Here is a 61672-nt window from a genome sequence, read left to right as displayed (position 1 = left end):
ACCAATCTAGCACGATACCGCTCCACTTGGTTATTGCCATCACGCTTGATCTTATAGACCCATCTGTTTCCAATGGCTTTCCTTCCTCGTGGTAGTGTAACAAGATCCCAAGTTTGATTTCTGTCTAATGCTTCCAATTCTTCTTGCATTGCTATCATCCACAAGGATACATCCGAGCTTTGAGTAGCCTCGTGGAAACTCGATGGCTCATCATCCTCTGATAATAGACAATATGCAATATTGCTTTCAGTGACATAATCTGAAAGCCAACCTGGTGGTCTTCTGTCTCGAGTTGACTGCCTCACATTGGAAACTTCAGACTCAACTTGTTCTTGTTCTTCGTGCTCTGGTACTGCTTCACAAGAAACTTGACTTTCGTCCGTCTTATTTTCCACCTGAAATATAGTAGTTTCTGAATTCGGTGTGCCTTTGTCTCCCTTTACTTTATCTTCTTCGAAGATAACATCCCTGCTGATGACAAGCTTGTGAACAGTAGGATCCCACAAGCGAAACCCCTTTACTCCATCAGCATAACCCAAGAAGATACATTTTCTGGATTTTGAATCCAATTTTGATCTTTCTTGCTCATTGCACAGAACGTACACCAGACTTTCAAATGTATGCAAATGAGAATAATCTGTCGGCTTCTCAGTCCACATCTCCATCGGAGTCTTCAGATCAATCGCCACTGAAGGAGAACGATTGATAATATAACAAGCGGTTTTGACTGTTTCTGCCCAAAATGACTTTTCTAGACCTGCAGTCCTCAACATAGCTCTTGTTTTGTCCAACAAGATCATGTTCATCCTCTCCGCCACTCCATTTTGTTGAGGTGTGTAAGCGGTTGTGAACTGTCTTTTGATGCCCTCATGTTGACAATATGCATCAAATTCATCACTGGTATATTCTCCTCCATTGTCAGTCCTCAAACACTTGATTTTCTTTTCTGAATCAAGTTCAACTCGCGCTTTGAAATCTTTGAAGACCTGGAAAACATCTGATTTCTTCTTGATTGGATACACTCAACATCTCCTAGAGAAATCATCAATGAACGAGACAAAGCATCTCGCTCCTCCTAGGGATACAACCGGTGCTTGCCAAACATCCAAATGAATCAGCTCCAATATGTTTTTGCTCCTGGCAGTAGAAGTGTCAAACTTTAATCTGTGTTGTTTACTGGTAACACAATGCTCACAAAAGGGTAATGACACTTTTGTAAGTCCCGGCAGCAGCTTCCGTTCTGAGAGAATTTTCAACCCCCGTTCTGACATATGCCCGAGCTTTCTATGCCATAACACTGTTAATTCTTCTCCTAAACCATTTGATGCAACAGCTAGTTCCGCCTCTTTGTGTGTTTCTCCCAAAAGTACATACAGATTTGCAGCAACATTTTCCGCCTTCATAACCACAAGCGCGCCTTTCACAATTTTCATGATCACGTTCTCGATACGAGTTTTGCACCCGATGTCATCCAATTGCCCCAAGGACAAAAGATTTTTCGTCAGTCCTTTCACATGTCGTACCTCCTGTATGGTGCGAATGGTGCCATCAAACATTTTTATTTTGATAGTACCGACCCCAACGATTTCCAAGGCATGATCATTTCCCATGAATACAGATCCTCCAGAGACTGGTTTATAATGACCAAACCATTCTCTCCGAGACGTCATGTGCCACGTCGCTCCTGAATCCATAATCCATGTGTCACAAAATTTGTGTCTGCCTTCTGCAACTGTTGTTGCTTCGCTGAATAATATTTCGTCACTGCCTGAAGCTGGCCACATTTCCTTGAGAACTCTTGTCGATACTCGTACACTCTTTTTTGAAGTGCCCTTTCCCGCCACATTTGAAGCAGTAAATATTTTTCTTCTTATTTCTCGACTTTGATCTACCTCGTCTTTGGCTCCCACTGGAGTCACGGTCCATAAATCTTCCTCTTATCATCGGTAAAGCCTCCGCCTGCTTCGATGTTACCAACCTATATTCCTTATTATTGCGCCGGATTTCTTCACCGAGAACCGCAGTTGAAACATCATCGAATCTTATGAAGCCCATAAGAATATTGTTGGTAATGTTGATGATAAGTTGATCATATGAATCTGGTAGACTTTGAAGTAGAAGCTCCGCACGTTTATTTTCCCCTATTTTATGCCTCATGGAAGTGAGTTGGGCAAATAGAGTATTTAGTGTGTTGATATGGTCGGTCATCGATGAGGATTCCGCCATCCGAAAAGTATAAAGCCTTCTTTTTAGGAAAATCATGTTGTGTAGCGACTTGACCTCGTACATCTTTGTCAGAGTATCTCAAATAAATTTTGCTGTTTTTATCTTAGAGATACTTGACAATACTTCGTCTGCTATAGCCAAGTGCACTTGTTGGTCTCACTTGCGGAATTTGAGATAATAAAACCCGAAAATAAATGATAAACTGGACACCGAGATTTACGTGGAAAACCCCTAAAAAATTATTAGGGTAAAAACCACGGGCAAGATGAAAAGAATTTCCACTATAATATTTTGTGGTGTACAACTCACTCACTGTGTTTCCAAAGAGAACACACACTCTCTTAATACAGGAGAACAAACACCTCACAAATATTATAGAATATTATAAGATGAGAGAAAACTCGAAGAAGGGATGATTTCAGAATGAAGGGGTGAGCTCTATTTATAGAGCCTCTGTAAGTGTGAAGGCGCGTATAAAACGCGTCTTCTGAAAATTCATCGAAATTTCCTTCTCCCACGTTTTTTTATTTTCTCTTCAAAAAAAAGGCAGCATGTGGTCCCTCCTGATTAATTCTTTGTCGACATTTCTCCCACTTTCCATCATCCGTAATCTCCACCGGTCTATCTCCAATAGCCGTCAAGCAATTCTCCTTTCTTAAAACTGCTTGTATCTTTATTTTCCACAGCATAAAATTGCTTCCGTTGAACTTTGCTATCTCGTACCTGCCCGACATTATGTCTACAGCAATTTAGTAGACTGGACAAAATAATACCGCCTTAAATAAAAAATCTCAAAAAATCTTTTCTGATGTGGAAGATCAGTCTAGGCTGTAACCACAGAGCATACTCAGAATTTTTAAGAAATTTTAAACCAAGGCTCTGATACCACTTGTTGGTCCAACTTGCGGTAATTTGAGATAATAAACCCGAAAATAAAGAATAAACTGAACACCGAGATTTACGTGGAAAACCCCTAAAAATTATTAGGGTAAAAACCACGGACAAGATGAAAAGAATTTCCACTATAATATTTTGTGGTGTACAACTCACTCACTGTGTTTCTAAAGAGAACACACACTCTCTTAATACAGGAGATCAAACACCTCACAAATATTATAGAATATTATAAGATGAGAGAAAACTCGAAAAAGAGATGATTTCAGAATGAAGGGGAGCTCTATTTATAGAGCCCCTTGACCGTGTGAATACGCGTTAAAAAACGCGTATTCATATTTCCTCAAACGTTTCATTAAACAAAAGCAGCCCACGTTTTTTTTTCTTTTGACCGGTCCCCCTTCCCACTTTGCTGACAGTTTGTTGGTTAATTAATTAATTAAAAATCTTAATTAATGGGGATATTTAAATGTTGTATAGGTTATTAGTTTCTTGCAAAAGAATGTTATTAATATACTAGCAGTCTACCACCTATATGCATATGCACAGCGCCATGCTATATGATCTATCTATTATTGTAAAAACGGTAGTTAATGTTGTGAAAAAGTAAAAATTTACGGTAAAAAAGTAAAAATCTCAAACTCTCAAAATTATCACACTACACACTTTATAATATTTTTCTCTCAACTCAATTGTGATTTTCTTCACAAATGAGAGATCTATTTATAGAAAATTTTTAAAAATAATCCAAAAATAAAATACATCATTACCTACATCATCACACACTAATTTTCAATATTCAACACCTAATTTTACCTAATTTTCAACATTCAACATTCACATTTTCAACACAAATATTTAACACATTTTTTAAATAATATTTCAACACTCCCCCTTGTGATGATGATCATAATGATTGTATACATTACGTGTTTTTATACTGCCTCGTTAAAAACCTTACTAGGAAAAACCCATTGGGATAAAAACCATAGTAAGGGAAAAAGAGTGCAGTCACGTAAACTCCCCCTCATGTTGACACGAACAATTCTTCACAAATTTCGTAGATTGCGCATCCCAATATTATATATGTGCTTTCTGAATATTGTCGTAGGAAGTGCCTTTGTGAAGAGATCTGATGAGTTTTCACTTGATTGAATGTGACGAACATCAATACATTTATTCTTCTCAAGCTCCTTGGTGAATGCGAAGAACTTAGGAGGAATATGTTTAGTTCTGTCGCTTTTTATGTATCCTTCTTTCATTTGAGCAACACATGCAGCATTATCTTCATATAGTATCACAGGCTTCTCGTCGAATGATAATCCGCATGAGATTTGGATATGTTGAGTCATTGATTTTAACCACACACATTCACGGCTTGCTTCATGTAGTGCAATAATCTCGGCATGATTTGATGAAGTTGTTACAAGTGTTTGTTTCTGTGAACGCCAAGAAATTGCAGTGCCTCCACGAGTAAATACATATCCAGTTTGAGAACGTGCTTTGTGTGGATCAGATAAGTATCCAGCATCGGCATAACCAATTATACTTGGATTAGCATCTTTTGAATACAAAAGTCCCAAGTCTGTCGTTCCTCGTAGATAACGGAATATATGTTTAATTCCGTTCCAATGTCTCTTTGTTGGATATGTGCTAAATCTTGCCAATAAATTTACGGCAAAAGATATATCAGGCCTTGTACAATTTGTAAGATACATAAGGGCACCGATAGCACTTAGATATGGTACTTCTGGACCAAGAATATCTTCATCATCTTCACATGGACGGAATGGATCCTTTTCTATGTTTAATGATCTAACAACCATTGGAGTACTTAAAGGATTTGATTTGTCCATATTAAAACGTTTAAGGATCTTTTCTGTATAATTTGTCTGGTGAACAAATATTCCACATTCTTTTTGTTCAATTTGTAAACCCAGACAATACTTGGTTTTTCCAAGATCCTTCATTTCAAATTCTTCTTTCAAGTATGACACAACTTCTTGAATTTCCTTATTTGTTCCAATGATGTTTAAATCATCAACATATACAGCAATAATTACGCATCCGGATGTTGTTTTCTTAATGAAAACACAAGGGCATATTGAATTATTTACATATCCCTTTTTCATCAAGTGATCACTTAGCCTATTATACCACATTCTGCCGGATTGCTTCAACCCATATAATGATCTTAGTAATTTCACAGAATAACATTCTCTGGGTTTTGAACTTTGTGCTTCAGGCATCTTAAATCCTTCAGGGATTTTCATATATATATTACTATCAAGTGATCCATATAAGTAGGCTGTAACAACATCCATAAGACGCATTTCTAAATTTTCAGATACTGCCAAGCTAATCAAATACCGAAACGTAATTGCATCCATCACAGGAGAATACGTTTCTTCATAATCAATTCCAGGCCTTTGAGAAAAACCTTGTGCAACAAGTCGAGCTTTATATCTTACTATTTCATTTTTCTCATTTCGCTTTCGAATAAAAACCCATTTGTATCCAACAGGTTTTACACCTTCAGGTGTAAGGACTATAGGTCCAAAAACATTACGTTTATTTAGCGAATCCAATTCAACCTGGATGGCATCTTTCCATTTTATCCAATCCTGCCGATTTTTACATTCACCAAAAGATTTTGGTTCATGATCTTCATTATCATTTATGATGTCGATTGCCACATTATAAGAAAATATATCATCAATTTCTTCTATATCTTTTCGGTTCCATATTTTTCCAGTATTAATATAATTGATAGAGATTTCATGATTCTCGTCAGTTTGTGGTTCTGACAAAACATTTTCATCATCATGTGTTTCTTCAGGAACATCATTCTCTATTTTGTGATCATTATGTGTTTCTTCAGGAACATCATTCTCTATTTTGTGATCATTGTGTTTCTCTATGAATTTTCTTTTTCGAGGATTTTTATCCTTGGAACCAACTGGCCTTCCACGCTTCAGGCGTTTAATGACATCATGACTATCTTCAATTTGTTTCTTCGGAATTTCAATTCGAGCAGGGGCATTTGCAGCATGTATATATGATTTAGTTACCCCTTTTGTGTCTGCAAATGCATCTGGTATTTGATTTGCTATTCTTTGCAAGTGCACAATTTGCTGTACATCTTTTTCACATTGTTTTGTTCTTGGATCCAGATGTAACAATGATGATACATACCATGTAATTTCTTTTTCGGTATGTTTCTGTTCTCCCCCTAACATTGGGAAGATTTCCTCATTAAAATGACAATCAGCAAAACGTGCTGTGAACACGTCGCCTGTCTGTGGTTCAAGATATCGAATGATCGATGGACTATCATAACCAATATAAATTCCAATCTTTCTTTGAGGTCCCATTTTCTTTCGTTGAGGTGGTGCAATAGGCACATACACCATACATCCAAAAATTCTCAGATGAGAAATGTCTGGTTCTTTACCAAATGCAAGCTGCAATGGGGAGTATTTATGATATGCACTTGGTCTGATGCGAATTAATGAAGCAGCATGTAAAATTGCATGTCCCCATATAGAAATAGGGAGCTTTGTTTTCATAATCATTGGTCTAGCAATCATTTGCAGACGTTTAATCAATGATTCAGCCAATCCATTTTGAGTATGTACATGAGCAACAGGATGCTCAACAATGATTCCCATAGACATACAATAATCATTGAAAGTCTGGGAAGTAAATTCACCAGCATTATCAAGTCTAATTTTCTTGATTGTATAATCGGGAAATTGATTCCTCAATTTTATTATTTGAGCAAGTAATCTTGCAAATGCAACATTTCGAGTTGACAATAAACATACATGTGACCATCTGCTGGAGGCATCAATCAATACCATAAAGTATCTGAATGGTCCACATGGTGGATGGATTGGTCCACAAATATCACCCTGAATACGTTCAAGAAACATTGGTGATTCAGTTTGGATTTTGGCTGGTGATGGTCTTATAATAAGTTTTCCAAGAGAACATGCTTTACATTGAAACTTATTATTCTGAAAGATCTTCTGGTCTTTCAATGGATGACCATGTGTATTTTCTATAATTCTTCGCATCATTGTTGAACCAGGATGTCCTAATCGATCATGCCAATTGGTTAATATTGAAGAATTATCAATTACCATGTTTGATTCAATGGGACGTATATGTGTATAATGCAATCCAGTAGGGAGCATTGGTAGTTTTTCAATCACATATTTCTTTCCTGATTTATATGTGGTAAGACACATATATTTCTCATTCCCTTCATTCATTGTTTGAGTATCATACCCATGGGAATATATATCATTAAAACTCAACAAATTTCTTTTCGATTGTGGTGAATATAAAGCATCATTGATCAAAAATTTTGTACCATTAGGTAACAAAAATTGTGCTTTACCACATCCTTTAATCAAGTCTACAGGACCTGATATTGTATTCACCGTTGTTTTTGTTGGTTTTAGTTCCAAGAAATATCTTTTATCTCGGAGGATAGTGTGCGTTGTACCACTATCAGGTATGCAAACTTCAGCTTGGTTCGTAGCATTTTCCATATTTGAACTTCAAAAAAATATGCAATGAAATAAAATTATTGACAATAAAATACAATACAATATAACACACTATAAAACATTATCATACGAATACATAAAAAATAAAATATTTTACATATTTATTCCACCATCAAATTGATCATTATCTGAGAAATCAATCAGAAAATCTCCAGCATCAAAATGAGTTGAACCACTCAAAGGTTCACTGTGTTCAGTAAAGTTGGTCTCCTTTTCTTTCCCCTTTATTGATTCTTTATAAAGTTTACAAAGGTGCTCAGGGGCTCGACAAATACGGGACCAATGTCCTGGAGTACCACATCTGAAACAAGAACTTTCAAATCTTTTTGAGTGATTCTCATTAACACTCATATTCTCTTGATGCCTTTTCGGTGGGTGGTTTGGGACGTTCTTTTGAGATGAGTTATAGAAATAACTATCTCGATTATTTTCAAAACCACGGCCGCGTCCACGACCACGACCACTTCCACGTCCACGTCCACGTCCACGACCACGACCACGACCTCGATTTTGTCCTCGACCAAAATCTTGTCTGTAACTTTGATTTTGGTTTCCAGGTTTAAATTCATTTTTGCTTACAGCATTTACTTCTGGAAATGCTGTTGATCCAGTGGGTCGGGACTGATGATTTCTCATTAATAGCTCGTTGTTCTTTTCCGCCACAAGAAGACAGGCGATGAGTTCAGAATATCTCGCAAATCCACGCACTCTATATTGTTGCTGTAGTGTTATATTTGATGCGTGAAACGTGGAAAATGTTTTTTCAAGCATTTCCGATTCTGTAACCTCATGTCCACAAAATTTTAACTGCGAGATTATTCTATACATCGCTGAATTGTAATCACTGACTTTTTTAAAGTCTTGGAATCTTAACATATTCCATTCATCACGGGCGGTCGGAAGTATAACTTCCCTTATATGTTCAAATCTCTCTTTTAATCCTTTCCACAGAGCCATGGGATCTTTTTCGATGAGATATTCACATTTTAAACCTTCATCAAGGTGTCGTCGTAAAAATATTATAGCTTTTGCTTTTTCTTGTGATGAAGATATACCATTTTCTTTAATGGTCTCGCTTAGACCCAATGACTCAAGATGCATTTCTACATCAAGAGTCCATGGCATATAGTTTTTCCCAGTAATATCAAGAGCGATGAATTCGAGCTTTGCCAAGTTTGCCATGGTGGTACTAAAAATTACGATGCATTTTATTAGTTAATGAATATTGCAATACAAAGTAATGGATAAACAACAAGTACAAGTATTCGTAAAAATAAAGAAAACACACGAGGAGGATATTCTCCGATAAATACAAGACTGGTGAGTATGATAACCAAAATAATTAAAAATAACCTCGTGAAAGCCATCTTCTTTTTTTCTTCGAAAATTTGATGAAGAATAATTTTTAGAGAAGAAGAGAAAGTTGGAGTGATTGAATGTATTTGTGAGATTGTATTTATAGAGCAAAAACTAGCCGTTTTGTTACCGTTTATTACCGTTGGTGTATAAGAAAATAAATGTATGTATTTGTATAATTTTATGGTAATAATATGGTGTATATAATATTAGTCATATTTAAATAATTATGTATATCATATCACATTATTATAATTAGGTGTCATAAGTTATTTTGTTTAAAAAACCTTATAGGCTTTTATACTTGTCGTATCCCTTACCGGGAGTGTGGGATGTCGTCTTAACATCCTCCCAGGATTTATAACAAGTTTTTGAAAAAATTATTTTTATTATTTCTAACAATAACATTATATTATATATTACATATATAAACAATAAATAAATAACAGTAAAATAAATATTATTACTTTTGTTACCTTTTTCTTCTGTTCGGAGCTTGGAAAAATATGGAGGACTTTTAGAGCTTCGTGCTGATAACGTGTTGTGAAAAAGTAAAAATTTACGGTAAAAAAGTAAAAATCTCAAACTCTCAAAATTATCACACTACACACTTTATAATATTTTTCTCTCAACTCAATTGTGATTTTCTTCACAAATGAGAGATCTATTTATAGAAAATTTTTACAAATAATCCAAAAATAAAATACATCATTACCTACATCATCACACACTAATTTTCAATATTCAACACCTAATTTTACCTAATTTTCAACATTCAACATTCACATTTTCAACACAAATATTTAACACATTTTTTAAATAATATTTCAACAGTTAACAAATTTTCATTTGAGCATTAGTTTTGAAAGTTCAGCATTTTATACATCTAAACATAATTCGAATAGTCTTTGGCTTAATAAGTAAGTAGTATAGCTTCATTTACTACGTCCTAGGTACATATTTTTTTTACAAGTAATATATTCCCACATATCAATTTCGTGGGACAAATTTCCAATCCAACTTGATTTATGAAAAATATTATTTTTTATGTAAAAAAAATGTTACTTTTCCTTGTAAAAATGAAACGAGCCAACTAATCTCGTTGATATAAATATGTGAGATCTTCTTATAGGAGACTTACTCTTTTTAAAATTAATCTAGCTAGTTGGATTAATAATGCAAAAACGACTTAAATATTCTATTTTTATCCACGTGTTATCTCGATGTAATTTTTTTTATATAATAGATGGTGTATGATCTTGTTTCAGAATATTGAAACCCAATTCAGAGTTAGATATCGTGAGAATTGGAGTAACATACATATTTATTATTGTTGTTGTTGTTATTTTATGATGTGAGAACACGTAGTCATTTTAAGTGCGTATTGAATAAACTCCGGACCTAGTCAGATAAATCACATTGAATAAATCTTGTGTGACAATCTCATCCAAGAAAGTGTTGGTAGTTGCTAAATATTTATTACTTGATTTATCATAAGTGTGAATAAGACGATTCGAGTCAATGAGATACTAATTTAGGACATTTTCCTAAGATTACATCCGAAGGTAGACATTTATCAACACATGTGGAGTCAATAAACACCACCTGTAATGTTAAATTTCAAGCATTTATTAAAATTTTGCTCTAAAGATAACATGAAATCCCCGATGGAGCAAAATTAACTCAATTCAAGTATAGTGGATTTGACCGCCTAATTAAGTGACAATAACCACTACTGGCCAACACAACAACTGATACCCATTTGCCTAACGCGTGTTTTCTAGATGATCGCCAACTAATACGACAAGTCCTCGACATTTTTAATGTACTACCACTTCGTGCTCATTTGGTGAACACAGAAATTGGTTTGTTTTGACTCAATTTTTTTCAATACTAGTAATTGATATTGCCAAGTCAAGCGCTCCCACTCACCAACAATTCTATGAGCTTCACAGCATCCGAAACTGTGCCCAGGCACATCACAAAAGGTCTCAGTACCATAATATATAAGTTGCATCAACGCATCCTATTCGAATTCCATATGAATATACATATATTGCAGTATGCGTTGACGAATTGAATATCATATCTATCTTTAGCTAGCCTTTGCTTACTGTTGGGTTGGTGCTGCACATGGATGATCTAAATGGGTGTCTTGGAAATTTGAATATCTGGGTTTGTAATACAACTTGGCCACTTTTTCTTCACCAGGTTGTGATAAGGTTCATTAGCAAATTAATGTCCTCTTATTATTATTATTATTATTATTATAAGTATGTCTCTTGGAGACGATTTCACAGATCTTTATTCGCGAGGTGAATCGCTCATATTTACAATAAAAAATAATATTTTTGACATAAAACATTGAGTGACCCAAATATAAAATCTATCTCACAAATTTCACTCATGAGACTGTCCTACTAGAGTTGTTGTGTGTTAATATTATATCAAATGAAGGGCACCCTACACGCTATTTCTTATAATAATTTAAAGCAGAGCGGTACCAGTCTGGTTCAATTTCAGAAACTAATGTCTAATTAAACTTTTTATTATCATTATAGGAAGAAATAGAAGAAACACGTAACATGTTTTATAACTTAACAAAAATAATATGCATACCAAAACAATTATGAGTTTTAAAACTATTTGTAGTTATCTTTAATAATAGAGATGTATTAGAGAGATTACATTTTTCATACTTGTACTTTACCACTGAAAAGAACATAAACAAATTTCATGTAAAAATATACCAAGTTGATGCACCTCATCAAAACAAAACATACGGCCTGTTGTCAGTAGATGTAAACAATGCATACCAAACTGCCCACAAATATGCCCATTTTCGAACTCATGTCCGTAGCTATAGCTTGTATTTGTACACAATAAATGAATAGCATATATGTTAAACGTGGTTTCCAAATAGTAACTATCTGTATTTTGAGCCAAACCCATACCGAACCGAAAGGAATTATATGTATCAAGAAACAAATCCAAATTTAACTCATGAAGTTGACCTGTGCATTCTCAGCTTTGTACTTTTGAAGCTCTTCTTGGGCACAAATGAGCCTGAACAAAAAGAAAATGAGTTTCTTTATGTCAAGTTGGTTAATCATAGCTGGTCTTAGTATGTGGAGTAGTATGTGGAGTCAAGAATCAATTTAGGTACTGTTTCATACATTCCCCCTTTTTGTTTTCTTTATTTGTACCTAGACAAGCGAATCTTGTTCTTGTAAGAAATTCAAATATGATCTCTTAAGCTTGTCAATTATCTATATCCAATGGACATATAAAAAAGCATAATCATCAAACATGAGGTTTTTGGTGGTTATAAATACCTCCATTGCAAATCAGATATCTCGCGGAGTAATTCTTTTTCCCTGTCATGAGCTGCCTCTGACTGTAAAAACAGAATCCGATTAATGGAATCTGGGCATAAGTAGCTAGTGGAAACTAATGGGGCCATTTTCACACTCAAGTTTTTTTTCCCCAAAGAAAAAGACATGTTTAAAGTTTAAAAAGTTATGGTGAATTCATATAAACACTGTACTTTTGCATACCGGAAAAGATTTATCTGTCACAGTTGTATTCATTGGCATGCTGCCTCCATCTACAAAGAGGACTAGTCAAATGAAGTATTAAGAATAGACATATATAAAATTACGTTATTTCCAGATTCATTATACTGGTTACCCGTAGAATCAGCAACAGCTATTTGCTTCAAAAGATTAAGAATGCAATCCTATCAAGAAAAACATAAATACGCAAATAAATTTTTTTAGAAGAACACCTCGATACAATGTTCTTTTTCAGATGAATTACCCTTTGAGAAATATTCGTCTGTAGAACAGAGTGCAGCATCGGAAAAATGGCATGACCAAGAGGACTTGATGGTGTAGCATCAGAAGGAAATGGTGAAGGACTAGCAGGATGTTGATTGATCACCTAAAAATCGACAAAAGTGGAAATGTGATTAGGAAGGACATATATAGTCATGTGGAAACTCTAATTGCACACATCAGGTTTTCGAGCAAAGAACTCAATATGCTGTTTTAACACCTGCCGAAATTTTTTTATTTTAATATGCTAAGTTGGAATAATTGCTCCAGCAAAGATAGTGATCTTAACGTGGCACTTGTCCGTTGTAAGGTTTAAAAGTTTTGAATTATATCATCACTATCAGTTATAACTTTCAATAAAGCGATCCTACATTATCCATCAATTTATAAACAATTTTTTTATCTGTTCAATGTTTTAGATTTAAACAGTGATAGAAGTTATTTCTGTGTTATTGAAGAATTTTATTCAACATCAAAGAATATTTCCTTTTATCAGAGAAGTAATATTAGCATATTTAAGTTGTCAAAAAAGTTGTTTAGTCACTTTGTAAAAAGATCTAAAGAAATATCAAGTAAATAGCTTGGAAGAGACAATATTTTTGTTTCATTGACACAGATTTGTAACCAACCTGCATACTGTAGCTTTTCTGTAGTGTTGGAGAGGGAACCAGCTGTGGAATAAGTTAATTAATCTGAAGCAAATGTAAGCACAACCACATACAAGTTACAAGAGGACCAGAATAACAACCTTTTCCACATCTACATTTTCTGATGTAACCTTAAATCGTCCTTTTTGCTGAACCACTGCACATTTCGCCTTCTCATCAAGATCATCAACACTAGCTGCATTCAAAATCCGCAGTCAAGCAAGAATGTTATAATTTTAAATACATGAAAAGCTCATTTCTGTCATAATGAGAAGTTCTGAAATATAGGGCACCTCTTACTTGATGTTTTTAAGCCTTTGGATAAAATTTCTGAATGCCCATTATCCGTTGTTTGCTGACTGGAAACTCCACCAGTTGACAAAACTTGTGATTGGTTTTGGGCTTTGCCTCTAAGAATAACAGATTGTAAAAAATGTCAAGGTAATGAGGGAAACATTGAAAACATGCAATAAGAAACTATTTGTGTAATTAGATCTACATATGTGAATAATTGTAACTTTTTCAACCAGATGTTAGGAATTTACGTTTGAGGAAATTAAAAATTTCTCTAGACATATTTTAACTAAACAAAAAAATTAATAAATTACTCTGCCCATTTCAAAAGCAAAGCACTGAATCCTTGAAGCATATAGAGAGAACAAATGAATGACATGATGTATAAAGAACAGTATCGCTGGTTGTCAGGACAAGTGAATAAGCGAATTAAAATGTACCCCATATGAGAACTTGTAGGAGCCGCATCTGATAAAGGTCTATTTATATTGGACAAAAGTTTTTCCGACAGGTTTTCATTTTCATGAGATGCACTTGATTTTAACTGCTCAGTCGTTGAACCCGGGGAGTTCAGATCATCATCAGCCTTTTCATATTTGACTCTGAAGGGAAAAAAATGATTTTCATAAGCACATGCAACCATATTCATTTTCAAAATCAGAATTATGAGAACGACAAAGAATGGCCCAGTAACAGATAAACGCTAGATAAGAGCAGTTCAATAAAGTGATGGATTTGCAATATTGTGAGCTTTATACAATGGGAGAGACATCATATGCAGGACTATGTATATTCTTGGCACAATAAAACAGGAAACATATGCACTATCCAATGTCTGAACATTACAAAACAAAACAAAAAAGTTGAATATTAGAAAATGAAAAGGCAAATAAGCAGTATGAAAATAATTCATGCTGCTATGCTATCCTGTATAAACATGATATAAAGGAAACTGTTATCATATTATGATTATGATTATGAAGACATACGTGTTAGATTTGGAGTCAACTATTGAAAGAGAAGCATGAACATTATCGTCCTGCAAAAAGCTATGAACTTAGAACCTTGATGCCAAAAAGATATCCAGGAGTAACTTTTTCCAAAACCACATTATGGCATAAACATACTGAATCTGCAGCATCAGAATGTCCACTTGAAAAGGATGACTGGTGTTGGAGTTGTGAAACTTGTTTAGACAAAGACGACTGATGTTGAAGTTGTGAAGCTTGCTTAGACAGAGACATCTGATGCTGAAGTTGTTTGCTTTGCATATCTTCATCTTTTTCTACTATAACATCATCATCCTGAATCTGAAAGCATGAGATATCGTATATGTATTCATCAGGCAATTAATTGTATCGATTTAATCACATTAGTAAACAAAATTCAAAATATTGAATACCAATGAGGCTTGTGCCTTCATATCATCAAGGTTGAAGTTCCAACCACTAATCCCACGCTTATATTCATTCTGCAGATGTTTGTGAACAAATTAAAAAAAAACTTGCAACAAACACCAAGTACAAAAAAGTTGAATTCCCACAATATCTTTTAACACAAGGGCCAGATTTTCTTCAAATGAAAAACCTTCTATACACTTGTCAAGGAATTGCATCCATTTCGCAAAAACTATGGGGAGATTTACAATCAACCTCGCATATCAAAGTTATCACAAAATCTTATATCAGGTGTCAGGTATTGATTGTAAGTTGTAACCTATTTGATTGGAAAATATGTTTGAAAAAAGACATAGGAGAAATAATTGGGGCTGCAAAAGTAAACATCATTTCAAAAAAGGCTGATTGCTAGAAGGAAATACTATTTGATTGGAAAATATGTTGTTTGAAAAAAGGTACATGAACTGCTATAAACATCAAACAAATAATCAGCTGTAGACATTGGGTTCATCAAAATGTCATTGTTACCGAGGGGCAAGGACATGGAATCAAACCTGTGATATTTCTTCTTTCTGCCCATCTGGAATTTTCTTTTGTGCGAGCATGTCTTCCTCCTTTCTCTAAACATATCACACTTTTTTATCCGATTTAGAATATGATCACATAGAAAAATATGATGATGATGACTGCTATGAAGTATTATTTTGGCACGGTGTTATAAAATAACAGACCTTTAATGCTTGAAGACGATCACCAAGAGTTGGCAACCCTTCTATAAGAGTTCTAGAAATATAGTCATTAGATCTTGCTTGCTTGAAAAAAGAATGCCTCATTAACTTTTTTGCAGAAGGCCTTTTTAAAGGATCTTTAACCAAACAACTAGCAATCATCTGCTTAAAGGACTGGAAACGCAAATATACACATAAAACATGTAAAAAAATGTTTCATTGATAACTAATCAGATATGATTTTCACTAATATACCTTTGAGAATTTTTTGTCGCTCTCATAATCCAGACCTGGGGGTGCATTTTGCAAGGTCATGAGCAATACCTATAAAAACAAACCATACTGTGAATATTCTTGAATCAGAAGATAACCTGCTTACCAAAGGGCTCCTCATGTTGAAAGAAAACCCTTCTTAAATCAATAAAGACCTTCATTGGAGGGTATTTTGAGAAAGGGGCATGACCATGGGCAAGCTCCAAAGCAGTTATGCCAAAAGACCAAATATCAGCTCTGTAAAACATTTACCCTTTAAGTAAGAAAAATTCCATAACTTTGGTTATTATAGCAACTGTAGAATGCAAAACTTATTCACTGACTTGAAGTCATAACCATGCAATTGTTCCATGACTTCTGGAGCCATCCTACACAAGTACAAAATTCACTCCCATAATACAGACACAAAAATGACAAATGGTGAAAGTGCAAGCTCAAATTGAACTCTATGACAAGCAACATCCTTCACACAATGTAAATTTCATCAACTCAAGCTTATCTGTCAGTTGATGTTGCCACTGACAATCACTGACAGTTGCACAAGTATAATGGAATGGTGTTAAAAGTTCTAAATTCCAACGAATAGGTTTTGTTTTGCCTGTATGTGCATATTGTCAAATATTAATATATTATCCTATCAATTTATGTGTTGTCAATCTTTTCTGGTGCAAATAAAATTCAGATACCGGACCAACATAAAAAAATACATTACCAAGAGTCCTAGTAAAAGGAAATGTGTAGAACACCGAATCAATTTTATTCATACCAGCAAGGAGTGCCCACAAATGTATTTCTCATACGTTGTCTATCACCAGAATCAAACAAGCAGGCAGAAACACCAAAATCCCCGAGTTTGATACCACCGCGAGCATCAATCAGAATATTACCAGCCTGAGAGAATGCAATCATATAAGTAATGCATAACATTCACATGATAAAAAGATGCAGGATATTGTGCACTATCCTAATGGCCATGTCAATGGCTTGCTGCTAATTTATTGTGATGGTACTAAAGCAAGTGCCCAATCTATCAGGGATGCTCATGATAACACAGGCTCTCAGCTCAAAAGAATTCTTATTTGCATGTTCTGTTAACTTTTTGATATTTTGGACTAGAAAATGCTACCTCTCATTACACACGAGAGTTTTTCATGACACCTTTTTAAAGAAGAAAAGTCCTTCCTCAGTATAACCTCAGAATAACTTGAAGGGAACCTGGTTTGGATGATGATGAGATCCCTAGAGTTGAAAACCGGTTGACACATGCCCTGACATTTTTTGTGAAGAAACTCATACTAGCCATAAAAAACAGAGAATACATTTTAATACTGAAGTAGCAGACTGAATTAATAACACAAGGTTGTTCCTCAAAACCCTTAAATGTTGCACTTGAACAATATTATTATTATCATTAACAGAAGGGGATGTTATGACTTGGAGAGAAAAAAACAAGACTAAGAAATGGCTAGCCGTGATCAATATTTTCATATCCTTACCCTTAGTGAAACAGAAAAGTAATGACTCGCGTTCTCATTTCACTAGAACCTATGCAACAACCACCTATGCAAACATGGAAGCTACTGAGCACTACGTTAATCCAGTTCCTCGAGATACAAAACATGATCCACTGTCTCTAACATGTCTTATCATGCGCTGGAAGTATCCTTTTTATTAAACCTTTTTTGAAACTCTTTTTGTAAATAAATGGCAATGATCTCATATTGAATGGCAGTTAAAAGTTTAAGCTATTAAAGAGATTAGTCTTAGACATTTAAAGTTCTTATTTCCAACTGCACCTAAAAAATAGGCATTTAAGAGTAGATTGTATTTGAGACAATTAAACAAACATCTACTCACCTTGACATCACGATGAATATGGCCATGTTGATGAAGATATTCCAAGCCCTTCAACACCTCGCGTAAAATGGTAGCAATAACTGCCTCCTCAAAACCATTTGGATGTGCAGCCTTCAATATGTGAAGGCAAGAACCTCCAGCCATGAAAGGCATAACAACCCACAGAGTGTGATCGATAACAAAAGAGCAGTGTGATTTAAGAACATTGGGGTGGTCAACTAGGACCATTGTCTGTGCTTCCCGTGAAACATTATTCTGGATGTAAATGCCAGAACTGAATAAGAAAATTTGTTTTGCTAAAGTTTCAGGATACAGGATCAATCATCATTCATTTAGAATGATAAGTTTAAGCAGATAAGAACATATTCAGTGATGTCTTACAAGCAACTAAGTGAAATTGCCTCTAATAGAACTGATAAAATTGATCAGATTAGCTCTTGGTGAAAGCATCATAGCATAAATAAAAATAGAACTTCGATTTTAAACAAAACACTATTTAAAATCAAAAGGAAAACACCTTAAACAGGTATCATAAACATTTCAAATTCATGAGTCTTCACCCATAGGAATAATATACATATATAGTAGCCATAGTTTGGCAAAGAGATGAATTACCAGATCACAATTAGCCCGTTCAAAGTCCAGAATTTTGATGGCAACTATCTCATTCAGTGTATGGCACAGCGCCCTATGAACCGAGGCACTGACACCATTCCCAATCTCCTCAAACAGAAGATAATGCTCTGCTCCAATTGGATATTTCTTCTTCTCCTTCTCCATTGAACTCAAACCTCAATCTACAATCAAAACACTCACGTAAATACAAATCAACCCCAAAGCACAAACTCGAAGCTCGATACATACATAACTACGCCTAGCTGGTCGTCCTAGAATCCTAAATTCATCAAAAAAAATAAACCTGACTTCTAGACCCACGCAAACAGACTCGTTGGAATTCAAAAATTCTTAGAGAATTTCCTCATCATCATCGGTTGCGTGGATGAATAAACCCAGAACCATGCTACATTCGAAATTTCATGAACAAACAAACCCAAAACGAAAAACCCAAAAACAAACATGCGAAGACACGTTGAATTCAATCTTTCTTTGCGATTTTGCTCCTTTTCATCTGTTGCATGTGATATCAACCAAGAGTGTGAATAAATGCAGAATCATCCTAGAATCCAAAATTCATCAACAAATAAAACCGATTCCAAAAACCCAGAACAGAATAACGTAAAAACTCAAACTTTATTCGAGATTTTCCTGCTCTTCATCCCTTGCATGTGATGCCAACAGGCAATAATAGTACATTAATAAATGCAGGAAAAGAATCACGGGGAATGATGACACAATAAATAAAAAAAGAAAACTTGAAAACAGATAGTAGCAGAAACCTGAAATCGAGGGAGTTGAAGGTCGATTGATATAAAAAAAAATATATATACGTATGTATGGAGAGGAGGAGAGATCAATAGCATCGCCGGTTAATGGAGGGAGAGTTTATCAAGCATAAATTCTGTATTTTATTATTTTTTTTATTTATGTACGCATGTTTTTAGGTGGATTGTATTATCTTATATATATCGAAAAGATTTTTTCGTACAATTTTGTTTTGATTGACAAAAATTTGTTTGAAATGATTTTCACGGGTTGTATTTTGTGAGACAGATCTCTTATTTGGGTCATCCATGAAAAAATATTACTTTTAATGTTAAGAATATTACTTTTTATTGTGAATATCGGTAGGATTGACCCGTTTCACAGATAAAAATTCATGAGACCGTCTCACAAGAGATCTACTCTTGTTTGTTATTCATTTACAGTGTTCATTCACATTTATTTATTGAATACGATGAAATATATCAAAATTATATGTTTATTAGATGACAGTTATCTCATTCGTAAACATAAAAATTAACATGATTAATGGACAACATATCAAAACTATTATTATTATAAGGCAAAAATTTGTGTGAGACGGTCTCACGGGTCGTATTTTGTGAGACGGATCTCCTATTTGGGTCATCCATTAAAAAGTATTACTTTTTATGCTAAGAGTATTACTTTTTATTGTGAATATCAGTAAGGTTGACACGTCTCACAGATAAAGATTCGTGAGACCGTCTCACAATAGACCTACTCTTATTATAATATATTTGTAAATATCTGTTTTCTATCAAATATTTGTAAAAATTCAGCGTAATATACTTTTTCATCCGATATGGAATATAATCATAGGGATACGATATGCGTTCACTAACCCGAATATGGCAAAAAAAAAAACTATTATTTTCAATTAATTGATGTTAATTTATAATTATATTAAAATCATTCCTAGTCAAAACCTACTGCCTACACAAACTTATTCGGGGGTAGTTATAATTGGAATGTGCTCATTTCTTTAAATTGCCCCTTATAGTCTATTTTTGTCATTTATTTTTAAAAGGCAGACCAAAATATTCGATTGTGGAAAAAATAACATTTCTGTTGAAATCCAAATCATACAAATTTAATATGAAATCTCGAGTTCGAAATTTAATTATAACAATATAATTAATATCACCTAACTAAAAAATATGAATATATGAACAAACTTTAATAAATTTCAATTGGAAGAACGGTTGTACTTACCTCACACGGGTTCAACTCCCAGTCATGGACTCATGATATTATTAATAATAATAATAATAATAATAATAAATATATATTTATTATTTTATATATATTTATTAGGTATTTTAAAATATTATTGAAAAAATTATGAAAATTCCAATTCATGTGAAATTATATTAATTAATAAAATAAAGTATTCAAACAACAGAACTATTGTTAATCATGTGTCCGGAATTCTTTACATTAAAGGGGTCAATCCATCATTATTTCTTCACCCACCTTCTTAAGTATGATAGCTTAACCTTGAATCAAAGTTTACTCACCTCTTAATTTTGTTCAGACGACTTTTCTTATTTTTTTTTAAAATTTAATCTTAGATCTTCCTTAACAAAAGATAGTATTATAATACCATTAGATTTAGATAACAAAACAAATTTTCATATATCACCTATTTAAATAAAGTTCAAATGTAAAACGAGTCAATTCGCGTCATATTCGAACTTTATTTTTTTTTACATAAAAATACTATTTTTTTAATGAATCGGAACGGATGTAAGGACTATAAGTGCATCAATCATTCTTGTTTATGCCACTGAATATTTAATACTGTGAAAATTACTTTACAAAAGAAAAAGGAGCCACTTTTCCGGAACAAATTAGTACCGATCGAGGAGAAAACCAATTCCACAAACTCTAAAGCAAACAGCTGTTTCAACAGTAAGTTGTAGAGGGTGAGGAGGTCCACACACCAACATAGTGAAAGTGTGAGCATCTGATATGGAATGAACGATCAAGCTAAGGTGTCAATTGTAACTTAATAATCATGTAGTACGTTGGTGCTAAATTGTTCAACTATGGAATGGTCAAAATTCTTGTAAATCAAATTAAATTGTATACGAGTGTTTTTAGATACAAAACAGTAATTTGAATTCTACACAATTTTTAGTTCTTGGAGCCATGTGGTATGCAATGGGTACGGATCAAGTTTTCCTTCTGAAATTGCTTTCTCTGATAGTGAGTAAAACCAACCATTCCTCCATTTGGACTACAAACACAACATTTACCAAACGCGAAATCAAGTTCTTTACCTCCTTGACCGCAATGGGGAAGTGTGCAACCACACTTGAGTAAGCACATAATCGGTCTTCCATTGCTTCTTCGAAGACTATACCTTTCTCTGCGGCTGCCAATTCAGATAGAAGGGCAGACACCTAATGTTGCAAGTTTTAGATTAGCCTAGTTACGTTGTTTGCATTTACATTCAATGTTCTGTCAGACTTCAACAATTTAACCTTTTTAAAATAGCCGATCGTTCAATGAATGTTCATATCAAATGATCCTCGTTATATACAAGAGATGATTTCTAGAGTAGAATAAATGAAATTACCCTCAAAATTCAGAAGTTTCAAATTATTTAGGTAAGCTCATGAAATGGGCACTGTCTACCTCAGAACAATATTCCTTCTCCACAGCACCAACTGTAGCGCTAGGACAAGCACATATCCAATTAAGCTTCTCAAGAATTTGCTGCATCTTGGTTTTAAAAATAAGCTTTATATTTGATATCAGATTAAGATTATGAACTTGCGTCTAATTTTATCTACAAGTTAGTTTAACAAAATTGTTTAAATCCACGTATACGACTACAAATAACATAATTGTGAGATATTTAACGCTATCAAATATTTACCGTAACACACAATTGGCTCCTAATCTTACAAGGACAATTATTCATGTTGCAACATATTATATCTTGATCTTGTAAGTGTGCTTCCTTTAGTTCCAACAAAAAAAAAGTCAATATAGACAATTGGTGATACGGAATTTAAGTTTTCCTCAAACTAAATGATACTAAAATGTTTGGTTGACCTATCAATCAATGGTTCTCCCTCACACCCATCACCAAAACCCTCCATTAATTACCTGCAACTTTTTTTAATTTTTTAAAAAGTTATTTATTTCAGTAACAAAAAAGTGTTAACTATATTTTTAAATTATTAGTAAAGATATATGAAATTTTGTTTTTTTTTTAAATACTAATATTAATTTATACACATAGCAAATAAATCGATTAAATTACCATCTAACATTTGTTGAATAATCGAGAAAGTTTTTCAAAAAAATTGGAATTTTTTTGGTAAATAAATTTGTAAATCGAGTTTTTTTTTAAAAAAAAATTCCTGAATCCAAACATTTCAACCATTATTTTTTTTATTAATTAAAAAAAAAAACCCACCCATTTTAGTGTTTCTTTTGGGCCTCCCAATGATAATGGATCCTGACTTTTCTCAGTTTAAATTTCTTGGCGCCTGCTCTTCTTCCCAGACCGAGCCGCAACTAAAAAAAAATCTGAAGGGCCCATACACACTCAGATTCAAGACTCGAAGTCCAATAAATATATTTAAAAATAATATACATTAAATACTGTTGGTCGTTTATCTTTGTCTATACACCTTCCAAAGTAGAAAATTTATTAGTTGGACCCTTGGAGCTGTCTATCCATGTTTTAGTCAATGAAGTAGGTAAGCATATGATGAACTGAAAAATTTTTATAGTTTTATCAATAATTCAAGTCAGAGATTGTTTATTATAGTATATTCGACTGACGTAGTTGCAAACAGATATCAAGATGTTTTTATTATTAAGATATTATTCACATGATAATTGATACGAAACCAAAACACGGGTTGAATCATTTGTCAAGCCGTAATAAATTTACCTGATTAGTTCCAAAGTACAGATTTCACACACAAAACCGAAAACTTCCTTATTCGAATTTTCAAATTCAAATAGCCGTTTGTTTCATCTGTAACACCAAAAAAGACACGCTATTACATAAATCCAAGATTCATAATTTCCACTCAACTCTCCAAAACCCCTCAAGTACTTCCTCCAAAATCCAAACTTTTGAACCATGGCTTGTTGCAAAGAAACCACAATTTGTCGCCAATCTTCGTGCAGTTCTTCCCTGTATCGGAACCCCCTTATCGAGAGGAAACATAGCCGTAGCTCCAGCGAAGGAGAGTGGAACGGGGCCTCAATTTCTGTGAGAATGCGCCGTAATTCAGCTTTTGATAATGAAGATAAAGAGAATTCAGCACCAAATATAACACCCGAGAAAATTAATGGGAGAGAAAACAAGGTTATTGAAAATGGGAAAAAAGACAGTTTCTTGAGAGCATCTTCAAATGGGAAGGAGAATCTGTTGAAGCCATCTTCTTTGCAGCTGTGCATGAAGAGGCAAGTGCCCGATTCGAACATTGGATTGAAGATTTGGGATGATTTTGGTTCAGAGAACAAGGATTCGGTCAATGTTTGGGACCATTCTGATTCCGAAGCTGCTCCAGTTTCTTCATGGTCGACTTTGCCGAATAGGTTGGTAATACTCAATGAATTTTATTCAAGATTTCAGCTTGAAATAATGCTAGTAATGGGAAATAAGTTTTATTTATTAAGAGGCACAACAGAAACATCAATTGGCCATCTGGAATAGGAAAAAAAATCAAAATGTTCGGATAATACTGGCTCTGGATTTAATCATTGAAGGTGGCGGGGTTCTTGGTTATTGTGCTTTGCAGGTCCTTGTTGTGTAGACCTTTGCCGGTGGACGTAGGGAGATGCACATGTATTATAGTGAAAGAAAGGTCGCCGGATGGATTCGATGGAGGCACGTTGTACACACTTTATACAAACGTAAGACCAATTTCGAGTTTATGGAATTGGTTTTCGACTTGATGTTTGGCACTTGACCAAGTATCATATGAAAATTTTGGGCTTGATGCACAAGACTTATAATTGTTGCTTATGTCACATGATAGGAGGGTCAGGGGCGACAAAATCGCAAACTTGCGGTGGCTCATCACAGAAGATCCAAAGGAAGATCAGAGTTCACAATATCTATAAATCCAAAGGCCAAAAATATTGGCTTAGATGACAACTTAATTGGCATCGTGACTGCCAACATAATGGGATCAAAATACCATATATGGGATCAGGTAAGCATAAAGTTTCCTAAATTTAGCTATAGGCATATTTCACTTCACATATGGGTTCATATGAGTACTTTTTTCAATATGTTCTTTTATATCTGAGCTCTGATCGAGTCACTTGAATTAGGATTAGAAGTCGAATTGATTCCCATGTTGAAGTCACGGGATCACAATGAACCATATTTTAATTTGACTTTATCACATATTTAAACTCGTCCTAATTTTGATAATTTAAAATGTAAACTAAGCAGATTATTGAAAAAAGTCGTGAGTTAGCTTCATCTGCATTAGTAAATTCATTTTATTTTCTTTGACAGAATTTGCTGCATTTTACAGGGGCAAAGTCAGAATATGTTGAATAGGAACCCCAAATTATTGGCTGCTGTGAAGTAAGTTGAATCTTTAGGAACAATTTTTTACCAGTTCCTGATGAAGTTATGAAAGCTCGACTATGGATTTTGCAGATTCGTGCCTACTATATCTACCTGGACTGGAAGTTACCGAAGCATGAAGGCATGGATTCCTAAGCACTACTCTATGCAGCTGAAGAATACTAATCAGGTAAACTTGATGCAAGCCCGAAGTTTTGAGTATGGAGGATATATATAAACTCAAAAAAATTAGGAGAATAGAAATCAATTTTTTTTTATATGCAGTACCTAAGAATATATGTTACGAGGAAAAATGAAGAGAGGGGGTCCGTGCCCCGTCAGGCTCCTCTGAGTCTCCGACTCTACCACTATATACCTTAACAATCCCAAATATGGTCCACTTATATCTGCAATTTGGTGTTTTTTGTTCTGCAGCATGAAAGATTTGGATAAGGTTGATGCTTACCATCAGTTTTCAGTAATAGTTGTAGATGTTAGGCCCTGTGCTTTTTTAATCAATAGTTTCATCGAACTTTTTGGAAAAATGTGATCCTATAATTATATCGAGTAGCTTTTTATGTATTAGGTACAACATATTAATGGATTACCCACAGAATGGGAGATGAACAAAGATAAAGTTCATCAGCTGTTCTCAAAAGTTCCTCATTACAATAAGGTAGGTGTGTATAGTGGATTTAATCTGATCATTTCCTTCTCTTACATAACGTAAGATAACTCCATTATTTTGCTTAGACCTCGAAGCAATACGAGCTGGATTTCAGAGACAGAGGAGGAAGGGCAGGTCTTAAAATTCGAAGTTCGATGAAGAACTTCCAGTTAACTTTGGAGGTAATCATTCATTATACAACTTTTGTTTTAAGCTACCGAATTATTTGAAGAGACCGATCAAAATCGTATTGTGATTGACATTAGAGAAACGGAAAGCAAACAATCCTTCAACTTGGAAGAGTGGCAAAGTCCAAATATGAAATGGATTATAGGTAGGTGACATCAAATATAAATGTCAAGTATCCCTGGTGTTATTTTCCGTGATACATTACTGAGAATCAGAAATAATCTATTTTGCAGATATCCATTAACTGGATACCAAGCCTTCTGCATATGTTTGGCTTCCATAGATTCAAAACTCTGCTGCACAGTATGATTCGAGCATTTCTTGATGAATCAAAATTCTACCGCAAGGATCAAATCCATCACTATTTTCCCATTGATTTTCCGCACTAAATATTTTATGCGCTTAGGTGCTAGATTTTCATCCATAATAGAAAAACTGCAGCAGTTACCTTAAGAACTGGTAGAAACAATAGTTTTTCCATGAAAGCAACTTTTTAACACATAAAATATCACAATAAATTGGTAGAAACAATTTCTGACACACAAAAAAAAAAAAAAAGAAAGAAAAACAGCAGCAGTTACCTTAAGAACTAAGATTGTAAGATATATGGAAAAACTAATCATGCACTGACAAAGATTGCCCAAAATAGAACTTTAATGAAATTCCTTTGTAAGAAACCCATCTATTAAAGAAATGCAGTGGAGAAATGAAAATTATATATATCTACACTTGATTAATCATCAAATAGAGTGGGGAAATCTCTCATTTCTATTATAGTATTAAAAACCTAGCCTCTTTTGCATGCTCCAAGTTACCAAGTGTCAATCTGCCTTAGAATATTGTTGGCTTCAAAAAAAGAATCAATTAATCTGAGTCACTAAGTTATGAAATAATATCACTTTTAATTTATTGCTAATCATCAAGATCGTACATTGGCAACGCGAAGGAATCATAGTCCCCGAAAATAATGCTTTGCTCCTCAGAGAACCTGCTCGAATCTTGAAAATCGAACGAGGTTTGTATGTCATCAGGAAAGCAACTTCGAGGAGGGACATCGCGTTCAGAGAGGCTCAAAGGGCTGTCACAGGTTGCTGTTTGCTCCAACATTTCCTTGAACTTGGAGGATTGTTGCAATATTCCTAGGGCCGACATGGCAGTGATGGATGAGCCACCGAGATATGGTGGCGTTTCGGTGGTGGTCTCAGCCGAGCTCGAGCTTTGCTCGTGGTAGTTGAGGTAGGCCAATCCTGATTCTTGATTAGGGTTGTGGATCTTGTTAATGTCAACTTTGTCATTAGGGTTTGCTCGTGCATCGCTTGCCAGAGGTTGCGACAAATTGATATAACGACTTAGGTTGAAATTAGTAACAGCATTGATCCCTCGATATTCTATGGCTGCCATGTCGTATGCAGCCGCAGCTTCTTCTTGGGTAGCTGCACAAAATCAAAATATAAGAACCAAAATGAAATTCGACCACTCAACTAACATCAAGATCTTAAATTTAAGACGAGTTAATGAGTATAGCTCAACTCAAAGAACCTAAACGGAATTTATTCAAGGGCGATTTGGGAAATTCGGTTGTTTTAAATGAGTAACTGTAAATAATAAATTCAAGATTTCAAATTGCATGAAAATTTTGGTGGGCAAGTGTTGAAATTTTAATTGCATTTACAATGTACAATAGCAGATCTTGCTAGCTGTTGAGGGTTGGTGATCTACGCAATATAATTAGCCAACCATATTCTTTTGCTTTCAGCTTACTAACTATTTGCCATTATACTTGATGCTCGTTTATACATGTGAACATGTTGTTTTAATATTTGACTTGTTACGCCCCAAAACTATAATAATTAATAGAAATATCATATATTTTAGGGAAATTGCATTTTTCCTCATGTGTACTTTTTTATTTATAGTTTTGATCTTATATGCTATCAAATTTCATTCTAAGTCGGGTATGCTTGAGGAACTATTCTTAAGCAGTGTATTTTTATATTGAATAGGTCTTTTGTGAGACGGTTTCACGAATCTTTATCTGTGAGACTGGTCAATTCTACCGATATTCACAATAAAAAATAATACTCTTAGCATAAAAAGTAATACTTTTTCATGGATGACTCAAATAAGAGATCTGTCTCACAAAATAAGACCCGTAAGACCGTCTCACACAAGTTTTTGTCTTTTATATTATGAGTACATCTCGGTGGACCTTTTCAAGTTCAATCACCCATTATTTAATATAATAATAATGAAATAATAAATTTAATAGTGAGTGAAAATAGTTCGAGACTTAAAAATAATAAATAATAATTAAATATCTTAATATATAAGCAAATATATGTTATGACGTACCATATGTCCCAAGGTAAAGATATTTGTTGCCGAAGACTCTTCCTATGCGAGCTTCCCATCTTCCATTGTGATGATGTCTAAGCCAAAAAAGGCAAACAAATTAATGCCCAAAAATCTTGAAACCATGGAATAGAACACTCACATTCATCATGCCTATTATTAATTTCCCATATCTAGAGCCAATTTTTAGTAATTGGCATTAGTCTGGAAGGAGAAGATAAAATTGGGTATGTGCATGGTGAGGAGGCTTCTATATATGTATATTTTTTAAAAAATGTGCGTATAATTTGAATATTTTTTCCGACGACACATGAAATTCGCCTCTAATCTATATCATAATAATACATGTATATATCATTCAAATTTTTAAATATTTATTCATAGAGTTCACAACTTAATGGCACAATTTTGAACCTTTGATATGTGATAAACTAAAAGGTCCGTTTTGGCAATAAGTGATGTGAATTCAAATTTTGGTATAGGACCCTATTGTATTTATGAAACGCATCAAATTATTTTAGTTGGGAGATTGTGAACTTTTTCAAAGCCATTAATTATTTCCCTGATTTATGCGAGTCATTGTCATATGTTTTGTCACAGAAAAGATAAAAAGAAGAGAAGTAGAAAATATTTGTGGAGGCTAAAATATTTATTACCTTTTTAAGATAATAAAACATTATTAATTTTTTAATGAGATGAAATTAATGAATTTCAAGTAGACTACGTTACCTCGCCACTCCTCTATACTTGGACACGCCTCTAGAAAACCCACTGCTTTTCCTGCCATCGAAGTTAATGAAAAATGTCAAAACAACGTTAACAACCTAGACTCGTTGAAATGTAACGAGAATCTTGACCAAAATGAAGTATTTAAATTTTACTATAAAATCTATAAAAAAATAAAATAAAATTAAGGGGCCAAAATTTAAATTTTAATGATTATTACATAAAATTTAATTAATTTTCATTAAAATTGGTGTTTTTTTTCCTAATCACTCTTGCAACGAATGGTGTATTAACTTGGTTCTGGTTATTTTGTACCTTCTCAATGAAGCAATATACTCTTCCTTCGATTGGCCTTCCATTTCCTTCAACTCTTGTTGATAAGTGGAAAGCTACATACATAAAAATAATTCAAGCTTTTTAAATAAGTCGTTAAATTGAAATGAATCGTACGTCATTTTCATGAAGTCGATGATCATCAATAATCAAAATTGTCTGGAGTTCGAATTACTGGAAAATTTAGGATGGTGTCTTGTCCCCAATACTTCGATGCAGCCAAGTCATATGCATGTGCAGCTGCTTCTTCGTCATCGTAGGCCCCTAAAAAAACACAAATTTAAAATCATAACATGGGATAACATTCAGTGAAAAGGGCCGATTCGTGATCAAATCAACAAGCTTTTTCATCACTAAAAAAGTGTTTTTTTATTGCTGATTTGTTTAAATTTGTAAAAGGGATTTTTTTCATTCTTGGCTTATTGTTTGAACATGTAAATTACATGATAATTATGGTCAATATACTTACCAAGATATACTGCATTTTTGTAGGATCACATCAACCACCAATGACAAAAATGCAAACCAACAAAAAGCAAAAAAAAAGGTAAATCCGCATCAGTGATGGCGTATTTAATTAAATAAATTGTGCTACTCTTCCTAATCATGAATAAAAATATTTATTAAAAAAAAAAGAAGAAATGAAATCTTGACATACCTTGCCTCCCTTTCTTGTTCTGGGATTCGTTCCAGCAATTCTTATCCCACAGATGAGCTTCATATCTACCCGTCCACCGGTGTCTGAAATATTATTTCACCACATCATTCATTTATCACTAATTTAATCATTTTGCCAATAAAAAAAAAGAAATTAAGAATTCATGACAATCAGTAATAAATCGATAAATTCAACATGCAGAAAAACATAAATCACATAGAGAATTATATTACCTTGTGACCCCTCGATAAACAGAGCTACGTTGCTGAGGAGACTCTCTCGGAACACTTTTACGTGTTCGTTTGACCTTTGGAGAAGCCTTAGTATTCTTTTCTGTCGAATTGACAGCACTGTTTTTAAGGTTTTGCTTTGAGGTTTTCGCCATGAAAATTTCAGTGCAGCAAGAAGACCCTAAAAAATCCACACGTTTTTAAAATGTAAGAAAAATGAAGAAGAAGAAGAAGATTATACGGGGTTTGATGAGATTTGTTAACCAGAAAAGAAGACTGAGTCCTCCAATGAAAATGGAAACAATGTTATAGCGTTAGTGAGGTGGGGTAGGGTTGGTGGCCGGCGGAGTAAAGGGTGGGTTTTGTAGGTATTTAGTGGCCGTCTGAAAACGGCTGAGTTTTCTTGTATGTTGTTTTCTTCATTTGATGTGGGCTATTGGTTCGTGATTATCCAATAAACTTTTTCATTTCAAAATTTAATTCGCAGCTGCAATTTCTGGTCATCATATTTTAGTCAATGCATTTGCCTACATACATACATCTAGTGATTTTACATTTTTCTTTATTATAGCCGTAGTTTTTTTTTTAAACTATCATCCGTTGAATCGAACACATATTTCTCGTCTATTATGAGATGTTTATGTCACTGTACCACAAATAATGTGACAATTATACATTTAATCACACATTTATATGAAGTGCACGTCTCTTAATTGATGAGTACTATTCACATGCACATATAAATATATCTGAAACATTAGATTAACTTACCATTACAATAAAATAATACAAATATTGAGTCAAGTCAAATCGTTTATCCATGATTTAATATCTGGTTTCATGTAATTAGGTTTGTATAATCCATATTTGTGTACAAGCTTTAACATGCATGGATATATAGTTTCCCTTCCTTAATTAAAATGAAATAATCTTGTACATGATTTTACGAAAATAAACTATGGAAATAGTTGAATTAAACTGACTGTTGATTAATTTTACAATGCAATAGAATCAATTAAAGTCCATTATAGCTAGGTGGGACAGTTTGGGTAGTTACCGACTGGCGCTGACATTGATTGATATTACAGCATGAAAGCTTTTTCCACAAGGCGGAATGGCAGAGGCAGGCAAAATGTTGACATGTATTTAGCAAAAATGAAACTAAGTTATGTTAGCTGTGCACGTCAATTGTATAAATAATCTAAAAGTTTTGGGGTTGAGTTATGTCCAAATTCCAATCTTAACTTGGTATCAGAACTTAGGTTCCACCGTTATGTGTTTGACTGCCTATAGTTAGGTCACCCGTTCTGTCCATTGTTGGGTCATTTGTAAACTTCACACTCTAGATGTTTATTCCTGAGCGTGGGGTGTTAGTTGTCCCACATCGGTTGGATAAATAACCTGGAAGTTGCATATATGGATTTGGACAATCCTCCCTCCTTGAGCTAGTTTTTGGAGTTGAGTTAAGTCCAAGTTCCAATATTAACAGGTTAATTTATAGATCATAATGTGGGATTTCTTGTTTAAATGGAACTTACGCATTTCCCGAAGTAATTTTTTTGTATGTTGTAACTTATCTCTGCTATTTTATGTTATCTTCCTCGACGGACAAATCCAGATGAAAATTCATACTTGCTCCAACTTTTTTCATCATCATTATGGAAAAAAATAGAACCATTTTCTTTTCTTTACAAAGTCCCTTTTCAATATCCGCATATAGTGACAAACAGACTATTTAATTTGACCGGATCGCATGATATATACATTAATAACAGATACGACCTGGTTTAATGGAATGCTTTTGGTTTATATATATATATATATATGAAGTATTTCATTGTTGCATCTAATGGAAATTTAATCGGACAAGAAACTTATTTTCCTCTACTTGATCATTTCATATTTAAATCATTAAAACATGAAATCTATGTTACATACGTTGAGCCCACAACAATAGTTGATATTATCCAACTATATAATTAATTATCAACTCTTAGAACAATTTGTTTGTAAAACAAATAAACTTTTCTTCCCAAAATATTTATATCTATAATACCCTCATTTTGATGGGGAAAATATATATTAAAGCACAAACTCAAACACAGTACATGATTAGATAAAATTATAATTAGAATTTATACAAAGATTAACTTGATTTATTAATTGAATTAATTCAAATTGTACAAATAAATGAATGGATTAAAGCCCTGTTTGGTAAGTTTGATAAAACCCAGATTGTTTACCAATACTTTGTTTGATTTGTTTTCTAGCCTTAGGACTGTATATAGGGAGAGGACTATTTTCATTATATATGTGAGTCAATGTGATGGATTCACTGTTGATCTTAGTGTCGACTCTCCAAATCAATGATATTTTCTACAAGGAATATTAATGTGAGTTATCCTGCCTGGATGCCTGTTATATTTTTACCCGAGTTGCGATTCTTGCTACTTGATGTTGTTTTAGATTCATGAAAGTTAGTGCTTTAATTGTTGGTTTGACAGAAACGAATGAAAACTAATTTGTAATGAAAAAGTACTTGACTACTGAATATAATAAGGCTTTGCTTCATGGGTTATTTGTTTCCTGATTCTTTCAAGCAGCAGAAAGCGGGAATATATATGTGGATATGCACGGCCTGCTTCGCAATACAGTCCGCTTGATGAACCGAGTACATGGGATCGAGCCTGAGAAAAAAAGCCCATCACTTTTGGAGTTGATCCAATTTAACACGGCTTGTTAGGGAAGCAGTTCGAAAAACTTGTTCAATATGATCCGCACTTAAACTCTCTCAGTCAGCAAGAAGAAATTACATTGGATTCACCATATTTTGAACCCAAACTCTCTATATTAGATGATCAAGCTAAAAACGATAATGAAGTTGACTTGAATAATCAGGGGAGCCCTTCATTTTTCAGAATACAGGATTCTACTTCACCATCAGGAGCTCGATCTTCCTTTTCAAAGAATGATCAAGATACTCTCAGGGGGAATTTAGGGTCTTACATTCGTGATATTCCCTCACCGTGCTCAGGTAACATTGCAATTTAGAATTCATGTTTACATCAATCTTCCTCTTGAGATTAGATATTTGGTAAGATACTCGTACAATGACATGTTATATATATATAGTGAAAATATAAAACTGAGCTTCACTGAACGATACGGCACAATCTTTAAGTTGTATTTTTCCCTCTCCAAATTGTTTCATTTTTGGAAAGGAGGTGGAGGAAGGAAAAGGTTATTGGTATCTATTTTATCCTGTTTTGGAACTGGAGCATCCTTTCATGTCTAACCGACTTTTATTGCCTTCTCACTCAGCTAGGGATGGTCAGATAGTGGTAAATATTGACATTGGCTGCGTCAAGCAACTGTTGGCACTCGACAATTGGGACCAGATTATGGTACCGGGGCCCCGTTCCTCCATGTCAATGAGTGATTTAGTTAGCCATTTAGAAAGCCGGATATCGGAGCAAGAAACATCAGACAATCCCGATCTCTCGAACGATAAATGGCAAAGCCTGCAAGTTTCAGATGGCATCGGCTGATGTTTGTTCAGTGCAGCCAAAGTTTGCTAGACTTGTTCTAGGGTCATTTGACACAACTTCATTTCATTAAATCTGGTTCAGTCCCAATTACTTGGAGTGTTGAGCTGCTTGGCCTTGATGTTTCATGTTGAAAATCTGGTCGTGTATTTTGATCAGACAACCTTGAAACCAAAATATCCAACCACGGGAGAATGAAAGGTGCATCTCATTCTAATAGTGAGCATTTATTAATATATATGGAGTTTATTAATATTTCAGTGGATCTACACATATTGATAAATGTTCACTTTTGTAACACAAACTTTGGTAGCGTCTTCACGGCAGCAAATAAGAAACGTTTTGTAGACTTGAGAACACGAGGATGATTCTGGGAAAGGAGTCACAAAAACACTATTATATANGCGATATAACAGTAAAATCTCGCTATATAATAGTTGTAAATATCGCTATAACGATATATTGGTTGTGCATTAGCATTATTCTATATATGATAATGGACATTGATTTTTTTTTTTCTCTTTTTTAAGTTTTATACGCGATATTTTAATAAAATGGTATTGTCGCTCGAAATTTACGTGTATTATTACATTACGTATACAACTTTTTAACTAATAATTTAAATCATCTTTTATTAAAATTATTGATTTGTCATGGAATATTTGAAAAGATATATTTGACCTTTTGGAGTCGAGTCAAGCAACTTAATTAATGGTGAGTAATGGTAGAATAATAGGTATGTATATATTAAGACCATAAGGTTCAACTTTAATTTCTAAACAAACTAATTATAATTTCATCGATGTGGTAGTTTTCACAGGAAATTAATTCGATTGAACGGTGTAATTTTTTATTTTATTTACTTTTTTCCTCATTTTTTTAAAATATATATTACATATATATTATATTATATATACCAGATCGGTAAAATTATACTTGGTTTGTTTAACATCCAGAAATTAAAGTTGAACCTTTATGGTCTTACATGTAACCTTCCCCCTATCATGCTATATTTGAAAATGGCATGGATGAAGACCGATTATATTTATATCTACCAAATTCGTATATAAAAAATGTGTTGTATAGCTACTTAAAAGTCTTAATTAGGGATTATTTAATTATATGACCAATATATATTTTGCGTTTAAAAAATAATGAAAAAATAGCAACGTTCAATTCATGCCATTGTTCAATTAATTATTTCCTCAGAAAACGAGCACAACCATTAAATTAAAATCTATATAATTGAGCCCAGCGATCTTGCATATTACGCATGCACACACCATGGAGGGCTTGAAGAAGATTGTACTAATAATTTTAATATTTCTCGTTTATTCAAGAGTTGAAGGGAGATCGATTATCTTTCCAGGTATGCATGCAATCGAAAATATAAGGTTTTTTTGCCTTGTCTGAAAGTAATTTCTCCAACCCCCCACAACTATTCTATATATTATTACTTTATTCTGTTATTATTTTTGTTTTGTAAGCTATATGATTGTTTATATCTGAAATCCAATGACAATATATTGTATTGTTTACATATGAAATAAATAATGCAGATTATGTCTTGATGGCCAATAGTTTCAATATGGTAAGGGAGCCAACTCCGCCGCCGCCGCCGCCAGTATTAAGCATACCGCCGACCCCGTAAACAGAGTGTTATCTATCAATCTATACACACACACGTGTGTGTGTCTAGTTCAATAAATTTAAGGATTTCAAATCCTTTGACTTTAATCTTGAGTTTGTTTTTAACCCTGCAGGATGAGGCATTGCAAGTATAGGATTATATATTCAAATGAAATGATTCGATCATTGGAGCATTTGATTCAAGTAACGATACTTAAACATTCCAGTAAATAATAGTTTGAAATATCTTGTTTTTGTTGAAAACATAAGAGCTAATCGGGGGATTTAAATCTATGTTTTTTAAATTATACAAAATTGAACAGATTTATATTTGCAAATAGGAGGTACAAATCATTGAATCTTTTTCCTCAAAATTCGACCTAAAACTTTCAGATAAAAATTATATCTTGATTAATGGGATATAAATCGATCGAGAGATTGTCTCAAAATAAAAATATACTCTAGATATGACATAGACTCAATGAACAAAACATTGAAACGCCGGACTACAGTCGAGCAAATTGAAGAAAATATGCACAAAGAATAATAACAAAAAAACCAGTCAGATTAAATAAACTCCAACATTTCAGTGGCAAAATGAATATTTAAAACCACCCAAATTATACTGATGAGAATAAAATTTGCTTTGTACTCTTCGATAATTTGTTAAACTTGTTTATTTTTACAACATATATACTCTGGTCGTACCCAAATCTCACCGGTTGATGATATGAAAAATAATTTATTTCTGCCAACTCACAGAAACTGTCATAAATGGATGAAAATATGTCTGAAGCGTCGTCTCATTTAATGTTACAAGTCCAATGGTATGCATATCGTGAACTTGAAGTTCATAGGATGTAAAATAGAATCAATGGCTTCCATAATCCATGAAAGAGCACCATTTCTAAACTAAAATAGAGTAAAATCTAGTTCACTTTTTTTCACACACACACCATGTAAAATGACAAGGAACTCGCTACTGCACTATACATTATGAGAAATAAAGAGGTTGGTTGAAAAGGGCAACATGGTTGAAAAAATTGGAAAACAAAAAAACTCGCCTGAGTTTATGAAGTATGATTTAAGGGACAGGAATGAATGATTCTTTGATTGAAACATTGCACAACATAGATGCGAAATTCGGGTAGCTGATACGAATTAGTTGCAGACCAAGGGTTGCAACTAAAACAAACATACAAAATTACATATTTAAAATGTATCCAGCCAAATTCGAACCAAATAAACCTGAAAAACATTTAGCAAATGCAAAACACTGTTTACAACTTGATCCTCCTACCATGATCCCTCGGCACCAATAGTTGGATTCTGGAAAGCAGAGAAATTCCAATAAGTCTTCAACGAGTATGGCGGAAAAGTTGCAACTCCTTCCTCTGTTATCTTTGATATCTGTGGAGTAATATTAATTGTCACTGAAAAAGTATGATAGCTAATCCCCAACAACCAAAAAACTGTAAGCCATGCATTCCACTCCAGCACTAGTTAACGTGGGGATAGATTCAGCTATTTGGAAATAGATGATCATACATACAGTAAATAAAAGGACGTCAGGTGTGCTCAAAATAATCCCCGACTCTTTCAGTTCTAATGAAATTTGCTCAAGGACCTCCAGTCCACACATAAATATCATGCAAGATCCACATATGATTGCATAAGTTCGACAAACCATCTACAAAATTCTGATAAATTAGATAATCTTAAAACTAGTCCTTGGTGCTTCATTTCAAGCAACGAGTAGTGGGCCCCAGAAAGAGCAAAAATAAAGGAACGTCAAGAGAGTATCAAAATATCTTATATAACCAAATAAGTAGTTTCAGGTATATTTCACGCCCGATAAATCGAACCTGAATCTTGTTAACAGCTGATCGGTCACGATACAGTAGCACACGCATGCATTTCTCCAGTAACTTCACACCCTCTTCAAAAGTCAAATTCTCATGCCATTCATCACGTAAAAGAGGGCGTGCTAGGTGATTACCGAATCCAGTCGCGACATGGTTGTCCTCATAATGTACACCTATCATACTAACCTGAATGCATTCAAAAAATAATGAACCTGTGTGCTCGACATGACAAAATATGTACGGAAATTTGGAGGGGGGAAAAAGTAATAAAAATATCAAAAAGGGAAAAGAAAAACAACCGTTCCAAGGTACTTCTGCCCATTTTTAACCCCACCAAGCACAAGTGAATTCCACAATGGACTGAACTTATTACGGCGATTGTACATTACTCTTGTTAGATAATTATGCACCTCTTTTGGGCCCAAGGAGTTCCCATCATCCCACATGTTATCATACAAGCTACATCCGTAGAGCAAGCAAAAGAAAGAGTCAAAAATGTACCGCAACACACGAATAATTGTCTTAGAAAAAATAAGCCATGTGAAAATTAAATTACCACTATTAAATATCATACACACTTACATAAGCTCGTCAAGATAGCGCATTATCTCCTGAAAATCGCTGATCTCACCACTAGCTCCTATAATAGAATGTTTCCCAACCGGCTTCAATCGCTCCACACCTTTGTACCGAAGCGTAGATCCGTAGGAACCTATTAATGAACGTGTTAGGAGACTAGAGTGACCAAAGCACAGTAGAAATGTATATGAGGCATCAATACGTCAAAAAATTCATACATTCAACCATAGTTATTTAAGGCGCAAGACACACTAAAACGCTAGGGTACTTTGGAGCCTGGGCGCAAGGCGAAGCACACGCTTTATTGAAGTAATGCGCATTTGACATAAATTTTAAAATTCAGCATATATAAAATTATTTATACTATAATATCAAATAAATTAAATATAATTCACAAAAATAACAAACAATATAAATAAAAATTCATTAATAGATAATATGGCGTAAATCATACACATAAAAAACTTCTGGAATGGAAAGAAACAGGAACTTCTGGAATTGAAAGAAATTGGAAGCAGTAAGCTGTAAAAACATTTGGAAAAAGAAAATAAGGGCAACCTATTTGAATCGCTAGAAATTGAGAACCAAAATTGCAGTTTTGCCCTTTTGGGCGCTGCACGCAGAATCGCAGATAGAAGTCGAGGGAGCTGAAAAGTTGCTGCTCATCGTTAAAAATTACATGAATGCAGGGCTTTTTTTATCATTAAATAGCTATGGGCTTTGGTAATTGAGCTTCAAATTTGGTTGGGCTTGAACTAAATTTTATTTATGTACAAGATTTGCAGACCACTTCATGAGGCGCTAGCTTTTGCGCCTCACCCAGGCCTTGCGCTTGGGCATAGGCGCACGCTTGTTTCAAGGGATGCGCTTGGGTAATTACCAAGGTGCAATGGGGGCACCTGTCGCCTAGGCGCATCCAGGCGCTCGTTTTAACAACTATGCGTTCAACAAACTTGTGAAGCTAATTCAAGATCAAGAGGCGATGTCTCCATGAAAGCAGTACATGGTAAACACGACATTTGGGACTACTACTAGTAGTAAGAAATCCATTCGTGACAAATGGCAACCGTCTGAGATCAAGATTTTCAGAAACAGGTGAAAAATTGCGACAATATTAGTGTTCAGAGCAAATATGCAACAGGAGTTCAATGTGCCAGACATAAAATGAAGATGTCAGAATTAATCAAAGAAGAATAGGACTAGGTTAACGTGTCAAGAATACGTCTACAAAAAAATTACTTGATTGAAAGCTTGAGCAATTGCTCATGTTGACATCCAAGATTTAAACCTTAGATATCCATCTTTCAAGTATTAGAACTCTAGTATTTACTGTAACAGGATGGAATTTTAGCCTGGAAATCTGTACAAAAAAAGGCAGACCTTGGTAAAATTGGCACCAAGCTTGACCTATCAATTCATTAATTACTCGACACATATGTCTCGATGTTAATAGAGCATAAAGAAAGAGGCAGATTCAGGATCCAACCTCCCATATCAGCGGCCAAAAGAATACCATCTTTGTACTTGAGACCAACCACTGAGGTCCCCGTCACATATGGATACCTATGCCAAAAAACACAACACAGACGCATATCTGTGAAAACCAATCATCTTAATTAATCGTTTATAATAAAATTAGAAAACAACTAAAATCTGGGCTAACTTCGAGAATATCTAATTCCGCAACAAAAAGTTCAGAAACTCTATACTCTGGAAGCTGAGAGCTAGGACTCAGTTCGCTTTTCAAATACCTTATCTCGTTATCATTGCATCATTCATAAAATATTAAAGACAACAAAAACAGAAAATTTTCAAAATATATAGCTCGAATTCAAAAACCAAACTACTAAACGAAAAAACTGCAGATAATAAGAAATTTAATGAACTTCCAGAAATTCTTACACACTACACACTGGGAAAACTAAGTTCAAAACGATAAAAGCCCGACCAAAGAGCACCTTACACACTGGCAACCAACACCCCTGGGTTCTTAACCATGGATCAAAATTAAAGTATCACATGCTCATAAGTAGATTCGATGCATTAAAAGATGCAGAAATCATACAGAGTTCTCTGAGAATCACTTTCCGAGCCGAGCAAACAGTTCATTGCTGGATTTGAATCCACCAACTGAAAGCATTAAACCCCAAAAAAATATATAAATACGAGATCGCACAAACCGAATTTAACTCAATGCTACGTAATACAAGATGAACTTACATGGGTTGCCATGATTTGCGCTGCGATCTTGACGCTACGAACGGAATGCAGTAGAAAAAATATTGAATTCTAGCTTAGGTTTGTTTATCACGATCGATCCTTGATCACTTGAAAATCGGGTTTCCAAGAAAACATTATTGGGCCTCTTTCGGATTTAGAGCAATTGAAGGCTTTTGGACTCGGCCCATTTTATTTTTACCCAAAATCACATCTTAACAGGGCTGAGATAAACTGATAGAAGGTATACAGGGCTCGAGCCCATAAAAATTGAGCCCGATATGTTACATTAGTGTTAGAAGTATCGATATCAACTAAATACGGATTAATAATGTCATTATTATTAACAGTTGAATAGTCTATATATATTATATATATGGTTATCTTATTATATAGTTTTATACTTTGTATCTAATTTAACTATGTATACACAAATATCCTCAATCAATTAAAATATATACAAATATAAATAATAAAATTAATCGAAACGCTATTAAAATAATAAAAATTGTTTAGCTAAATTTTAATTGAATGATGTTTATGTAATTTCTATTTTTTTTTACTTACTCTTACGAGTATTTATTTAAACAATTCATTGTTATACACTATTTTTTTTTTATCTCGATACTTCAAATTTTTAGAATTTTTTACCAATAGAATGTTATTGAATTTTAAATTTTATCTTGTTCATATTATAAGGATTATAACATAATTTTTTTTTAAAAAAAAAAATCAATGAAGAACACCTACATTTTCACACACGAATTTTTATGAGATTGTCTTACTTGTCAAGAGACAGATATCCAAATCTCAAATAGGAGATCTGTCTCACAAAATTGACTCGTGAGTTGTCTAACGAAAGTTTTTGTGTTAATTTATATAATTATCTTTATAGAACATATACGCTTGTGTGTTTTTTAACACAAGATTCAAAAAATAATGGAAACATTTTTGAGTTTATAAACAAAATTATTATTTTACCCTTGAGTTGAGGTTGAATAAGAGGTTTTGATAAATAATGTAAATGGTAGATTTAAAATCCATTATTATTTTTATCATTATATCTACGTAATCGTCTTAAATTCGAAACATTGATGTAAAATAAATTACAAATATAAATAAATATACTGCTTAATTAACGTGTAAGATTTACCAATAGATGTTAAAGTTATTAAATTCTTTGTGACTTTGTACCCATTCACCTCGAAGTTTGTAGGCTCTAGCTATGTATGAACCGTGCATTTAGTGCCTACTCGGCTGAATTTCCAGTTCTCGTTAACGCGGACATTTATTTTATTTACTCGGTTTCATTAAAGATTATTGAATTTGAACTTCTAGATAATTCAACAGCTTGAAAATTTGAATGTACAAAAAAAATGTAAAAAATTAATTGAAAATTTAAATGAAGATATATTGCAGTGTTTTTTAATCACGTAGATCTAAAACCAACTGTGTGTGTATATGTATATATATATTGGATGGTCAAAACGATCAGGCATATAATATGGTAGGTATTTTAAATATCACACAAATTTTTGTGGAACAGTCTCACAAGTTAATTTTATGAAACGAATCTAATATTTTTGGGTCGTCTCATAAAAAATTATTTTTTATGTTAAAAATATTATTTATTATTGTAAATATGGATAGAGTTGACTTATCTCACGAATAAAGATACGTGAAATCGATATAGATGCTAAATATATACCACCCATTTAAGTTCGATAAGTTTTGTACACGCAATTAAGAAAATAAATAAATTGATCAGGCTATACAAGTCAACACGCTAATCTAAAATCTAAATGTAAAGAAATAAAATCCTGAATTTGATAATTAATAAGTCGAGCTCTATTGACCATCCATCCGGCTATGTGTGTCTATAATTTATATTATCTATTAAATTAAACATTGATTTGTGGAAATGGATTGAAATCCAGGAATTTTGATTAGAGTTTAGTGTTAATAATGAAACAATGCATCAAATATTAAATTAACATTTTATTTATTTACATATTAACTACATAAAGTATAATTCATTTAAAATGATGTTATTATTAAATGAATTTGAAATTAATCATAATTAAGATGTAACACTATATAAACATGCAATGAATGAATTTGAAATTCAAGATCTTGGTCTTTTAAAACAACAAAAATATATTTTGATATATTTGAAATCCATCAATCTGAATGTTATTATGTTAGAGAAGTCTACGATTTTTATTCTCCATAAATTTCTCTCTTCAATATCATCTATGTCTTACTAATTTTCCAGTCAATCAATCAAATATTATAAATTGTCTAATGCTTAACATAGTTATAAATATTTCGATATTTATATTTTTTTCTTTCATTCAAATTAAATTAATTATATTTGATTAAAAAAATTTATATTAAAAAATAAAGTTATATACATAAATATATGTTCACCCAACGTATGTCTTGAAGGCTAGTAGTTAAAATATTTTGTAAACTTTCATGTCTATGTTTTATATCGATATATTTTTAAAACAAAAATTTGTGTGAAACAGTCTCACGGGTCGTATTTTGTTAAACATATATCTTATTTGGGTCATCCATGAAAAAATATTACTTTTTTATGCTAAGAGTATTACTTTTTATTGTGAATATCGGTAGGGTTGACCCATCTCATAGATAAAAATTCGTGAAACCGTCTCACAAGAGACCTACTCTATATTTAAAATAGCCGTTTTCAAAATATTGATTTTTTTTTTACGGGAAATGACAAGATGGATTATTAAAGAAAAGTACGCGATAAGAGTTTTTATGGGTTGATTTAGTCATAAAATTTGTTACGTGTACGATATTTTACTTTTTTTTAAATTTGAAATATAATTATTATAATTGAGTTTTAAATTTGGGACTTGTACAAGTGAGACTACTACAAATAATCTAATATTGTATTGTTATCTTTTTTTTATATAAAAAATATAGATTTCAATATTTCATATTATATGTCATTATCTCGTCATTATTAAAACGTGGGATATTTTAACACGGAAAAAAAAACAAACAAAACGTATCTTTTAATATGCGGGAGGAGGCTATTGAATTGAACCAGTGAATAAATTTTAAAAACGCTCAAATAAATATTTTAAATAAGGGCTACGAGACAAATTTTTTTAAATTGGTTGCATTATAATTGTAATCTAAACATATTAAAAAAACAAATTTAAAAAAAAAAAACAAAAAAAATTGCTCGGATGATTTTTTGTTTGAAGCATATTTTGTAACTATCTTGATCTGTTTTCTGAGTTCTAAAATAAAATAAATTGCATAAATTGTCTTTGAATTCATGAGAAAAGACACATTCATTTAAAATATAATTTATTTTAAGATCGAATGTTCCTTATTCATGGTTTTAATATACGTTTAACGTGACTTGATTTTATCTTAATTTCTTTGCTCAAACAAAATATATTCTGCTTTATGTATGTATGTGTGTGTGTGTGTATATATATATATATTAATATCGATATTTTAATTTCTAATTTGGTCCCTTTTTTTTTTAACTTTTAAACAATTAGACCACGTGCTAAACATGTGCATCAAGTGTAGACAAAAAAAAGTAGATAAATCCATATATTAAGAATTTTAACCATGAAATAAATTTACCGTTCATAGTTTGAATTCAAACGAATAACCAAAAACAATTCCATTTTCTTTATAAAGTTTAAATCTACAGCTATTATTATTTTTTTGTGCGCGTCAGATAAACCTCATAACTAATATAATAGTTTGTGAGTCATGTTAATCAAATAAACCACACTGAGCAAACTATGTATGACAAGCTCGTACGAGAAAATATTGATAAAAAGAATTGGACTCACAACCATTTGTTAAACGTTTAATTTCTCCATCAGCTCACAAACACCCCTTGAGATAACAACGATTCCATATTGTCAATGATGTAGTGCACTTCAAAGATACAACCTAATTATAATAACTCTATATTATTATATCTCCTAATCTGAAAAACCAAACAAATCATTATAAAACATCACCACTTTTGAAGATTATAAAAACATTATGCCACTTAAATATATAATGATTTCAATTGATTTCCTTGAAAAAAATATATAATAAACGTGGTATAAAATATTAAGAAGATAACATGATGATCATAAGTTCAAGTCATAAGAAAAAAACTAAAGTACAAATACGCTATGACCGCATTGATATTTACATTGGAAACAAATTAAACCAAGAGAAGGTAGGCAGGCAGTCATCTTATATAATTAGTCCACGAACCCGAATACCTGACTCATTAAAAAGAGTGGGTATTATGTGAGACCGTCTCATGGATCTTAATCTGTGAGACGGGTCAACCCTACCAATATTCAAAATAAAAAGTAATACTTTTAGCATAAAAAGTAATATTTTTTCATGGATGACCCAAATAAGATATCCGTCTCACATATATGACCCGTGAGACCGTCTCACACAAGTTTTTGTCCATTAAAAATAGGTCTCTTGTGAGATGGTCTCACGAATCTTTATCTGTGAGACAAATTAATCCTAACGATATTCATAATAAAAAGTAATATTTTTTCATTGATGACTCAAATAAGATATTCGACCCACGAAATTAATCCGTGAGATCGTCTTATACTAGTTTTTGCGAAAAAATGAAAGGATCACCCACGTTAAAACTATAAATAACGTCGATAAAAGAACAAAAGCAATTATATATAGAAACGCGACAAGTGTTTCCCGTGCCTAATGTACGGTTGGACGTTCCACAAGAACGCACCCAACCAGTTCTGCTAGCTCTTCGTTTTTGTGCTCAACAACATTTAACAATTAGAATTCTCTACCCAAAATCAATCGCATATTTCATGGAATATGCGAGTTCAAGGGGCCAGCTATTTGTTTAGCTTTATGCTTGTTTAAAATAAAATAAAATAACTGTATATATAAAATGTAAAGTTTACGCAGTCATTCTCAATTTTCTCTATTTTTTTTTATATCAGTAGTTGTACTATTTTAGTTTTGTTTTATGTGTTAAATATATTTTCGATAATATAATAATAAAATAATGAAAGTCGATGAAACATCGCTCTTCCATACAATCTGAATATCAATATAAAATTACGAAACAAATATCATATTATTAGATATTTATCNAAATTAATATAAATAAATATTGTTTCCTTTAAAAACGGATAAGATCGTTAACGCCGAGCTCTTATCCTGTTTACACGACAACATTACCTGAAGACACGTGGCCCCAATCCTATACGGATACATGCTCATAAATAAAATTTTGAATTTACCTTTTTCTGTCTATTTATTTAAATAAAAAATCCTAATTTGATTGGCGAAAACAAAATGTAACCGAATGAGATATTATGCAACCCATGGAAGTTTGGATAAGGACGCTTTTTCATCCCCACACTTGTGTATATATATATATCTTCCCCCACCAACCCCATCTCCATCTTCTCGTATAAACAACAGAACGCTTCTGTTCAATTCAACTTTTGTTCCTTCTTTCCTTTTCAATTATTACGGACACACACCGTTCTTTTTTCCCCTTGATCGACGTGATATACATCATTGAACCAACTCCCTGTTCAAAACTCGTTTTCAGGATCTTCAAATTGTTGCTTATTTCTTGGCTTGAGAATTCCTATAAAAAGATTTAATGGCCGCTGCTGTGTGTTGTACTTCTACATCTAATTCGTGGGGTCAATTGAAAGACTCTAATTCATCGCTGAGAAATTTGAGGAATAATAATAGCAAGAAAAAAGTCAGGGTGTCGTGTGTTTCTTCCTCGCATGCTGTCAGTGATCCGTACGAGACGCTGAGAATCGACCCTGGTGCTTCTGAATCTGAGGTGAAGAAGGCATTTAGACGCCTCGCTCTTCAGGTGATTCGTTTGATCTTTGACTCCACATTACGTAAAATATCTTTTAAATCCAACTTCTTATTGAAGATTTGGTCTTTGGGGAAGATATGAAGATGTTGATGCATTTTCGTGTTTCGAATAGAAATCAATATTTGATGGGATGAAATTGGTGAATTAGAAATAGAGATATTTTTGTCTTTTTAAACCATTCAAAGCCAGACAAGAGTTTATTCTGTTTTTTTTTTAAATAAATTTTGAATTGAATGTCGTGAGTTCAAAAAATTCAAATGAACTGAAATCTTGTACCGATTTTTTAGGTCTCTATTGTCTGCAACAAATTAAAATTCTGATCACTGGTTGTGTTGTATGATTGCAGTATCATCCTGATGTATGCCGAGGAAACAACTGCGGAGTCCAGTTTCACCACATCAGTGAGGCTTATAATGTAAGTATTTTAACTCCATAGTTAAAACAATAGAATTCAATAACGCCCTTTTCTTTTGTTAGATTTAGCTCACTTTTTCTTTTGTTACTATATTTTAAAATAATTACAAATATTAAAATTAGTACAAATGCTATAATAATTTTAAAGTTTGTGACGTAACATGAGTGGACCCTCTTGTACAAATAATTGATTTCGATGTATTTGCTAGTGATGTGATGTGTTTTCAATATACAACAAAAGATGTTATTACAACGAAATAATAATTGAAAAAATAGACATAAGAATCGGAAAAACAAATTTATGCCGCCTGACAATGTTTGTGATGAACAGGTTGTGATGAGAAATTTGAGAGAACCAGAGGTGGAGACGTACGATTCGGAGGTGGACGAGGGGATGGTAGATCAAGAATGGGATCTTTGGGAAGAATGGATGGGATGGGAAGGAGCCGGGATTCGGGACTATTCATCCCACATCAATCCTTATATCTGATCGGACAATGAACAATTTATGTCTACTCAATGTTTAATGTGCGTAAATGTTCTGCCTGTAAAAATCCTACAGCCCACATCTTTGCAGTATTCTGAGCAAGAGAAGATGACTGTATAGAAATAATGTTCATATTTATTTTCTTTGTATATGCACATATTTTGGTTCTTCGAGGACTTAGGTACGTGGTGTTCTCAACTTTGATCTAATGAATTTATGATGATTATTTTACCATTTTGTCGTAAACTTTTTAAAAAGAAAAACATATAGCATAAAGGCGATGGATCCATCTATGAGACTCTTGTCTGCAGATTCATTTTAATAGATTATATAATTTTCATCAAATGAAGATTATCACCGCATTAGAGGGATAAAAGCAACTCTCGTGAATGTGACATTAATTAATTAATTTGAACAAATAGTGGAAGAGGGCTTCTCTGGTGTTGTGGGCTATCATTTTGAATGTTCCATTTTGGAACAGATCATGCTCAATTTTTTTTTTTAAAATTAAAAATTTAGCTGGGTTTTGCTCCCAAAATACAGACAAGATCCTCATGGCGGCAGATTTTAGCAATCAAAACAAATCCAAATAACGAACATGAAATTGTTCTCATCAGTACACATAAACACCCCTCGTCTCGCGCTATCAAAATCACACACTCATTTCACAACCTTTGCTCATGAATCGACCCATAAGCTCGAAGTTCATCCACCTCTGTCCTCTTATCGAATCATTCTCAAAAAATCCATTCTTTTGTCTGTTAAATCTCCTGCAGAAGCTTAACTTCTCTCCGAAAAATCCATGCTCTTTTAATTGTCAGCGGAGAAGCGGATGACCCTTTACTAGAAGTAGCTCGGTCTTTACGGTTTGTTTGAGCAGGTTATGAACGCCCGCCATTTGTTCCACCATCGATCTTGTTGCATGGACGGCAATGATAGTAGGTTATGCTCACGAAGCATTGGTGTTCACAAACAAGAAATGGCTGCACATTTCTCCCAGTTCAGACACATGGGCTAGCGTTCTTTCAGCTTGCGCACAGTCGGGCAATTTTAAATTGGGTTCATCAGTTCATGGTCTAGGCATTAAGATTGGGATGGATGATGCTAATGTGATGAATGCTCTAGCGGACATGTATGCAAAGTGTCGTAGGATGCAAGAAGCCGTTTATCTATTTGACTCTATGGTAGACAAGGATGTCATTTCTTGGAACTCGATTATTGGCGGACATTCTAAAAATAACTATGGTTACGAAGCTCTGAGATTATTTAATAGAATGAGATCCACTTATCCTTCAGCCTGATCCCGTGACCATGGTGGCTGTCCTCTCTGCTTGTGCTTCTTTAGGAGATATTTGATTTGGTTCTGCACTTCATGCGTACTCCATCAAACAAGGGTTTTTGGCATCTAGTAGTGTTTATGTTGGCACCGCTCTTCTTGAGTTGTATGCCAAATCCGGTGAGGCAAAGTTAGCACAAATTGTTTTTGACGAGATGACAAATAAGAACACAGTGACATGGGGTGCGATGATTGTGGGTTATGGAAAACAGGGGGACTTGAATAAGTGTTGAACTTTTCGGTGATATGACGAAGCATTTGGAGCCAACCGGAGTAATTTTTACCACAATGTTATCTGCTTGGAGCCACTCGGGGATGATTAGAGAGGGGTGGAGATGTTTTGACTCAATGTGTCGGGTATACAATTTTAGTCCCTCGATGGAACACTATGTATCCATGGTTGACCTATTAGCTCGTTCTGGAAGGCTTGAGGAAGCCTTGGAATTCATCGAGACGATGCCAGTTCAGCCTGATAGTACCACTGTTTTCGGGGCCTTCCTTCATGGATGCAGTGTTCACTCCAGATTCGACCTGGGAGATGTGGCTGTAAAGAATATGCTAAAAAATGAATCCTCATGGTGCACCCCATTACGTGCTTTTGTCTAACTAATTATATGCTTCTAAAGGAAGATGGAGCGAGGCTAGTTAACTTCGAAGTTCCAATCCGAGCTCTCTAAGTGAAGATCCGACCTCCCAGCCACCGCTTAAAGGTTTGCTCCGAGCTCTCTAAGCGAGGATCTGACCTCCCCGTTACCATCACCGATTTTAGCAACATCAAATTGGCGCCGTCTGTGGGAAATACTGAGCAAAGACGTAGACATATGAGAATGCAAAAAGAAATTGGGTGGAAGAGCTCCCAAGCGTGCTATGGTCGTACATGACCATTCCGAAGCAGGGGAACATAAAGCAGTGCTTCCGGCTAAGATTGGCGAAGAGACCTCTAGAGTAATATGCTATGATGAGCAAAACAATGAGAGGCGAGCAGCAAACTTAGATTTCTTAGAAGAAAAGAGGGAGGCCGTGGCCATAAGAATGGAATATAGATCGATCCTACAATAAGAAGGTCATTCAGATAAGCTTTCAGGTTAGAGACCTAGTTTGGAAGAAAATTCAAGATGTTGATGTTGGAAAGCTAGATCCAAGATGGGAAGGACCGTTCAAGGTGGTAGAGAAGCTCAGCTCGGGTGCCTATTACTTAGAAGATCTGGCAGGGAAGAGATTGAAGAGGCCATTGAATGCTTATCACCTCCGCAAATATTATGCTTAGATATTATTATACCTTTAATTTCTTTTATTCTGTCAGTTACTTTTGTAGTAAGAATCTAAGGTTTTAATGTTATATGCATTTATATTAATAAAATTACACTTTTTTATTAAATATTATTGAAGGAAAGGGTTTTCACACAATCTCAGTTCAGGAGCCTCATAGCTCACCTCATCTTGGTCACGCCAAGTTTAGAAGGGTTTTCACCATGTCTCAGTTCAGGAACCTCAGAGTTCACCTCATCTTGGTCATGCCAAGTGTGGGGCTCTTAGCTCCTAATCGTTATTACAATGCAATTTGATTAGGGTTAATTAATCACAGCGGAAAACGGGTTTAAAATTTCTTTACAATGAGCCCAAAATATGCTATTTGAATACTAAAAATAGTATTTCATCTCACAACATAAAACATGCCCACACATAATCAAAACAACTCATACAACAACAAATCATATCCTCGGGACATACCCCGGTATATAGATACATATACATATATACTGGGAAACAACCACTAAACCTCAAATCAGACTATGACTCCCTCCAGAAGCACCCTCTCCGGTCTCTTGATATCCTNTCCACATAATGCCAAACATAGCATCGTGTTCACAAACCCCAGAATCAAATCAAATCATATCAGGGTATCCAAGTATCATAGCTCAACGTGCATGTCATGTATGCCAAATCAACTCAACACACAAGGCATATAGACATGTAATCTCAATCCAATCAATCAAACATATATCATATAATACAGATACCTGTCGTATGTTACCCGGTCGCAACATACCTCAATTCTTCGTTTCCAATTGATGTAGTTTGAAGATTTCGGTATAATAATCTATCTACAGCAATAACATATTCATTTCAATCAATAACATCATTCAAAATCAACAATATAAGTTTCAAATATCTTTTGAAACTTTGAAATTTCATATCAAATTGAAATCATAACATAATTCAATTCCGACTTCGAATACGAGTTTCTTGTCGGTTATTCTATCGCATATATTGAAATCAACTTCAAATACATGCTATTCCAGCACTTTAATATTTAGAGTTGCTGAAACCAAAAGAATCTTACCTCAAAAGGAAGCTCTCAACGCGAGGATTCCGGATATATAATTTGTTTCGCGTTTGGACAACGTTTCGAGGTGCTTTCGTACAAAAGAAATCGATTTCTCACTTTCTTCCTCGAAGCTTCAGCAAAGGAAATGAAGAAATATGTCCAAAACTCATCCTTATCGTTTTTATAACGTGTGCTACAGAGATATTCGCGCATATGCGCGACCGAACTCGCGCATATGCGCGGGTAGTTCTGCCCGCGCACGCAGTTCTGCGCGGATGCTCGTCTTGTTCTGTCCAAAACGCTATTTTAGGTTCCAAATTTGCAAAAGTGGGCAACATGAAAGTTGTAGCTCTATGTCTTGGATTTCATTTGCCACCAACCTCACTCTTTTTGGATATCGTATGCGAGAGTTATGCTCATTCTCCCATTATGTGTCTTTGCAGGAACTGCAACGCACATGATACACTTCGGGGTGATTTTGCCCATATGTTCAAATGGATTTAGACAAAACTCAAAACATGAAAGTTTTATTACTATGTCTTAGCTTTCCAATGAAATTGACCTCATGTCATTTGGACCAATACTCAGGTAATTATGCTAAAAACCGTAACATGTGTCATTTTTCTGTTGCGGTTCAGCACACGTTTCAAACACAAATCAATTTCTAATACAATCTTTCATCCTCACCATCTCTTTTTTTCACTCTCATTGTCATGATATACATCATATACATAATCACATGACAATTTCATGCATTATCGATAATCAACATAAGATTTACGATAATACGATACACGGTCCTTACACCAAGTTTACAAGGGTTTTCACCCTAACGCAGTTCAAGAGCCTCAGAGCTCACCTCATCTTGGTGACGCCAAATTTACACGTGATACCCCGGAACAGAGAGGGGTCCAGCCCACTCTCGGTAGCCCAAAAAGAGAGAGTCCACAAGGGTATTCGGAAAGCCTCGGAAGGTCATCTTTGTGACAGAGCCCATCGAGAGGTCATCTCATTCACATGAAGACGGTGGGAGGTCATCCGGGAGGTGATCGACCTCACATGCCGACCTCCCATAGGGTGCTTTCACGGCGATTGGGAATGCTTTGGCCGACCTCCCGTGTAGTGTGATCGCGCCGAGTTGACATGTTTTGGCCGACCTCCCTAGCCGAGCTCCCCAGGGACTAAGATGATAGGCGGACTCATGACTATGATAACTCTTGCCTATACGCCAACAAATAGCCAACAAAAATATAAGCGAAATCTAGAAGATATAACCAAATCTTTCACAGAATCTAACCAAATCTTGCAAGATTCTGAAGATCTAAATCTACCAAAATCAGGACTCTATGATTCTCCTATAAATACCAGGTTTCGTTCATTATTTATTCATTCATATATTCACATTCTCTCAGCACACACACTACTATCTCACTTTTCTATTCTCTGACTTGAGCGTCGGAGGGGCTACGCCGGAACAACCTTCCGGCCCCCTTCTAACGTACTTGTTCGAGTTGCCAGATTTCGAAGGTCCAATCCGAGCTCTCTAAGTGAAGATCCGACCTCCCAGCCACCGCTTAAAGGTTTGATCCGAGCTCTCTAAGCGAGGATCTGACCTCCCCGTTACCATCACCGATTTTAGCAACATCAAAGTTCAATGAAGAAAAGGGGTTTGAGGAAGCCACCTGGATCTAGTCAGGTGGGCTTGCATATCAATGATATACATTCTCAAAAGATGGCTTCATTTGGTTAAAAGTGTGGCTCACAACCCATTATGCAAGTATTGGACGTAAAGATTGTTACACCTAGTCATGCCACGCAAGTTCTCCGCAACTAAAATGCTCAAGTTGACCGTAGCGAGGAGATCTTTTTGAGGGTCATGGCGCTGATATGAATGCAAAGTACCATGCGGAAAAGCCGATCCTTCTGAGTATATCGAGTTTTTAAGAGGACGGAATCTTGTTCTTTGAATCGATTCCAGATATTGTTGTGAATTTTGCCATTGCTCCAAAGAGAAAAGGGTAGAGATGATTGAGGTGTGGCTTTCGACACGCGTGAGCGTGCTGTCTGACATTCGCAATTTCAAATCTGATATCGTCCACTTGCATTATCTGATTGCGATCCAGATCACTTTTCCATTTTGATTTATTACGTCAATTATTCTTAATTACATACACACCAAGCTATACATGGACTACTGAATACAAAAACATTTTTACCCAATCTAAAAAGGGAAATAAATGTTTATTATATACGACGCATGAAGTAGAAATTTGAAATCATAAAATAACTTTTTTGTAGCCGTTGAAACAACGGTTAATCTGAACAAATCAAATCCCTTTAGCTATCCATTGGCCACACCCACAAATTTAGTAATGGCCACCTCATCTTCCCTTATCCTCCAACTCTCCGTCGCTTTGCTCTGCCTCCTCCTCCACTCCGCCGCAGCGACGGACCACATTGTCGGTGCCAATAAGGGATGGAACCCCGGCGTGAACTATACTCTTTGGGCCAACAACCATACGTTCTACGTGGGCGACCTCATTTGTAAACTACTTTTATTTCTCTCTCATTAATGACTTTGATTTATCTGAAGAATTTTTAACTGATTTCTATACAAATTTTTTTCCCTGGGTAGCATTTAGGTACCAGAAAACACAGTACAATGTGTTTGAAGTGAACCAGACAGGGTACGATAACTGCACCGTCGAAAGCGCGACGGGGAATTGGAGCAGCGGGAAGGACTTCATCCCTCTCAACGAGGCGAAGAGGTACTATTTCATTTGTGGGACTGGGGGATGCTTCAGCGGCATGAAGGTCACTGTGCTCGTCCACGCGCTTCCGCCGCCGCCGACAGCTGCCTTGGCTGGGGGCCCTAAGGGTTCTTCTGCTCCGGCGACGGCGCTTGTTGGTGGATGGGACTTGATTGGAGCTGTTTTGAGTGGCTTGTTCACGACATGGTTTGGATTTGGGCTGTTCTAGCGGTGCTCCGGCGGTGGCCGTGGCGGTGATTGAGTGCTTGTTTTTAAATATTCTTTTTCCTTTAGTTTTCTAGTTTCTGTTTTTCAATTTTATAACTGTTTCATTTGCTCATTCATTGTTTTACTTTGAGAACAAGAAGCACGTATTTTGCTTTTTTACTGTGGTGGAAGTATATTATACTAATAAATATTTTTTATAATATATTATTTTGATAAAAAAATTTTAGATATGTCAAAAAATTCTGTTTATAAAAAATTTTGGCAAAATTTTAGATGAGAGATATTACATTGTGGGAGAGCATGTTATTTTTTGGGTGGCTGCACATTGGTACAATTAATGAAATGCAATAATTAGATTAAAAATTATATTATTTAAATTAAATTATAGGACAAGATGGATGTCAGCTAGTCATACAAACACAATTACAAAATTTAGTGAAAATATGATAAATAAGAAAATTCTAACCAAATTTTGAAAATTCCTAACCATCTTTGAAGTTTTGGGGATACTTCAAATTTATCTAAATTAAAGCAGAAAAAATGGAAGTTGTATTGCTATCTGAAATCTAGATTGAGATTTTAACATCGGCCAATGTTATAACAGTTACTTTAACTAATGATAATACTTAAAATAATTACACATCAAATAATCAAAATAAGATTATTACTATTATAAAAAAAATCATTTCAATGAGTTTTAAACTAAAAGAACAAAGACAAAAAAAAAAAGGACAATTACAAAGCAGTAGCTGTACATGCAAGCACATAAAATATGTACAAGACCGCTAGTTTATATGAAACTACACCATATATTTAACTCACATCAGTACATTTTTGTGCTACACTTTCAATAGCTAATATTCTTGATTTCCCTTTTGTTTCTTCCTTGATATGCTAAAACACTTAGGAGGAGGAGAGAACGCAAAGGGGAGCGATGAGAGTTCCATCTCGCCTTTCAATATCTTGACAACGTCCCCGATATCCGGTCTCAACTCGGGCATTTTCTGCAAACAAGCAACTGCCAAGTTGATGCACAACCTTGCTTGATTCTCGTCATATTCATCTCTCATTCTTTCGTCCACGAGCTCTAGCACGTTCCCACTGTGAGCTAAATGCCTGCACCAACTTATTAGGTTTCCTTTCTCGAGCTTCATAGGCGATGAGAGCACATGCAAAGGTCTTCTACCAGATATGATAACAAGGATCAGGACACCTAAGCTGTAAATATCTGCCTTTTCCATCAAGTATCCACACCCGCCATACTCTGGTGCCGCATAGCACAATGTACCTCTCATGCTCGTTGTGCTGCTTAGCTCCCGACTAAAAAGGTCTCCGCTCCACATATCACTCCCAACAGAAGGGGGATTCGTCCTTCTCCAACCCTTTCTGAAGATAAACTCCTTATTCGATTCATTGGTATTGTTGTTTTCTTGATGAAACTTTCTGTTTCTGAATCGTAAGCGTTTTGCCAAACCGAAATGAGGTACTTTGAACGTTTTCTTGAATAGATCAAGCTTCTTTGATTTTTCACTTTTCTTCCTGGGTTCATCCAAGTGCTCTTCTCTCCACCATTCGTGCAACTTTCGATGCTTCTTGATGTGCACTTTCCACCTTTTCGACTCGTCCCTGTCAACGACACCATTAATAGACTTGAGCCTGTGCTCTCGGACCTTAGTCTCTTTCACTTCCTCACATGTATCCAACTTTGTAGAGGTATCCAAGTTGGTTTTCTCTGTGGTACCACCCTTTTCTTCATCCCAACCGGTATTAGTCGAGGGACATATTTGGCTCCCTATCCACTCCATCACGTAATCTTTACTACACAATTCGCCATCCCCATCCTGCCTCCACCACCAATCCTTCCCCCATGGTTTGGCACCCTCGTTAATGCAATTATTATCATCATCAACCAAAGCAACATTCAAATTCAACTCCTTACCATGATCATTACTACTCAATTCATCATCATAAGGCACAAACATATTCCAATCATCCCCATCATTTTCCAAAGTCGACAACCCCCTCCCCTTCAAATTTTCACACTTACCATCAATCCCATTACCAAGATTACAGTTAAAATTTAAAGAGTTAATGGCCAATCCTAATCCCATCACATTATGATAAACTTTACAACTATTTTTGGAAGAAGTAGATGCTTGTAAGGCTAAAGCAAAATTTACCTCATCGTTTTCATGGCTTTCCACTGGTGTACCAATGGCTCCACCTACTCCACTGGCATTCGAGTTAACCGAAAGTTCTTGACTCTTCCACAATTCTTGGCTTCTCCCCAAGTCTTGGATAAACAAATCAACACCAAATTTACCCTCAAGCTTCAGTCTCGACAGCCCGAAATCCGAAATCTTGGCTCTAAACTCTGAATCAAGCAGCACATTGCTTGGCTTCACATCTCCATGGATCACTGCAGGCTCACACTCAAGATGCAAGAAAGCCAATGCCCTTGCAACATCAAGAATTACTGCAAACCTTCTAGCCCAATTCAAGCTCAAACAATTAAAACCCCCATTTTTAGACTCAGAAAACAAACATTCTTGTAAACTTCTATTTGGCATATACTCATAAACCAGAAGCCTCTTACCCTTGTCTGCACAAAACCCCGATAAAGAAACAACAAGAGGACAGGACTTCAGCCCACCAAGAATCTTCAACTCATTTTGAAATTCCTGTTCACACTGGAATGAACTTGAATCGAGAAGTTTGACAGCTACCAATTTCCCATCTTTTAGAATACCTCTGAAAACGGTACCAGAGCCCCCTTTACCTATTGAGTTGGAGTCACTGAAGTTGTGGGTTGCGTTCTTGAGCTCTTTGTAGCCGAATCTTCGTAGCTTGTGTGACGGTGAGGGGGAATCCAACGGGCTAGTGCGTGATTTGCGTAACAAAGAGTGCCAAAGATAATAAAGAAAATACAGAATGGAAAAGAAAACAATGAGAGAACAGGAGACCGTAATTGCAAGTAAAATAATGCTTGATTTTGGGCTTGAATTTGGTCGGAATGGCTGTCTAGAAGCCATATTTCTTTTCAGGTAGAATGTCGTGGAACGTTCTTGATGCTTGTTTTCCTTGATTTACTCGTATATATATATCATGCAATTGCAATGGATGAGTAGTTGAGTACCAACAAAGCATATATGATATACAGTAGTTCATACGAGTCATTCACAATCACAGGGATAAGACCAGGCAAAGTTGAGATAATATTTCAGTATTCAATTTTCAAAATTTAAAGAAAATAAGTGAAGGGAAGGAAATAACTTGTTCATGCATACGTTAGCTAAAAGCATTATTATTGTGAAAAGGGTATATATTACTTCAATTATTATTATAATTCCACGCATTATAAAACAAGTATTTTGGTTAGCATTTCCTATTAATTTAAGGTAAAAAATGGTCTTCATCAGGTCAATATAAATAATTTGGGGAGAGAATTTGAAGGTGCATAGAGATAATGCTATTATTGCTTCCTCTATTTTCTTGTTCATCAACTTTTTTCAAAAAATAATCAAAGTATATTGTCTTAAAAATAACTCGATCATATCAGCCTTTGTCCTACATCAGTTGAAAATATATAAAGGCCTTCCATGACGCAACCAAGGCTTTTATTAATTATGCACCATTACCATTAATGGATGATTTTGGTAACTATTCAACAATATTCATTCTTATTATAATTAAGGTAAACATTATATTGAAGTCGAATTAATTAGAAAGTACTAACTGTTAAATTTAGTCTGCATAATACAAAATATTTTTATTTATCCTCGTTTTCCTTGAAGCCAAAACTTGGATGCTTCATCGATCACCGCATCTTTTATTACATTACTTCATAATTATGTTGCTACCAAAAGATGCTCCTAAAAGAGAATACATTGTGATTCGTTATTCCACTACATTGATTGAATAAAGGAAAATAAAACTATAATCAATTAAATAATAATAAAGTAAAAGTTTTAATTGCTAGGCCGTGGCCCAAAAAAAAATCATTGTCAAATTAATGTTTTAAAAAATTGTTTTTTCTGGGAAAAATTTCAGTAAACAACATTCAAACTATTTTTATTGGAATTGAACATCGATTAAATATATAACAAAACATAAAAAGTAAAATTTTAAAGTTCAAGCGTCAAAAAGAGACTCTCTGCAATATGCCCTCGTCTTTTATATACACTGTGGTAGTGTTTTGGTAGCTCGGGGGTGTCTGTGTTTATATGTATATTTTTTAATGTACGTTAAATATTTATGTAAAATAAATTTATATGTAAATATTTGTTTGTTTGTTTTTAATTTAATTCGTCTAAGTAGCTTTTGTATTTTTTTTTTTTTACAAAGTTATAAGATTAATGTTTTTGTTTTTTAAAGCATCGTAATTTATGGCATTAATTCGAAATGAGAATATATTGAATTATACCAATATTAGGTACTTGATAAATTTAGTTATCATCTATTATTGTGTTATCTGTGATTGGGAGATTGAAACCATAGAACACCGGTAAAGATTTGAAACTTGGACCCAACCCAACTCAAAAGCTAACTCAAGTGGAAAAAGATTGTCCAAGTTCATAGATATACAACTAGCAATGACTTAATCCAATCGATATACACTATATCTTTAACAAATATTAGCTACTTGATATATTTCGTTATCATCTATTAATGTGTTCTCTGTGCATGCTTGGGAGATTGAAACCAGAGAACATGGCCAGTGGATGATAAAAGGGGCCACAGGATATTTGTGCATCTTGGACTGGACTCAACAACTATGGATAACCAATAAAGATCAAGATTATTGTCATTTTTTAAATACAAAATTTTATATGGATACATTCGTGCGAAAATATGTAATTCTTGCAGGATTCATTACACCATGTACGCTATATAAGTAAGCACTCAGACAAAAAAATTACTAAAATTGCAAGAGAAGAACAGTTATTGCTTTAAAACCTAAATTTCAAACATCCGGAGTTGTGGTTACATATATCATTCAATACGTATTCTATATTTGGTTCTTATTTCTAATCTTGATGTGATCGGGGGTTATGACAGTTACCTTGTGGAATCATTTTGAGAAGATATTTCTAAAGGATTGGTATCAGACTATCAGTTATCCATTGGGATTTTTAGCATTTTAGTCCCTAATTTGACTTGAGTCTTGATTTGCATATATACTCAAATCTGGAGCTGGTAACTTTCGTTCAAGACAAAGTTGTTTCTTGTGCTCTAGTAGAAACATCTTATGTTCTCGATCATTCGATTATAACTAGAATGCTTTCACATCAATCTAAAGAAATTAATTTCTAGTTTTTTTTTATATATATATTTTTACAAATAGAAGGATTCGGTGTTCTTGGAAATTTAATTTGTAATTTTGGAGAATCCTGTGGATTCCACGCTTCGCGTGACATCATCTGTAAATCTCTATCTCAAATGTATTTCCAATCTTAACAACCGATCAACGACAAGCAAAAAAAAAAAAATCTACCACTTTTGTGTGTGAGTATTTAGCTGAAGAAACTTTCCAGAGATGGCAGCTGCCACAGCTGCTTTGAAATTTGGATCTCTTGTTAAAGTAGAAGCCATATGTTCCACCAAAGAGTGTCGGCGCTCCGGTGCAGCAATCTTGCCTGTTGACTTACTCCTTGTAGTTTCGTCGCGACTAGTCTTTGGCACTGTGAGATCGAGCGTGACCGTTGGTCCGAATGAAGTAAGAGAGGTCGAGCATGGCATGTTTCCAAGAGTCACGCTCCTGTTGGGGGTGGAATCTACCGACGGTTGAGAATGGTTATGCTTCCCTTCATAAGTTGCAACCACAACTGTTCGATCTTCTATACTTCTTTGAACCTGTGAGAGTGTACAATGCAGAGGTTAGTTCCTTGGAAATTAGTTTAATTTGTACATGAGAGCAATTTATTTTTCTACATTTTTTAGGCTTAATTGAAGCAAAGATGGAATCATATTAGATACATTTGTATGCACAAGACAGGAATAGACAAAAATGCAATACCATAATCAGAAAAATATGGTACACGTAAATTAAAATAAAACGATCACAATCTTATTGCTATTATCATGTATTTATCACCAATAATCACACCATGATATCACGTCTATTTCTTGGTTTGTAGAGGATAGGCATGTTGAATTACCTTTTTTTTGACTGGGCAACTTGGAGCATAAGAACACTTGTAGTAAGCCCGTGGAGAAGGGTTATCTTTAGTCACCTTCTGCCATATTTCCTCCATTGATAATCATCTTTTACTATCTGAAACCGTTTAAATTTACAGTCTTTGAATACAAGAAACATACCATTTTTTTTAACAAAATTTGTTTCAAAGAAGTTACTCTCTGTCTTTCATTTCTTGAATTTGTGGTGATTCTATTCGTTACAACTTACAAGGCTTGCATCAGATGCTTCGGTTCGAACACAAGTCCGCCACATTTTTCCTTTGTTGTCTTTTTCCTCTCTTGGTTTCTTGCACAAATCTTCTTCAGTGCCGGAACTGCTTTCAGAAGAGCCACTAATGTTTGCTTCATGAATATTTTTTATATCACTTTCAGGTTTCCTCTTTCTTGAAATAAAATCCAACTCCGAATTCTTGATCGTGTACTCCTTTAATCTTTTTTGTAATGCATTGTAATTCTCACACATGACTGTTAATAATTCAGTCAGTTTCTTGTTTTCAGCACTCGCCCTATTTAGTTCCTCTAACAAAGCACCCCTCTGTATGACCAGAAATAAATATAAAAAAGTCAAGACTCAGAAAAATCTTTACGAGAACTCTGATTCACTCCATCAATATCAAAGGTAATTCAGTATGTGTATATATATATATATTGCATTTTCATTTGACGGGGCGGCAACTAAACACGAATTTCACTCATGCTTTTCTTGGCCATTACTTTCAAGAACTCGAACACAGTCAGAGGTTAATTCAGAATGTTTACATAATTACATCGATATGTTTACCTATATGAAAGGAGAAATTCAGGAAACCAGATTTGAGTTTTCAATCACATTCCAAATGAAAAATTGACATATATTTTTCTTACCATTAACCCACAAAATTTCTTCCATAATCCCATATAAACATAATCGCTACTCAGTTGCTACAGAGTGTGTGTGTGTGTGTGTGTGTGTGTGTGTGTGTGTGTGTGTCTCTCGATATTGCATGTTAATATGTGTTTATGAGACTAAACACTGCATGTTCTAACCTCTTGTTTCACTCCTACGGTGCTGACTCCCAATTTCAAACTGCTATCCACTTCATGTTTCTGAAATCCAGAACAAACAAAATCAATCACCAAACCTGCATAACCAAATACAACTTGAACTGCATTCAGTTTACCATCACAAAGGACTACTTATAAAGAATACATACTAACCATTTCGGGAGTTTCATCAAGAATTCGAAGAGGTTTCAAATTCAGATCTAACGAAGTATTCAACAAACTAAAGAACTCCATATCTCCCGCAGATTCAAGAAGTTGTACGTTTTCCAAACAATTTAAAGCAGTTTATTTCTTCTAGAAATGGTTCTCTTTGATATGTTCAATATATTCAAGAGTGCAACGTTTGGCTGTTCAATAGTCATTACATTGAAGAGATCAATATTATATGTTTATGCGTGTGTGTATATATATATACACATAGATAGATATATAGAGGGAAAAAAAAAAAAGCAATAAATAAACACAACTGAACCGACAAGTAGTAGGGAGGTGGATGGATGGATTCCTGAAGGATGAGTAGTAATTTGGATTTAATTGGATATAGCAAGAAGTTAAGACTTAGGTCGGCTAGCTGATTATAAAATTGGCAAAAAATAAATAAATAAAAATTGAAAAGAAAATCAAAGATATGGAGTAATCCAAGCTGAAATCAATACCTTAAAATTTTTAAGGTTTGGGTCTTTCAACTTTCAAGTAAGTACCACATAAGATCCTTTGTACAAGTACATCAAATAAATCGGTTTGAAACTGTGCTGACAGTATATGTTATGTTTTCCAAGTTATTGCAAACAGACATTTAACGAGTCGAAGATGTCAAAATAAATGAATTTAGCACTACACCCGTCTCAATTATATATATAGTTCGTTTTTTTTTGTACGTATCAATATACAAGTTTGTACCACTTTTATTAATATATTCTTTTTTTTTCTTGA

The 61672-nt window shown here is 34.3% G+C and overlaps 7 protein-coding genes, 1 long non-coding RNA gene and 2 pseudogenes across 17 annotated transcripts; 5 read left to right on the top strand and 5 right to left on the bottom strand.

The window, feature by feature from the left end:
* Positions 1 to 11798: 11798 nt before the first annotated feature.
* On the bottom strand, positions 11799 to 19623 carry LOC140978335 (uncharacterized). Of its 9 annotated transcripts, none has more exons than XM_073443278.1 (21): positions 19483 to 19623; positions 18701 to 18882; positions 18086 to 18340; positions 16995 to 17119; positions 16552 to 16596; positions 16384 to 16465; positions 16211 to 16279; positions 15959 to 16129; positions 15782 to 15847; positions 15233 to 15301; positions 14958 to 15140; positions 14820 to 14869; positions 14271 to 14432; positions 13837 to 13946; positions 13638 to 13732; positions 13519 to 13560; positions 12873 to 12995; positions 12744 to 12792; positions 12611 to 12660; positions 12389 to 12450; positions 11799 to 12119 (listed from the first exon to the last, which is right to left on the bottom strand). In XM_073443278.1, exons 2-21 carry the CDS (start codon positions 18863 to 18865, stop codon positions 12050 to 12052), a joined length of 2043 nt encoding a protein of 680 aa, XP_073299379.1. In that variant the 5' UTR covers positions 18866 to 18882; positions 19483 to 19623; the 3' UTR covers positions 11799 to 12049. The 9 variants fall into 9 exon arrangements, 8 of the variants coding, with proteins under 8 accessions (XP_073299379.1, XP_073299381.1, XP_073299377.1 ...); XM_073443280.1 differs by lacking the exon at positions 19483 to 19623 and adding an exon at positions 19336 to 19449; XM_073443276.1 differs by lacking the exon at positions 19483 to 19623 and adding an exon at positions 19005 to 19329.
* A 3818-nt stretch (positions 19624 to 23441) lies between these two features.
* Positions 23442 to 26271, top strand: LOC140979341 (tubby-like protein 8). The gene is made up of 9 exons (XM_073444694.1): positions 23442 to 24076; positions 24280 to 24394; positions 24520 to 24696; positions 25027 to 25079; positions 25155 to 25251; positions 25648 to 25737; positions 25815 to 25910; positions 25995 to 26062; positions 26151 to 26271. Exons 1-9 carry the CDS (start codon positions 23616 to 23618, stop codon positions 26224 to 26226), a joined length of 1233 nt encoding a protein of 410 aa, XP_073300795.1. The 5' UTR covers positions 23442 to 23615; the 3' UTR covers positions 26227 to 26271.
* A 290-nt stretch (positions 26272 to 26561) lies between these two features.
* LOC140979255 (AP2-like ethylene-responsive transcription factor At1g16060) lies at positions 26562 to 30621 on the bottom strand. Of its 2 annotated transcripts, XM_073444591.1 has the most exons (8): positions 30220 to 30621; positions 29987 to 30069; positions 29798 to 29806; positions 29504 to 29592; positions 29311 to 29384; positions 28999 to 29049; positions 28270 to 28346; positions 26562 to 27350 (listed from the first exon to the last, which is right to left on the bottom strand). In XM_073444591.1, the coding sequence occupies exons 1-8, from the start codon at positions 30369 to 30371 to the stop codon at positions 26830 to 26832; spliced, it is 1056 nt and encodes a 351-aa protein (XP_073300692.1). In that variant the 5' UTR covers positions 30372 to 30621; the 3' UTR covers positions 26562 to 26829. The 2 variants fall into 2 exon arrangements, with proteins under 2 accessions (XP_073300692.1, XP_073300693.1); XM_073444592.1 differs by lacking the exon at positions 29798 to 29806 and having other exon boundaries at positions 26563 to 27350.
* Positions 30622 to 34925: 4304 nt separating this feature from the next.
* On the top strand, positions 34926 to 35636 carry LOC140978716 (uncharacterized). The gene is made up of 2 exons (XR_012175602.1): positions 34926 to 35130; positions 35321 to 35636. It is a non-coding gene; the product is annotated as an uncharacterized lncRNA (long non-coding RNA).
* An 837-nt stretch (positions 35637 to 36473) lies between these two features.
* Positions 36474 to 40201, bottom strand: LOC140978702 (proteasome subunit beta type-4-like). The gene is made up of 7 exons (XM_073443907.1): positions 40055 to 40201; positions 39900 to 39964; positions 39321 to 39397; positions 37838 to 37967; positions 37555 to 37714; positions 37256 to 37441; positions 36474 to 36800 (listed from the first exon to the last, which is right to left on the bottom strand). Exons 1-7 carry the CDS (start codon positions 40064 to 40066, stop codon positions 36687 to 36689), a joined length of 744 nt encoding a protein of 247 aa, XP_073300008.1. The 5' UTR covers positions 40067 to 40201; the 3' UTR covers positions 36474 to 36686.
* A 5307-nt stretch (positions 40202 to 45508) lies between these two features.
* Positions 45509 to 47085, top strand: LOC140978684 (chaperone protein dnaJ 8, chloroplastic-like). Its single transcript, XM_073443885.1, has 3 exons — positions 45509 to 45944; positions 46300 to 46368; positions 46699 to 47085. Exons 1-3 carry the CDS (start codon positions 45720 to 45722, stop codon positions 46855 to 46857), a joined length of 453 nt encoding a protein of 150 aa, XP_073299986.1. The 5' UTR covers positions 45509 to 45719; the 3' UTR covers positions 46858 to 47085.
* Positions 47086 to 47744: 659 nt separating this feature from the next.
* Positions 47745 to 48839, top strand: LOC140979189 (pentatricopeptide repeat-containing protein At2g03380, mitochondrial-like; annotated as a pseudogene).
* A 3939-nt stretch (positions 48840 to 52778) lies between these two features.
* Positions 52779 to 53656, top strand: LOC140979351 (early nodulin-like protein 17). The gene is made up of 2 exons (XM_073444708.1): positions 52779 to 53063; positions 53155 to 53656. Exons 1-2 carry the CDS (start codon positions 52892 to 52894, stop codon positions 53496 to 53498), a joined length of 516 nt encoding a protein of 171 aa, XP_073300809.1. The 5' UTR covers positions 52779 to 52891; the 3' UTR covers positions 53499 to 53656.
* Positions 53657 to 54205: 549 nt separating this feature from the next.
* On the bottom strand, positions 54206 to 56606 carry LOC140978332 (putative receptor-like protein kinase At1g80870). The gene has a single exon (XM_073443274.1). The coding sequence runs from the start codon at positions 56527 to 56529 to the stop codon at positions 54352 to 54354; it is 2178 nt and encodes a 725-aa protein (XP_073299375.1). The 5' UTR covers positions 56530 to 56606; the 3' UTR covers positions 54206 to 54351.
* A 2246-nt stretch (positions 56607 to 58852) lies between these two features.
* Positions 58853 to 61152, bottom strand: LOC140978333 (probable WRKY transcription factor 40; annotated as a pseudogene).
* Between the last annotated feature and the right edge of the window lie 520 nt (positions 61153 to 61672).

Source organism: Primulina huaijiensis, chromosome 6, assembly GCF_012295235.1.
Source record: "Primulina huaijiensis isolate GDHJ02 chromosome 6, ASM1229523v2, whole genome shotgun sequence".
Taxonomy (NCBI): domain Eukaryota; kingdom Viridiplantae; phylum Streptophyta; class Magnoliopsida; order Lamiales; family Gesneriaceae; genus Primulina; species Primulina huaijiensis.
Note: the sequence above shows the minus strand (reverse complement) of the source record. Positions and strands in the feature narration are given on the sequence as shown.

Bases quoted from the DNA above. Each gene is read 5' to 3' on its own strand.
- LOC140978702 (XM_073443907.1), bottom strand. The intron at 39,398-39,899 runs GTATGATTTCTG...TTTTTGGCATAG, and splicing joins AGTGATTCTCAGAGAACTCT to GTATCCATATGTGACGGGGA. The intron at 37,968-39,320 runs GTTGGATCCTGA...GTTCATTAATAG, and splicing joins TTTGGCCGCTGATATGGGAG to GTTCCTACGGATCTACGCTT.
- LOC140979255 (XM_073444591.1), bottom strand. From the start codon at position 30,371: ATGGCGAAAACCTCAAAGCAAAACCTTAAAAACAGTGCTGTCAATTCG. The intron at 28,347-28,998 runs GTAACGTAGTCT...TTTTTGGCTTAG, and splicing joins AAGTATAGAGGAGTGGCGAG to ACATCATCACAATGGAAGAT. The intron at 27,351-28,269 runs GTACGTCATAAC...GATTTTGTGCAG, and splicing joins TCTTTACCTTGGGACATATG to CTACCCAAGAAGAAGCTGCG.
- LOC140978332 (XM_073443274.1), bottom strand. From the start codon at position 56,529: ATGGCTTCTAGACAGCCATTCCGACCAAATTCAAGCCCAAAATCAAGC.
- LOC140979341 (XM_073444694.1), top strand. From the start codon at position 23,616: ATGGCTTGTTGCAAAGAAACCACAATTTGTCGCCAATCTTCGTGCAGT. The intron at 24,077-24,279 runs GTTGGTAATACT...TGTGCTTTGCAG, and splicing joins TGGTCGACTTTGCCGAATAG to GTCCTTGTTGTGTAGACCTT. The intron at 25,738-25,814 runs GTAGGTGTGTAT...TATTTTGCTTAG, and splicing joins AAGTTCCTCATTACAATAAG to ACCTCGAAGCAATACGAGCT.
- LOC140978684 (XM_073443885.1), top strand. From the start codon at position 45,720: ATGGCCGCTGCTGTGTGTTGTACTTCTACATCTAATTCGTGGGGTCAA. The intron at 45,945-46,299 runs GTGATTCGTTTG...GTATGATTGCAG, and splicing joins TTAGACGCCTCGCTCTTCAG to TATCATCCTGATGTATGCCG. The intron at 46,369-46,698 runs GTAAGTATTTTA...TGTGATGAACAG, and splicing joins ACATCAGTGAGGCTTATAAT to GTTGTGATGAGAAATTTGAG.
- LOC140979351 (XM_073444708.1), top strand. From the start codon at position 52,892: ATGGCCACCTCATCTTCCCTTATCCTCCAACTCTCCGTCGCTTTGCTC. The intron at 53,064-53,154 runs GTAAACTACTTT...TTCCCTGGGTAG, and splicing joins CTACGTGGGCGACCTCATTT to CATTTAGGTACCAGAAAACA.
- LOC140978335 (XM_073443278.1), bottom strand. From the start codon at position 18,865: ATGGAGAAGGAGAAGAAGAAATATCCAATTGGAGCAGAGCATTATCTT. The intron at 14,870-14,957 runs GTATGTTTATGC...AGCTTTTTGCAG, and splicing joins ATTCTGATGCTGCAGATTCA to GACGATAATGTTCATGCTTC. The intron at 12,451-12,610 runs GTATGCAAAAGT...CTGTTTTTACAG, and splicing joins TGACAGATAAATCTTTTCCG to TCAGAGGCAGCTCATGACAG.